The sequence below is a fragment of the Lonchura striata genome, chromosome 3 (genome assembly GCF_046129695.1).
Source record: "Lonchura striata isolate bLonStr1 chromosome 3, bLonStr1.mat, whole genome shotgun sequence".
Lineage (NCBI taxonomy): Eukaryota > Metazoa > Chordata > Aves > Passeriformes > Estrildidae > Lonchura > Lonchura striata.
Window position 1 is genome coordinate 25,767,849 of NC_134605.1, and position 71,888 is coordinate 25,839,736.

General features: G+C 44.6%; 1 long non-coding RNA gene across 1 annotated transcript in view; it reads left to right on the top strand.

Annotated features, from left to right (window-relative positions):
* Positions 1 to 71,747: 71,747 nt before the first annotated feature.
* Positions 71,748 to 71,888, top strand: part of LOC110469085 (uncharacterized) — a 43,721-nt gene continuing 43,580 nt past the window's right edge. Inside the window, exon 1 of the long non-coding RNA XR_004147992.2 lies at positions 71,748 to 71,823. This is a non-coding gene — a long non-coding RNA (uncharacterized LOC110469085). The remainder of the gene's footprint in view (positions 71,824 to 71,888) is intronic.

Below are 71,888 nucleotides of genomic sequence, written 5' to 3' on the forward strand. Positions count from 1 at the left end.
GCATTATGTGTCTCCCTGGATGCAAGCGCATTAACACAGTGACATGGAGCATAACTCTCAGCCTGGAGAGGGGGGGGTGGAGAGGAAGAATGATAATTATCCCCCCTCCCCAGCTTTTCTCTCCTTTTCCTTTGTGTTGGGCTAGCAAGCCGAACGCGACCCACTGGAAGGCCCAAGGCAGGCTATTAGTGACCTCTGAGCATTGACAAGGTGGCTACACTCTTAAAAGCCCAGCTCTCCATGTCAGGAGGGTCGCAGGAGCCCGGGAGAGGAGCTTTAAATGGTCCAGCAAACACTTCAACCTTAAAGACACCTGGAAGGTCATGACCAATTTAATGTAGATGAATCTGGCATGGAGAGGGCTCTTTTGAATCCATGGACAAAAGTTTTTAGTTGTTTTATTTTTTTTCTTTTTCTTGGGTGTTTTTTTTTCCCCCACATTATTTTTTCACCGATCTTAGCATAAGGGATCTTCACTGGAGAAAAATACTTGATTCTGGAGACCACTCCTACACCTGCTGAGCAGATGTGGTGCCAGGCAGCCTCCAAGTCTGCAGCTTTCCTTGAAGAAAAGCAAACACATTTGGAAAAAAAGAGAAGAGACTCAGATGCACCTTCCAAGCATGTCTGGAAGTCCTAGTGTGCTAACACATTTCAAAATCAGATACATTTCAAAATGTTTGTGTATATCTCTAGATTTATATATGGATGCAAAGAGGACTGTTTGTCTCTGGGTTTTTTTTAGCATTCCGACTACACCAGGCTATTTCCCGACGATGCCCAGTGGTTCCTTGCCTGCCAGCCATGGAGTTTATCTGTTGGGATGGTGTCTGAGTGAGCCCATTGCTCCTCATGGGTTCAAGGAAGAGCTGCTGGGAAATATTTAGCACCACAATTTGGTTTTCCCAATCTCCTCCCTTAGAGCTGTACAACCTCAGCATTCAGGAGCTTCCTTGTCTGTGCTGATTTTCCCCAGGAAATCCCTTCTTCTCCTCCTCATCCTTTGATGGAGACTAGGCTGTAATAGGGGAAGTCTGTGAATAATGGGGATGAGCCACCCACACCCAGTGCTCCACTGGGTTTACGATGTTGGTTTTGCTTCATTTTGAGAAAGAGCCCTTCCTTCAGTGCTCATGTCCCAACTACTTTTAAGTACTTGGGTTCTGTGCTGTAAACCAGCTCTGCTGGCCATCAGAGCAGTAAAGTGGGATAGCCCTTTCTTGTGACACCCCTACCTGACACCACAAAACTGACAAGTGCAGCTGGCAGAAGGAAAGGTGTCGGTTTGAACTGGGAGAACATGGCACACGGTGACATGGATCCGGGTGTGCAGCCACATGTGATTGGGATAAAAGGGTTTTGAAGCCCAACTCGTCCATATGACAAAACATTGAAAGCCAAAGTTGTTTCTTTTACAGCGCTCTTCTAGGTCACATCTAGGTCACATTGCAGAGAGGAGCCCCTTTTCCATGTCACAACACTTGGAGAGATCGCTGTCCATGTCACCTTGATAGGCAGGAGGAGCCCAGGTCTGCACATGCCTGTTTGCCCTGCTCACCCCAGGAACAGCTCATGGAGCCACTGGTTTAGGAGAGTTGCCAGATTGTCAACCTAACACTGTGAATCAGATTTGAAAAATGAGCAAGTGAGATGACTTTAAAAATTGTGGAATTAAACTGGTGGCAGATCCTTTGCTGTTTCTGTTGTTGTTATTGTTGTTGTTGTTCCCCATCCTTCTTATTTGGTAACTCTAGAAAGGAATTGGATGCTTTCTCCATACTTTCCTCTGCAAGGAAAATGAGTGGTATACATGTGTTTGAAGGGGCAGAAAATAACCCAAAGAGGAAGGAGGCTCTTTAGTAGAGATCACAGAAACCTGATGCGACTCAGTGAAATAGCAAACATGATAATACAGGAGTACAGACACACTCCCTACCAAGGGTCTGGGGGCTGGGCCATGCTTCAGGAACATGACCAATGCCTGTGGTGTAAAAAATTCCTAATTTTCATCCATCCAGGAGATACACAACCCCTCCTCCCCAGCATGGAGTGCTGGAGGGATGGAGACCCACTGGAGCAGTTGGTAGCAGCAGCCCACCAGTAAAGAGACACAAAGCTGCTTGTTCTCCTACATTTCCTTGTCTCTGTAGCCCTAAAATGTTAGAAAATTCTGCATACAGCAAATTTTGCCTTTAGTTTATAGGAAACTGTAAACAGAGACTCAGCAGCAGATTTGGATCCACTGAGCTATGGATATTCTGGAGTAAAAATAACAGAATTTGTACAATTTTAAAATAAATATCTCAAGAATAGGGATTAGAAAAGTTACCTTTGCAAAGTTGGAAGAGTGGGTTTTTTTTGTATTTTTAAATGAATCCAGGTAAACTTTCCTGGCTTATTTGTATCCAGCCATGCCAAGGACCAAGTGCTGATATTAGCAATAAAGACAACGTTATTAGTAGCATTACATCAATGTAAAGAAGCATTTGTTAAAAAAAAATCTGTTAATAGTGACTTTTTGCCATTAACTCACTCTTTTGCAGTATTTTATGCAGTGTTTATGAACCTGAGTATGTATTTCTAGTGTTGCCAAGAATAATCAAAGACAGATATAGCAGTTGCAGGGTTTCATTCCTGATGAAATCCTACTGCAGCCAGGATTCAAACCAAGAGCTGGCCTCCAGTAAGGGACTGTGTCCTCTTGGAGTCAAAGTGTGCTGCTTGAACTTTCCACACAATGCTTTCAAGGTTGCTTGTCTAAAGTGACTTAATTTGTACTGCAGGAGTAGCCTTGTACCCACAAACATGCCAAAAGCCGCAGTAAGCCAGGGCAGCAGGGTTATTACTAATTTTTTATTAAAATCCCTTAGGCACACACAGAAGGCCCAAAAGCAGCTTTAATAATAGACAACATACGGCACATTTTTCTTGTATTGCCATGTAATCAAATCTAAAGCTTCTGTTCGCTTTCTTTGTTTTACCTAGAGGACCAGCTTCCAATTTAGTTGTGCCCTGCACTAAACTGATTTTTCATTGTAATTAATGCCTACTTTGGCCTCAGCCACTTATACAACTTTCCATTAGAGGTTTGCAGCCATCCGCAGAGAATTTTACCAAGTTACCCTCCCAATCCTGCTACTCTTGTAATTTTTGTTAGAGTGCCTTATTTTTCTTTTTTTTACTTTATTATTATTTTGTAAAGAATGTTTAAATTACTGGGCCAAATAGGTTTCTTTTTCCCTTTTATTTTTCTCTTTTTTCTCTCTCTCCCCCCTTTTTTCTTCCCCCCTGCCTGCTGCACCTATTAAAGTGGTTGGGCAGGAGTCCAACTGGAAGGAAAGCCTTTAAGTGATTTCAGAAAGGGCTAGTGGAACTTATTTAGGCCTGGGGTCTGCTGTGGTTAATTTTCAGTCTGTGTTTTGTGCTGTCCATTTCCTCTGAAATACTACCTGGGGTTTAAGGTTCCTCAGCACAGGATGTTAATAGGCCTCTGCAAACATTCAAAAGGCAGCTTTCCCACCACTAACCTTAAAAAGATTGTGGCACTGGGCCCAGGGTCAGATTGAATAGATGAAAAAGTATATGCTGTGCTTTTGCTTGCTCCTTGGACCTTTCCCTGTTGGCTTGCCTGACATTTTCAGTGACTTTTCTTAGTACCTTATTTTCAGCGTGCTTCCTAGAAAATTCTGCTTATTACCTTCTTCTATCCCCCAACAGCATTGCTAACTCGGGCAGCACAACCCTTTGGACTTTTCCCTTGCTGCTGCTTGCCCTGGCCCCAATGGACCAACCGGGCCCCTCTGAGTGTCCTCCACATGCCATCACCCAGGGATACCAGGATGCTCCCTGTGGATCTCTGGTGTGCCTCTCCCAAGGAGAGCAGCTCTGCTGTAAGGCTAAAGCAGAGTTAATGATCAATTATGTGCATCTCTGCTACCCTGGCTTTCCTTCCTGAAGCAAGAAACGCAGTCATGGGAGCTCCAGGTAGGAGTGCCAGGTTTTGGGCACTGGAGCCACACATTTCCCAGTGTCTAGTACCAACGTTCTTGCCTTACTGTGGCACTGCTCAAAAGGAGCTGGAGGGTGCTGCGCCCTCCTACATGCTTTAATACATACACTCACCTCTCTTCTAATTGCACCTGAGAAATTAGACAGTCCTGGTGCCAAAAGGTGCCTGGTGTCTCCTGGTCTGAGCTGGCAGCTTGTTGGTTGTTCTGGCTGAATGCGCTGGCCTCATGGGCTCTGTGCTAAGGGGTCAGTCCTGCTGGACTTCTTTATGTGGGTGCAGCTCCTCTTAGGAAAGCCATCAGATGAATTTAACCGGATTTAATTTAAGGGCTCTCTCGGGTACCATAGATGGGTTTTTACAAATGTGTCCTGTCAGACCTCCTGGGACTGAGGAGCAGAGGGATGGGTATTTGGGATCACACAGGTCTGCTCTATGTTGCTACTGTACCAGATGTCCCCATCTGAGTGTGGGAAGAGTAAGAAGCAGGTTTTATTTTATGTTTTTTTTTCCCTAGAATAGCTCTTGCTTAATTGGCAGGGGTACTAAAGTAGCATTTAAGAAGAGTACATGGAGACTCCCAGACATTCCAGGTGATGGCCACAAGCTAGGCCTTGAATCCCAAATAATGAGCTTACATCCCTGTCCAAACCAGCTGCCCTTCTGGATTTTTTGACTGGTTCACACCTGGACTAATTTTCAATCTCAGTCCTTTCTGGCAGAGAAGTGTTTCAGGTGAAGCAGAATGAGAAGGAAAAACCAGACCAATGGAAAGAGAGTGCATTATGTGCTCTGGGTGTGAGCTGGGGTCGGGAAGCATGGAAACAATGAATAATCCTCTGTTGTGAGGATCTGCCCCTTTGAACCCAACAGCACAACCTCCAGGAATATTTCCTCCAGGAGTGACCTGCAGCACTGTCCCCCTCTGCAAGAACAGTGGCTGCAAATCCCTGTGGCTGCTGTCCATGGGCCTGCATGAGCACCCCCACAAAGAGGTAACTGATATTGGTCTAAACACATTTGTGTATCTCTGCCTGACATTTGCTCTGTTAAAAGGTCAGGCTTCTGCAGCACAGACAGGAGCGGTCTTCCTCATTATCACACATTACTGCCAATTGCAGTTCCAAAGTTTCCAGTGATTCCTGCTGCTGCTCTGGCTAGGGCAGGCCAGCACAAAGTGCCATGTGCCAGCCTGGAAGCTCTGAGTCCTGAGTCACTCCAACGATGCTCAGGGAGGGAATCAATGACCATTTGGGAAAATTTTGTGGAAACCCAGTAAATTTCTTGCTGCAGTGAATTTCTTGCTTGCAGTGGCAAGTTGGGAAAATACAAATTTAACTTAGAAATGCAATTCTGCAGGAAGAAAGGGCTGCTCTGCAAAGAGCCATTCATATTTTTCAGTCTTCCCCCAGAAGGGCTGCTCTCAGTTTTTCTATTCTCTGATAGTTCCTAATATCAGAGTGCAGTGCTGGCAGAGGCAGAACCTGGGGCTAAACTTCAGTCTATGTTCTTGCTCAGAGGAAGTGTATTCTGGGATCTCTTTGGGTTTTGAATGTCTAGAGGCCAGGCTCAGAAGCAAAGGAGAGGGGAGGAAAAAAAAGAGTTGCATTTTTCTTGTTAAACAAAGGTCTTGCTGATGGGAAGACACAGATGCCAAAATAAAAGTGTGTGTGACACTGGAGTTTGGCAGCCTCTTTGAGAGTTCACTGGGGAGGGTTGTTTGCTCTCTTTTTTCCACACCACCCTCCCTCCTACCAGCCTCAGGAGCAGTTATACAAATCTTTACATACAAAAGGGGCTCCAAATGCCATGGGGTGACATGCATCTCCAAATGCATTGTGGAGAGAGCAGATATTGTTCTTCCTTTTGGAATTAATCTGTTTATGTCCAAAGAAGATGCGCAGGAAAAGCATTTCTTTGATTGGTAGATGACCTGGCTGGGAGAGGGACGAGATCTTGCTGGTCCTGCTCCAAGTTGCATGGGTAATGTGGATGGCCACTTGCTGACATTCCCGATTTTTCTGGTGACTGTTAATGTGCTGTGTGGCCACTCAATAGTGGCCTTGGGAAAGGGGATGATAAACTGCTGATTTAGTAATGGAAGAGTTGGGGGACAGGAAGAGCCTTACTTACTTTGGCCTCAGACACGGGTGAGACCTGGGGAGCCTTTTACAACAACAAAGTTGAAAGAACAAATGCCTCACAGCACAGTTGGTTCTTTTTTTTTCCAGTAACAACCATAAAGAAAATATACTTTGCAAGCAAAATATTTTTTTCACATTCTTCCCCTTAGTTTTCATCCTTCATGTGGTGGTGGCAGACCACAGGGCTGCAGTCAGGGAAGGCAAAGTTCATGCTTCTATCTGCTCTGAAAATATTCAGATACTACAGATGATGATGCAGTAATTTCTCTGAGTGGTGCACCTACCTGCTCAGCTCTGCAGTTCAGGTGGGTACCCACTGGAGAAGGATTTCCTTTAGGATTGGCTGCCACAGAAGCAGGGTGAGTCTGCAGGATCCTTTAGCCATGTTCCTACCCTAATTACCCCTAGTTTTTCCCTCCCTGCCAGCGAGAGAAATGCTTGACCAGGAAAAAGTATCTCACATAATTTCCTTGCTCTTGCATTTTTGTCTTACAGAAAATATTATTTGGTCTAGTTTCTAGGTGCTTGGAGTGTCCCTTTCCCTTGTGCCAGTTTATTTATGCTAATTCAGTAAAGCAAAAGGGCTGCATTTGAATTCATTGCCATTGAAGTTGTGACTGAGGACAGTTGCAATGTAACAAGATGAGGGTGACCTCCTTTTATCTGCTTTTGCTGCTATGGAAAGTTAGTGCTGGCTTAAACCCTGGCTGCCATTAATGAAAAATTCCACTATTTTTATTAAATTTCAGAATCATCTCAGCTAGCATGAAAAACAATGATATTGGATTTCTTTTTAAAATTAACAATGTATGTAACACAGTGAAAAAAGCTGACATTTACTTAGTGCCTGGGAGCAAAGAGACTGCAAGGCAGACGGCGAGCTCTCCTTCATCATGTAGCCTGGGAATGTGGGCTGGAGACGTGGGGAGAGGTGGCTCGGGGTGGATCACACAGCCAGGATGAAAGGCAAGAAACACCACTGCTATTGCTACCTTTCTGCAGTAGGAGAACGTCAGGGCTTGCAGGGGAAGAAAAGAAAAGATTTATTTTAGCAGCTGGCCTGGATGTCTGCCAAACTGAGAGAGAACTCAGAAGTGGAGTCCGGGATCTTGGTTCAAGGATGCAGGAGGTGTGATCTGGGGCTGGACAGTCACCAGCTCTGATCTGTGCCATGGTCAGGCTGGGAAGGGACCTTGAACCCCCTTCAGATGTCAAGGGACATTCACTGTCCCACCGATGTCCACCATCCCACTTCTAACAGAGCGAGGAGCCAGACAGCAAGGGGAGCTGATGTTACTCTAACTTGACTTTAAATATTTAAGGCATGTTTATTTATGGTTTAAAATTATGGCGTTAGCATTTTACCTTGGGTTCACTTCAAAATTCACTCTCTTTAGGAAGTTTCTACTGCAATCATCAGAATCCCTTATAAAAGAAAATTGAGAGTTGCTTCATACCTGTTTGCAGGCATTGCAGAGTATGCAGTATCTAGTAGAGACCAGCCTCTCTCAGGCTGGAAGTGTTATTTGATTAACAGTCTGGGGCAGTCTGAAAACGAGTTTGCTCTTGAGGAGAGTCCGCAGATCACAAGAACATATTCTTATAGGGAAGTATCCTCACTGTCTTCCTAATTCATTCCTCCCCACTTTATCCAACATACATTGCTCCTGGGTTATTGACTATGTGATTTCTTTGCTTGATGCCACAATAGAAAAGGCATTACTGTACAAGACAGGGAAATAAAGCAGGGCTCTGTGTTTTAGACTTGTGGTAATGCTGAGTAAGGCTGATACAGGGAATACTCCTCCTCTCTTATGGCTTGGTCCCCACCTTCCTCTGTGGATGCTTAGAGGATGCTCTGGACGTGTAGAGCAAATGTGGGATGAGAGATGTGGCCAAGGTCTCTCTCCATCCTTGCTGTGAGGGTCTCCTGATGTATCTGGGGAGCTCACATAGCACAGAAGTTGCTCAGTTCCAGTGATGGCAGGCAGGACCAGCCTTCACAATCCAGGTTATAAACTGATTTACCTGGAGCTGCGAAAACTCATCCCACCTGCAAACACAGACAGGCACTGAGCATCCAAAGGAGACTGTGCAGGAAACTCGTGCTAAGTTCTGTCCCTCGCAAAAATACCAGTGCCACAAATCTGCTCTTGACACTAGAGTGACTCTAAATACCCAATCCACCCTGCTTCCCCAGGTTTTCAGGAGCAGGACCTCACTGTTAAGTTCTCTCTTTACAAGGAATGCTTGGGAGAGGTGCTGTGGATTTCTCCTGTTACCTACCTTGGCTTCCAGCCTTGGGTTTGGTGCACTAAGCACAGTGCAAAGATGCATCAGTACAGACAGACATCCACATAAAGGGTGCTCTGTCCATCTATACCATCACCTGATCAGTCTTGATCAGCAGTAGGGAATTATAAATAGCCTAAAAGCAGCTCACCATCATCCTACACTGCCATGGTAATAAATGTGCATGTTCTTTAAAGGCTTTTTACTCTTAGAAGAGAAGAAGATATAATAGTGCTTTTTTTTTTTAATATGTCACATAATTTATTCCAACAAACAGATGTATTTTGTTGTTGCCATTATCATTTGATGAAATACTTTAAAGCTGGTCCAAGGTGGTGCATTTTCAAATATAATGTATACAGTACATCTAGCAGTTAGTGGAATTTGGATGTGCTGCATAGAATGGTCATTATTTTTACTGAAAAAAATAAAGGCACTAATTACTTACAGACAAGATACTTAGCACAAACAGATAAGCTTCAAAATGAAAAATTCTCGGTTTATGATAATTATGTTCTCTGCTTTGTTTTCAGAGACTGATAATTTGAGGCTTTAAAATCACCAGGAAGCCATTAATTGGAATTCTTCAATAAAAAATAAATTACATAGAAGTTCATGATGAATTGTAAAAACACAGAGACTGTATTATGCAGTGCGCGACATTGCTCTACTATTTATAGACATGCAGAGCTATGTAACAGCAAAAACTGTAAAGAATTTGAGATGTGCAGATAGCAATTATTCACAGATCCCAACGATCTGCAGATATTTCAAATAACTGCTTTTAGCAGATCAGGTATCCAATAAAAGCAGGGCTTTATTTCCAAGTGGCACTCTTCTAGCATGGTGCTTCTTGATTTTGACATCTTGTATGACATTATTCTGCTAGAGCTGATCGTCATGAGGAAACATGGAAATCCATGTACGGGTGCAGAAACTCATCTCCATGTGTGTGTTTATTGAGAGGAGCTGAGGAAATTTCTCTTAGAAGGCTTGGTCACTGTCCTCCTTTCTCCTGTAGCAGGCTGAAATCCTGAAATCCATAGCAGCTGACCAAAAGACACTATATTGGTTTTATTTCTTGCCCCATTTTTCTGCTGTCCCCTTTTTCTTTGCTTTCACCTGGGACCACATCCTCAGGGATGATCTTGCAAGAGGTGGTAGAGGTGTTCAAGGACTAAGGATCTGCCCAGTGGCACTGAGCACAAAATTTCTCATGACTTAGGAAGGAGCCAGACCAACCCCTCAGTGGAGCTATGTGAGCAGTTTGGGGGTATTTAGAGCTACTGCAGAGATCTTCTGTCCACCCACACCCTTCTGTCCTCCTGAGCACATGGCGCAGAGCCACCAGGCTTCCAACAGCTTTGGAATCTCCCATGAGGAGACTGGTGTTCCCACTTTCCTGAGGGAGATCTGACACCTCTTTGCTATTGTTTGGATGCAGGCCTGAGACTCCAGCCACTAATGGGACTCAGTTAATTGTCTGCCCAGAGGATATAAAATACTGCAATATTCCAGCTGTGCTCTTTTCATGGCCACTGACACCCGGGGCTCCTGCAAGGAGCTCTGTAGATAAAGCAAGGAACAAAAGTGATCACAGGGATCCTTGACATGTGCCACCTAGTAAAGGAAACAGAGCAGGCTTCAGCTCATTCACCACTGAGCTCAAGGGGACGCACAAAAGAGTGAAGTGGCCTTGGTAGAGCCTGGTCTAAAGTTACACTTCAGGAAGACAGAGGAAGTGTTTCCTGAGGACCTGATCAAAGGCTCTCTCTTCAGTGCCAGTTTAGTGCCTTCTGGCCACCTTGGTTCATAGGTACCATTCAGGGGCTTGACTCCAAGGCAGGTTCATTCTCACTGTATCAGCAAGCACAGAGCTTTAAAACCATCTTTTTAATATTTTGTGGCTAGAATTCATCAAAAGCATCAGCTGGCTTATGCCCCCCTCCCTTGTTTGTTTAGATCTGTGTTAGTGCAATCACAGGGAAGGCTGGACAATGCAAAAGAGACAAGGATAATGGGAGACAATGGGAAAGAATCTGCAGGGGGACTGCTACACTGTCAGGACCAAATGGCATTGTGTCAGGAGATAAAGCCATACAATGAAAATACTGGGTCTCTGTTGCCACTCGAGGAGTATCATAATTCTTGGAGAACAAAACCTCCCATACATCATCCAAAATCAATTGATAAGAGATCTCAGAGAGATTAAAAACTCTTCCCTCCCATTCATTAGTAAAGGTGGCTTCTGTCCAAAGCTGATTGTTGGTGTGGGCCAACTATGATAAATGCTCTCTTACATACCAAAAAGAAACATGTCTTAATGAGCGATCAGCTTGTGTACATTTTAATTTCCAAATTGCTGTTGAGTCCATACACAGTTCCCCAGAAGTGACAGTGCTGCTCAGAGGCATGCTCCCCTAAGCAACACTGTGCTTTCTTTGTAGGCTCACAGAACTTTTTGATGCCAAGCCAATCTCATGACTTGATGTCTGTATATGACTAATATTGTGACAATGAGATACTAACTTCTGTTTCCATGTTTTGTAAAACAAGAAGTATTCATATGTAGTTAGTGCATGGCACCTCAGCATTTCTGGGATGCGATTGCAGTGACTGGGCACCCACAGCTCCTGTTCACTCACAGTTCCTGATGCTCAGCACCTTTGAGTACCAGGATGTTTCATTGTGGGAAAAGCTGTTTCCCAATGGGATGGTTCTGCCTGTTCTCCATCACCTGGTCATGTCCTTTCGCTTCATGTGTCCTTCTGCAAGTCCCATGCCCCTTTGGGAGGGCAGGGACAAGGATGTCCCACACAGCTGCCCCCAGGGCAGCACAGGGGAGATGACACAGAGCCTACCATTGCTTTCCTCCTGCAACCCTGAAGTTTGCAGCTCAGCACTGAGCCAGTTCTCAGTCCTGGAAAAGCTTTGAGTGTCCCATCCTCTTTCAAACCCCAGAGCTCTTAAGGAGCAACGGTGACATTTACCCTGTGTCTCTAAATTATTCTTGGTAGAGTGGTGGTGGGGCCAGTGACAGTGATGCTGCAAAAGGTCACTTGATGGACCTCGATGCCTTGTTTTATTTACTTAGTTTATTTGGCTTGCAGTGGAGACAGGACATGCTTAATATGTTGGCCACGTCAGAGGCATCCAACCTCCGGTGCCCAGCACCTTCTCGGATTAGAGCATTTGTAGGAGGTGTCAGAAGAAATGGAAGGAGTTTGGCATATTTTTTTGGTACGTCAGAATTTCAAAGGATTTCTGAAATTTAATGAACTCATTTAGTAGGCATAATTGTCTTGAGCACATGTGAGAAAACTTCTGAAATAGCAGAATTAGGCATGCTCCATTTTGTAGCCTTTCAATGACCTCCAGCAAACGTGTGACCCAGATATGAGAGCCTCCTGTCCACTTGCATAAACATGATGTTTTAAAAAGGCAGGGAGGGGGGATGAATAGAAGAATTGAGCTCTTAATGGCACATGGACAGAGACATACTGCAATTGCAAAACAAATTCAGCAGCAGAGAGAGAATTGCTTCCAGACTCTGCACACCAAAACTCCGCTGCCTCCCGCAAGACAGAGGAGCTTTGATGGCCAGGGACCTTCAGTCCCAACTGCCCTGGATTTCCCTTCACGAAGGCTCAAGTGGTGGCAAGGGGCACCGAGCTGCTTCCAGACCAGGAAAAGCTCTGCTTTAATGCTTTAGTGATGGCCAAGCTGCTATTACACAATTTATTCAGGGTGCCCTGGAACATACGGCACTTTTTTTGTTTCCTGGCCTCGACAGAAGACGTGTAGGGGTGGTAGTGGCCATGCCAGGCACTGAGGAGGTGGCAGGAGGAGCTGCTTGCTCCAGCCCTCCTGCCACTTGCATACCAGTTATGGCATGAGCAAAAGCCGTAATTTTAAAAATCACATTAATTAACATGCATTTTTAATACATCATTAACTTCCCATCACGTGTCTTGATCCAGAGGAGCTCTGTGGCTGGGTTCTGACCGTGGACTTCTTCGTCCCTACTCGCAGAGAGGTGTGAATGGCTCTTCATTAGTTTAGGCCCACCATTGCCACAGTAACCAACCCTGATTGACAGGACTCTGAATTAATATGCACACTTAGGAGAAGGGAGGGGGGATTCTGCCAGGTCACTGCTGGCCCTGCTCATCGAAGGCTGCAGCTCCAGTATCCCACCTACCTAATCCCCACTCAGTTTATCGCTGTGAGTAAGGTTTAATTAAAAGCAGGAACAAGCAAAGTGTGGCTGAGTTTTAAAATTATATGCTGTTAGTTATTAACTGCTACAAATTAGGTAGATGTTGTTTCAAGGAGAGCAATTTCCACAGCCGGCGCTGGTGGAGAGAGCTGGCATGGGGTATGGCACAACTTTCCAAAGCAGGGATTGCCAGCTTGCTCAGAAAAGTACTTTTTTGGCCAATTCTTGGGTTTTACGCATGACAGAGATTCAGCATTGTTCATGCTTGCTTGCAGCAATGATACTTTCCTGTCTATGAAAACTCATCTTTCATTTTAACAGTAATTCCTGGGCAGGAAAAAACATGTTCCAGTTTCTCCACTGAGCCAAGCACTGAAATAGAATATTGGGCCAAATTATGCTCTGATTTTGCAACTTTAAAATCTGCCTTTGCAAGTTAGTGCTGAATTTAGTTTGTTCCCCTCAGGCATTTTCCATGCAATAAAAGTAATTTTTTCTTTTTCTTTTTCTTTTTCTTTTTCTTTTTCTTTTTCTTTTTCTTTTTCTTTTTCTTTTTCTTTTTCTTTTTCTTTTTCTTTTTCTTTTTCTTTTTCTTTTTCTTTTTCTTTTTCTTTTTCTTTTTCTTTTTCTTTTTCTTTTCCTTTTCCTTTTCCCTTTTCTCTTTTTTTCTTTTTCTTTTTTTTTTAATATTTTTTTCCTTTTTCTCCTGCCATTGGGGAAAAGGAAAACTCAAACAAGAGAATGAAGTCAATTGTTAGATTAAAATTATCTGAACTCTTGGTATTAGAGGAAAACTATAAGGAAAGCTCACTCCAAGTATCTTGCCTGGAAATCTGAATTATCAGTGTGACTAAATTCTGCTGATACAGAATGAGGCATTTTGAGTTGTGTCAGCCAGTCATTAAAAAATCCCCTGAAAAACAAAACTCAGAGAAGAGCAAAACTTTGAGACTTTAACACTTCTGTTCAGCCATTTAAAGGGAGAATGCAGTGAGCTGGTTTGAAGATTTTTCCTTCCCCACTACTTCTGCCACTTCCACAGCCCTGCAGGGGAGAAGCAAACAGTCTTTGAGCTGTAATAGGTGTCAAACCAAGCAAATTCAACAAAGTTTTAGTGAGTGAGAATGGAGAGCAGCGTTCACAACATTTTATTTGGCAGTCGCTTTATAGGTACTCAGACGTGGAGACTGGGAGTGTGATACACAGAGACAGATTGCTCTGGGATGGAGAATGAGGAATTCGAGGTACCGCGCATAGCACAGCTTTTATTGGGCTAAGAAATGCAGAGTGCAAACCATGGTCTTTGTCACAAAGAAAAAAGAAAATGCTCTTCAGACCAAAGTTCTTATGTTAATCTGGTAAAAGCTATTACAGAAATTAACACTGGTAGCTTTTTAAAAGCCAGTAAGGCTGAAGGCCACAACGCACCCATATCTTCAGAGTAGATAAATACATTTTTTTCAGGAGTTAACCAATAGATGGCATGGAGGGCTGTGTGTATAGGTACATTTGAGTGTATGTAAGTTTTCCTGGGAGTGTGAGAAATAAAGTAGTTAGAAAAGGAATGTAAAAGCTCATTATTGTTTGTCATCAAGTGTGGCAAAGGGACAGAAATTAAAGAGGCTTGGGGGGAAGTGAGCAGCTTTAGCCGTACTGACACCAATAACTTTTCATGAGGGTGAAGCAAAGCATCAGGATGTGAGACCCTGGCTCCTACCCTTTTGAACTTGCTTTTATAGATCATGATGAAATAGAGAAGTGAGAGAAAGCCTCCTGTCTCCAGTGGGGAGAGAGGAAACCAGCAGATCATGCAAATATTTCAGATGAGAAGCTGAACACACGCCCTGCTCACATCCGCAGGGTTGGCCACACTGAACAACACCAACGTGTTTCAGAGGTGGAAACAGATCTGAAGTAACAAGCAGATGAGGAGAAGTGCACCTTCCTCATGTCCACTCACAGGAAGTGTAACAGATCACTTTAGCCATGGTGGGGCCCTGCAAATGCACCAAGTGTGGAGTTGGTGTGAGGTGCAGGAGGAGGAGCTCTGTGGGACATCATGGTGAGGCTGGGGCTCAGCTGTCCCCAGGAACAGGCAGCAGATCAGCAGGTTGTGTTCTTGTCCTGGGCAAGTGACTGGTGTCTCTGCCTGCAAGAACCAAGGACATCACATTCCTGCCACCATCGGCTGCCGAGCAGTTCACGAGTTGCCCTGTGGGACCTGTGCAGGGAGGTGTTTGTGCTTGGAGTGTTTTACCCCTGAGAGCTGGCCCTGAATGTCCCTTCCATGCTGGGGATGAGCAGGGATGTAACATGGCAGCAGACCTGCTGCTGAGGCTGCTGGCCGTACCTTTGAGGTGGCCACGGGGCTTTCCACCAGGCCTGTCTGGCAGGTGTCGGATGTGGAGTGGCCAACACAGCCCAGTGGCTCTTCAGAGGTTTCTGCTGTCTGTCTGCTACTCAAATGTCTGTGTCTGAGGCCCCGCTGGGTCTGGAGGCTCTGTGCCTTAGTGCTGTGTGGCATTGTGTGGCATTTTGTGGCCTACGGTTTGCTCCTAAAAGCAAACTGAGAAGTAAGAGGCAGCTGGCATGCTCACAGACCTTTCATGAAGCCATGGCCCCCAGCTTGGCCTCTTGGACAAAGAAACAGAGTCATTTGCAAGACCTGGTTTCCCCTCTGTGGTAGCACAGGCTGCCTTTTCACTCAGCTTAGGGAACAGAGGCAGCAAGGAATGCTGAGAGTTGAACAATACCCGAGCGTATTTTGCTCTTTTGGATTAAAACAAGCCCCCTCTGAAATCAGATTTCTGCGAGGCCAAGGAGTGCTGCTTCTCTCCTGCCAGCTCTTTCTGCTTGATTTCTTACCCCACTACCTCAAGGTCCTGGCTGAGACATGACTCCCACCATGTCAGAAACTGTGCACACCCCATTGAAAGAAAACATCTGCTGTCTTACAAAGCTTCAGATTTAAACAGAAAATGTTGTGAGGGGAAGAAAGCAAATAAAGCGATTCAGGGTTGCTGGGCCGGCTGGTGGCAGGTGGGGACTGGACTTTACTGCTGTTCTGGTGGCCTCAGGATGAAGCCAGGCTTCATCCTGGTGTGCCAAGTGTGGGACAGTACAGCTTGTCTGAACTTCATGATGGCATTAAACAACAGCAAAAAATTGGGGATTTATGTCTCTATGCACAGTGAACGTCATCATCAATATTACATTGAATTATCATTGATTAGGAAGTTTAACTGTATTGCATTGACATGGACTGAAAAGCTGGAGACACCCATATTTCCAGAAAACATCTGTATTTTCAGACAGCACCACTGGTGCTTGGTGGAGTGCTGGAGGAGAGGTTTTACATGAGCGAGATTTAACAAGGGTTATTTAAAAATGCAAAGATCTCTTGTTTTGCATGAAGAGGCACATTTTCAAACAGGGAAATGGGTACATAACATCCTCTGAAAGCCCCTGGAAGTATGAGTGTCATTGGTATCTCTGCAAAAGTTGCCCTGTCTGCACTCCTCTCACAGTGCTTTGGTGACAATTTGTGAGCGACATTTCAAGGCTGATTTTAGTAAGCCTGGCTCTGCCTGTGCTTTCCAGACCTTATTACCCACTCCTCAGTTGTCCAGAATTTGCTGTCATTTTAAAAAATTATATGTCCTGAGAAAAAGTTCTGTAGGTTAGGTCAGAGTTTGATCATCTGCATATGTTTCAAAGTGTCTCCAATAGTATTTAGGTAGTCTGGGGACTTGTAAGGATAGCTGCCTTTTCTGCACTTCAAATTTTCACATACTGACATTAGGGTTTATTCTTGACTGTGAGTAGTTCAAAGGGAGCTTTGGTCCAAGCCTCTCTGATGGTAAATTTTGCACAGCCATAGCTGCCTTCACCCTTAACAGTGTAGAACATTTTCTGCATTGTTTTGTTTTATATTCAGCACTCCTTTCTTTTCTACCAACATTTGAGCAATTTGAGTCCCAAGCCTCACCCTGAATGTATTTTAACATTACTAGGTCATATAACCTTTCTCAGGTAAAAAACAGTGAGCATGTTACTCCTACTTAATTTATTAAAGAAAACCTTCCGTAGTCTTAATGGCTGCCCAGATTTTTGGAGAAATTCCCTGCTCACACAACTCTTGAACTGCAGGTGTAAATGTTTTGGTGATACCTCATCACACAGGTCAGTGTTCACCCAAGCCTCTGCTGCTGCTGGGGACCAGGGACTATAAAGCAAAATACTAAATTCAAATACTGAGAGGTAGAGATGTCCTTTTAGGGAGAAATATTAAAATGAGGTGCACAAACACCAGGAAAAGTGGAATGGGGCAGGAGTCAGGGAGCAGCAGCCTGTCCCTTGCAAGAGAAAGCAGCAAATAATGACTTGGTTATAGGAGAGATAAAAGAAAAGCTGACCTCTGTGATAAGCATGGAGCTGGTAGAATGCCGAAGCAAGGAGGCAATTATCCCAACTCTCTGGGATGAAGTGGGTACAAGAGCTAACAGAGCTGAGCAGCGAATTTCAGCAGAAAAAAAATTTAAAAATGGATCATGCACAGCTGCAGGGGTTACTGCTGGAGACTGTATCAGAAAGAAGAAAAATGAATATTGCCTGCAGAGGGACTCCACACTTTATTGGGCTTCCAGGAGAAGTCGGCTCCAGCGTATGCAGGAATTTCTGAGGAGATGATTTCCCAGCTACTTTAGATTCACTGCAAACAGGTTTCAAGTGATAAAATTCTTTGGGGGATATGGGTTATAATGAATGATCTGTTTTAGAAGAGGAAACAAATAGTGGGATGTTGCAATGTTTTAGCAGGGAGAAAGCCATTGTTTCCAGATTTGTATTAATGATACGGACTAGAAAGAGAATGGTGAGATGACAGCATTTGTAAATGAGGCAAGTGATCAAAGATCAGCAGCTGTCCCAGGGGGAAGGGTGAGAGCAGTTAGAAAATACTAAATTTCAGCTCCAATTCTCATATATCTCCTAGGATATTTTATAAACTTATTTGTTCCTAAAGAGTTTTCTGGGCACCCCAACTCAAGGCATTGCATGAAGCCTGCACACCTCTGTGATTTGGTCAGAAGTTAAATCCAGCTTCAGCTCCTAACACGGATGAGCTTGGAGTTGGGAGACACCACAGGACTCCTGTCCTGTAAGCAATAGCCACCTGATATTGTTCCAAGGCTACTGTCACAAGCACAGCCTTTGTCATGTGAACAAACATGTATTACTCATAACTTGTTAGAACAAAGTAAAGAACAGTATTTGAACTGCGTTTTCTAAACAAACACATGAACTACGAAAGGAAAAACTTCCTGTCAGATTTTATATTCAACATTTCTTTTTCTTTATGGGACATGAGGGTAAAAAAAAAAAATACCTGCCTTGGAATTCTAAATCTGTAGGCAGAAAGATGCAAACTACGAAATCCCAAAACACACAAAAATTATCTTGCTCAACTAACATAATATTACTTGCATGATAATAGTTACAAACTGACACACCATTTGATGATTTACAGATTCATTTATCTTCTCTCCTTAGTTCAGCTAAAATTTGTAGAGTATTTTCCCTCATTTGTGGAGTAATTGACTTATTTTTGTGACATCCCTGGGCTTACAATCCAAAGCTGAATGTGATCTTACCCTCAAAGCCGGATATCTCTGCGAAACAAACACTGGGATCTCACTGCATCTTGCTGGGTTCAGTACAAAAATTGCTGTTAAGATGCAAACACCTAGGCTGTGCAGAAAAGGATGCCAGGGGAGTGAAGGGGTGGCTTGCACTCTTTACATTCACTGAAACAGTAAACCCAGAGGCTCTCCCCTTTACACAATGTCTGTAGTGCTGCCAAACCCAGAAGCTTTGGAAATACGAGCACCTCAAAGAACTGCATGTCAGGGAACAGCGTGAGAAGGCTTTCAATTTCCAGCACTGTGTAGGCTCTCTGGAGCAACCTGCTCTGCCATGGCTGTGGGTCAGGCTCCCCCTGCTCCCACTGTCAGCACCCCAGATTGCCTCATCTCCTCTGTTGAAGGATAATTTCTGCTGCTGACATACATGTTCTTTGGGCAAGTTTGTTGGTCATCCTGAAAACCTGTTTGATGCCTTGGCACAACATCAGCTTTGCCACAGTCTGGCTTTGTTGCTGGGCTCCTCCTCAAGCAAAGCCCTTGTGTATCCTTCATTAGCCCCTGGCACACTGATGCCTTCCTCTGGTTGGGCTGAGGTGACACCTGGGCTCCCCAACTCCCTCCTCTTATCAGCCTTTCCCTGTCCTTGCACGAGCACATCCCTGGAGGAGGGTTCTTCTGTACCTTGGAGTGAACAACTTGTCTCATGTCTGTAGCACAGAGAGCTACCACACATCTCAGGCTTTTCATGTGGCACAAAATGCTTCATTGTGCATACAGAGTCACCTGTGGATCACAATCAGAGCCCTCATCACACATTGTCTGAAGCACCATTCTTGGCAACACTGTCTCCTTCAGCTCAGCTTCCTCTCCCCAGTGATCATGTACTGGTTCCTCATCTTTATCAGAATGGGCAGCTTTGTGTTTAAAACCTGCTTTGGGTTTTGCTGCTTTGTGTTCATGTTGAGCATTTTTTGGTGGGGCTCTTGTATCTCCTGTGGACCATGCTCTTTCACACTGCCAGTTTGGTCTGTATCTCCTCACTGCCTAGTTTTCCTGAGGAGCTGGTCTGGTCCCAAGCAGAAATGGGAGGTCATTGATTGTGTGTTTCAAAAATTTGTAAGAAGTATTCATTGGGAAACAGATACTAAGATATTAAATGTGCACATAGAGTTAGAAGAGAAAGTATTAGTGGCATAACCCTTTTTATGATATTCCCTACAGATCTTAATATAAATATTTCCAGCATTGAACAAGCACTACCTTAAATCATTCAATCACTCTCTGAAGGCTGCAGCTCACTCAACAGCAAAGTTTTGTCCTGTTTCCAATCTCTCCTCAACAGGGAACACAGGATTGCTCCATCATATTCACTGTGTTCTCTGCTGCTGCCATTTTCTGTCCTTCTTGGCTGAGTACTTTTTCCCCAGCAGGGCAACTGGTAAGCAACCAGTATCTCACTGTGATTATTTGACTCCATTGATTTTGACTTTGCCTGTAATCAGGTGCAAATCCAACCTCTAGCAGAAGGTCAAGACCTTTTTTGTATGGGTGACACACCACATGTGACTGGGACCAGGCTCCCATGGACATCTTGTCCTGTTCTGTCAGCAGAGTTACACCAGGGAAAGGTTTGGCACAGGCTGTAAAAACTAAACCTTGACCCAGCCATGAGCAAATGAGAGCGAGGCAGCTGTTTAAAATGCCTGATGGTGAATACAGATTAAACCATTTCAATATTGTCTGAAATGCTTAATTTTATTGGCTCTGGCTACTGTGAACACACTTTCCTCTCAGTGACAAGCAGCGGAATTACCCAGCTCAGAGGTCAGCAGGTGGGCTCTCCATCCTTGGCTCCCCTCTGAGGACAGGGCTGGGAGAAGGGGTGATCCTTAACACGGGCCATCACACCCCTGCCCTTGAACACTGGGGGAGAATGAAGCAGATGCAATTGGCTGGTGAGGTGGTTTTCAGCCCAGCACTTCTGACCAGGGGATGTTGGATTGTGTGGCCAGAAGCCAGTGAGCTGCCAGCAAAGTGTTTGTGTGAAGAATATGTAACATCTTTTGGCTGACAAACTGCATTACACGTCTGTCCCTATACTCAGGAGTAGGCAGAGCAGTTCTCTGCTTCAATTCCCTGTTTTATATATATGTATATACATAGCCAAAAATGTGAACTTCTTGTGGTGGTGATTTCTCCAATGTACTGCCCAAGACAAAGCCAGTGCCCCCAGGATCTGTCTGGAGAAGGGGAAGGCACTCCGTCTCGACTACTGCTGCTCAATCAACTTGCTGACACCACGGTCCCTAAAAATTGGCTTAGCAGCGGGCACTCTCTGAGCCAGAACTGGCAGATCAGCAGCTGCTGGAAGCAGACACTCCTTCGCAAATTCTGGTCCTCTCTGGTGTCACCCAAGCTGCTTCCCTGACTTTCAGCGACGGCTTTTTGTTAATTAGGTCATGCGTGGCCCTGTGTGCGAAGTGCCACACGACGCAGCAGGAACAGTTTAGTGCCGGTGTGTCTTTTCATTTTGTAAGTCTGGCATTTTCTTTGCTCTCCAGGTTATGCCAAGACAGAAGGAGGGACTTGGAGAGGGAAGATTAACCTTTTGCTGGCCACGATTCCTTCCCACAGAGGCTTCAGCAATGTGCCCCCCTCCCACCCAGCCTATCTGTCTGAATTGCTGAAAGCATAATGCACCCATATGAGAGATAAGTAAGTGAGCTCTCTTTCTTTTCCATAGGGATGAACTATAGTGTATGCAGATTATTAGGAGAAGAAAATAATATCAGAGAAAGGTGGCTTTCTTAAAAGGCATCGGTAGCATTAGTGTCATGTGTGAAGCACCCATTTGTGACAACTGTACAGACCTTTCAATGGAAAATTGTGCTGTGCTACCTTTTAAAGTATGAAATGCTAATTTTGGATTTACAGTTTTTGAACTGGAGGGCTGCATTTTGCATGGAATTTTGTTTAATTTCCCAGAGAAAAAAGGCATTCGAAACACAACTGCCTACAGCCAACTGTCAACAAAAATCAACTGTAATAACACGCGGCCTGTCACTGATTTATGTGGTGATGTGGTAATCTTCTCAATTTAGCTGGATATTTCTTCTTCATACCAAATAGCTGAAAGTCTTGCTAGACATTTATGAATATAGGGAGGTGCTATTAGGATGATAATGGGGCAAGATTAAAGAGGTGCTCACTAGTTCAAAGTGCCAGTTAAAGAGACAGGGAATCGAGAGGTGTAGATATATATGGCCCATTGGTATAAGTGAACTTTGTATTTTCAGAGATGCTTAAGGTTTGGGAGACGGCATATTGAAATCCATCTGCCAGGAGAGTATCGTTCTAAAAAGAGCCTGGGAGAAGCAACTGTATGCTTTTTCTTTTTCTCCTCATAAAAACATGCTTTTGTTTAGCAGGAGGTGAGGATTGAAAATCTTAGGTATCGAAGCTGGAGTGAGTGTGGACGATGTTTTAGCAAGGAGAATGCTAGGGATTTTCCCCCTTTTGTCCAAAGGTCTGAGCCTTAGCCATGGTCATTTTGCAGCAGGCTGTGTCTCAGCCAGGATTGGCGAGTAACATATCACACTCTACATGTTACAGTTAAGAAAAGTAATTTGCCTCTCATAAAGACTTAGAACTAATGCAGACAAAATGATATTGCAAGACTTGAGCTGCAAATAAAGAGACAAGTTTGTGTTTTACAAAAATGTATAATTTACCAGGCATTTCATTATGCTGTATAAAAAGGCAAAAATGGTAATTGAAAATAAATGTGGCTGCCTAGCTACAGTATATGCTGCCAGCGTTACTGGAAATAGAAGTGCTTTCTTGCTGAAGAGAGTTAAAATTTTCATACAACTTCTGTCTTCAGACTTGTGTAATGTATCTTGTTAAATTTGTTTCAGTTTGGGTATTTGTTACAGAGAAGCAGGCAAAATGTGAAGCTCCGTCTGTGTATTTTTATATCTAGGGGCTTGTACAATTATATTAATTATTAAGAACCTCTTCAGCAGATGCACACATCTGTGGAGTCTGAGGCAGGATTCATGTTGCTGAGTTTATTCCAGAGTGGGAAAAGTATATCAGTTGCCTTCAAGGTTGCCAGAGATATTCCACAGCAAGCTCCTGTCTTCCAATGAACATGGTTACAAATACAGATAAACCGAAGTAATGGTTTTTTGGGTTCTTTTGCCCTGAAGCAAAGGGAATTCTGAATGGATGTTTTTCTTCAATACATGGGGCTACTTGGGGATGCTGAGAATTACTGGAGGTGGAGAACACAGGTCTAGGAATTGTCATTGCTTCTGCTCTCAAAGCTTCTTTCTGGCCCTCCCATTCCTGGCAAGAGGAAGTTGCCACAAACGTGATGTCCCTCTGTGTCCAAATGTGTGAATCTCCCTGCAGCAACCCCAGTGCTCTGCACACCCAGTGTGGGAAAACCTTCCCCAGGAGAACTTTGGGGGGAAAAATCCTTCCTCTGGATTGAGATTTTCCCTCCAAGCTCTTCAATTTCTCAACAGAGAGAACCATAAAAGGCTCTAGGCTCAGTTCTTCCCAGGGTCTGCTTATGCCCCACAGCAACAAAATGCTGTGCAGGTTATTCAAGTTACAAGTGAAACTACTGAGTTTCCATTAGCTCTGGAATTAAGCTAAAAAAGAAAAGGTCAGAGGTCTTCCCTTGGCTTTAAAGTGCAGGGAGGCAGGGGCAGAGAAATGGGGTAAATTCCTTATTGGCACTCCCATTCCACAGATCCTTCACCAGGGTCGATGGGATGGCAACAGAGTGGACAGGGTATAGGGAAAAGAACTCATTAGCAGGAAGGTTATACTTTCATGTGTGTGTTTAAATCCACTGTTTTAAATTATCTTTTTCATTCTTTCTTTCCATTTGGGCTCTTCTTTTATCTATAGACTCAGCTGGGCTGCATTGTTCAGAGTTGTAGTTGTGTTTGGATGGGTCAGGCCCTATGAATTCACTTGGCCTTGAAGCAAAAAAAAACTCATCATGAATAGTGAAAGAAAGGAAAATAATGCCTGAGACAGGACGACTTTAAAAATTATTAATATATATTCTTTCCCTCATAATTTGCCTTCAGACTTTTCCCTTTTCAAAACAGCTTGCCATTAGCAGTTAAACTTTCAATAATCAGTACCTTGATGTAACTGGTGCTCTGAAGCCAAAGGCAACATTATTATTATTATTTCTACTACTACTACTAATATTATTATTATTATTTGGAATCAAGGTTCATTTTGATAAGTTCAAAGCCCTGGATGAATGTAGAAAGGCCCAAGTTCTGCTCTCCAGTACATCTTGCTGGCTCAAACTGGCCACTTAAAACACAGCAATGTTTGCCAGGCAGATACTGAAATTGTTGTGATCTGTGATGGTGGATGTGTAAACACCAGCATCAGTTCCCATCCAATAACTGCTGACAGGAAAGCTGGTCCTGTGCAGAGCAGCACCGAGGGGATTTACAATTATGAAGGAATGGGATATATCAGGGATGCAAGTGACTGCCACTAAGTAGCTCAGCAACTCTCAGGGGCCTCCACTCGGGCTCCCAACACCTCATCTCAGGCAGGAGATTTTCTTGCTTCAAAGGCTTTTATTAAAAACCAGTTCAGGTAAATGCTGACAATAAGCAAGCAAACCTGTTGAGCCTCGAGTCCACAACTTGCCAGGCTACAGGATGCTTCTCTGTGACATTTAAGAGTGCTAACACCTGAAGAAAATATTGCATGCTTTACCCTTTCTGCTTAAAATAACACAAAAAAGTGCTGCTCTTGCAATTGCATTTAGAGGCATTTTCAGCAGGCTGTCCCCACCTCTGTCCCCAAGATCTAAGGGCTCCCAGCCACCTCTGATTAAATGAAATCTTCTCCATTAGTGCCCTGGCCAGGACTTTGAAATCTACCCCAAAAGCAGCTCCACACCAGAATTAGGGTGTGCTGAGGCAGGGCTCCTGGCAGGGTGTGGAGGCAGAGCAATTGCAGCCAATGAGCTTCAGGGAGTTAATTAGTGTGTTAACCCAAACACCTGTGGAGTGTGGTTTTAGCTTCACCTTGCTGTAGCTACAGTCCATTTTAGTGTGTGCTGCTCCGTGTTCCCTCAGAGCAGCTCCCTCCAGCTCCTTGGGCTGCACTGAGCTTCAGGTAGGTTTTTCTGTTATTCCTAAAGTTTTACAGATTTCTAGCACAATAATGCTCCAGGTTTCTTTGAGGTGATGAGCAGAGAAAGTTTGATGGTTGGAGGACCTGAAGTCGCTCCTTTCTATGGCAGTTGTAAGGTGGAGTAGCTGCTTGAGATGTGAAAGGTGATGATTTCCTGTGGTGTAATTCTTAATTGTTTTCTCTTTTAAGCCCTCTCCCCATCTGTATTTATGCCCAGTTCCATGGTTCTGCTTTGTTGACATGTTTAGACACCTGTATACATGTATGGCTTCTCTTGTGAGCATTCCCTTAGCTAGTCATCTGTGGTGAGGATGAAGATTTTATGGAAATTGGTACTTCTTTGATTTTCTGTCAAAGTAGCAGATGGTTATTTTGTTGGTAATGGTCAGATTTGCTAGCCCTGTGAGCATTGTGATCCTGGCAGTATGTGGAGTCAGAATTGTTATGGCCTTTAGTCAGACAATGTTCCTACTGAGTGTGGGGATTTTACCCCTGGTTAAAATAGGGATTGCCCAAGCTTCCACTTCATCCCTTTCCTGGTCTTAGAGGAGGGTTGGGAGAACAAAAGGTGCATCTTTTTTCTCACCTGCTGGAGTTTCAGAGAGTCTGGGCAGTGTTAATGAGGCACAGCTGGGCCTCATTTAAACACTTAAGGCTAAAGGGTGAAGTCATGAGGAGCTTCCAGAACCTTCTGGGCTTTTCCAATCTGTCTGTGGATTAATTAATTATCTCTGCCTTCTGCTAGAGGTGGAAGGAAGCCTTTTAATGTCTGCCAGGGGATAAAGCTTCTTTTGCTGCCTACTCAAAGTATGACGGCCCCAGCTTAAATGGGTGAACCTATGTCATGTACCCCATTTTGGGGACTTTAATGGCTCGGGGGAGGAGATCCTACATGGAAAACCTCCCTGATTCCACCAGGGTTCACCTGCAGCATGTGGTAGGCTGGGTTTTAAGTCATCAAAATGCACTTGTGTGTTACCTGCAGAGATAATTGAATGTACTGCACATCCCCAGCAGAACACTCGTGCTGCCTCCCTGGCATCCATAAGTATTCCCTGCATGCCTCTGTGTTCTCTGCAAGCTACACTACACATTAATAAGACAATCCATATATTGCATTAGGACCCTGTGCAGACAATGCTCCAGGTACTGATTTTTTTTTTTTTTTTGAGTAAATCATGAAATATGGCTGATGTGGTCCACTGCAAAATGAACCTATATTGAAAATGGCAAAATTGTAATGTAAAATATACTGGGGTCAGTGGGGTGTGATGTTTTTTGCATACATTTTTTTCTCCCTTGACCCATGCCTTTCTCCTGCATATCAGGGGAAAAAAGCTTCATCTCACACGGAAATGTGATGTCCTTTACTGCCAGAGGCTGTTGCTGTTTTAAATGAGGAAAAAGCACAATGCATGAAGAAGGAAAATTAAAGCATATTCATTTTGGAAATTAGATACGGTGTCAGGAGACTCTCTGGAAATAGCATGGTTTGAATGGAGCACCAGACTACAAGACAGTTCACTGAACTTTTGACCACTATTTATACTATGGGAGCTTTTGAAATGGGAAGACAGCGAAGTATTTTATAGCTACTTAATAGTGGATTGTGGTTTTTACTAGACATTTATCTTCCCTCTGAGTGTGTATAAGATAAGTAAACATTATGTAGTGTAATTGCCTTGTGTTGGAAGCACTTTAATTTAGGGCTGCTTTATGTTCCCCGTTTCTGGCACATCTCATCCCCAGGCACTGTGGGGGGATGCAGGTGCCACCTGACTCCAGCCCAGGATCCAACACCTAGCTGAGCCTGCTCCTGGCATCTCAGTGATGCTTTTGCTGTTTGTGTTGGGCAAAAAACTTAAGTTTAAAGCAGATGTGGCTGTGGCCCTGGACTCGGGGATTATCTAGCTCCAGGCCTGACTTAATTCCCTTCTCATTTCTATATAGTGAAACTCATGTTAGCCTCCTCTATGGCTTCAGTCCCTCTTTAGCATTCCAAGTGCAGGAAGCAATACACCCTTCCAGGGCTGACAGCTATCTCATTACAATTGTGACGATGCATCACCAGGCAGGCATGCATGAATGAAATACTGTTTGCAAAACCAAAAATGTGTTTGGGGTATTTTTAGGTCCTATTAACTTGGGCTGTTGTTCAGGGAAATAATATGGAAAGATCAGAATTTTGGTGTAATCTGAGAAACCATGGTCTCAGCGTAGTCAAGACTCTTATTTCCCTTCTCCCTTTACTTTCCATCTACATAAATTTTTAGCTTCAGCTGGCATGGGGAGAGTTGCACCATGGCTGTGGGTCTCAAGGAGCAGTCATTTGAGAGGGAAGTGCTCTGGAGAAGGAGCTGCCACTGCCAAACCAGCCGCCTCCCGGAGCTGAGGACTCAAATGGAGTCATGCCGTACTGGGACTGGTGCATGTAGTGCTGTTTTTCTTCCTTTTGGAAACAATTACAAAACAGATCTCTTACTGATTAAGACTGAGAGACAAGCTACAAAGCCCATTTTTCCTTTTTGTTTGTTTGTTTTTGGTTTTTTGTTTGGTTTTTTAGTGTGCTAATAGGGCAAGCTTAGGCTGATGGACATCCATTGCATAGTCCCTTTGTCTTTCATATAGTTTAGCCTATGTGAGAAGGAAAAAAAGATTTTTTTTTTTTTTTTTCCTTCTGCCATGGAAGATGCTTTTCTTCCTTGGACCAGAAGCTCCTCTCCTCTCACTAGCCAGTAACAACCCTTCTGTTCTTCCTTATGTCAAAGCCACACTATGGAGCTAATAGAGATCGCTGACAATTAGAGATGAGCTGAAATGATTTGGCAAGCTCTGGGTGTCTGCGAACCCGAGGGTGTTCTGGGATCCCTGGGAGCTGCTGGCGGGGGCGCTGCCAGCCGTGCTTCCCACGTCCCCTGTCCTCCTGGGGACAGCACTTGAGATGCTGAGTCCAGCTGGGCCCAGAGGCTGGAGAAGAGTGTGAGGGAGAGTCTATCAGATTCATCTCTTCCCTCCTGGGAGGTGCAGCTCTTCCCCACTTTCCTTCCTGGCTGCTCTTTGTTGCTTCTTTTTGCCAAGATGTCCAGGCACTGTCAGGTCTCTTCTCCTGTGGGAGATGGATGTGACAATATTCCAGGATGACTCTATCTTTTCCTTAGGAGTAGCTCGATGGGTCACAGCTGGAGAGACAGTGTCCCTGGAACACACAACAGACACGATACATAGGATAATGTTTTAAAAGGAATACAAATTCCCCGTCAGTACATGCCTCCTCAGGTGCTGTGTTTGTTACCTTCTTTTGTAATGACTATTCATTTTACTTTATTTTCCTCTAGACTTAGAGTATTTCTATCTTGTGCTTTCTTGCAGCCCAAGACAATATCCTTAAATACTTTGAGATCCTATTTATGCCAGAACTTCATAGGACAAATGATAGTTTTAGTTGTTTTCCGTACTCTTTATTCAGTGTGGAGCTACTTGAACATAACTTGAAATAATACCCCAAGTAACCATTGGTGAAAAAGTAAGTACCCCAAACAAATGTCTCAAAATTAGGATTTTGCCATGGGATGGTCTGTCACTGGAAAAGGCTGGTGGCAGAGCCATGACCAGCAGCATGTCATCTTTAGCATGGTTTCCACCCTGAAATACTGAATTTACCTTTTCTGCTTGTCCTGACTACTATTTGTGGGAGCGTGGAGAAAAGCTGTTTTCCCAGCCTCATTAGGGAGCTGTGCTGCAGGAAAATTGCTTAGGGAATTTTTGTACATCATTTGAATCCCATGAAACTGAAATGAAGAGGTGTGTTTTCATTATTTTATTTCACTTTTCTTAAGGCTCCAGGGTCTCTTTCACCATAGTGTGGAAATTTGTACCTCAGTGTTCCTGTCTGCCAAGTGTGTCTGATATTTGTGGAGGACTTTGGAAGTGTCTTAGCCTTCAGTCCAGTAAAACTTTTAATTTGCACCATGTGTCTATTAAAGAGGGGTGGTAAAGTGCAACAGGTGGCCAAAACCTAGAAATTAGCAAATTTCAATTTGCATTTTGGAGGCGTATGAAATACATCTGTGTAGTCTCTAGAAACACAGAGAGGGACTGTGCTGACAGATCTTTATCCTTCATGTCTGCACATGGTTTTCTGAGGAAAAAAACCCACAGAACCAGACCAGAGCCAAGGCACAGGGGTAGTGAAACAGAAAAATGAGTGGCTCGGCCCCATCATTTGCACTGTGGTCCGTGTGACTGCACTAGACATGAATTCTTTGTGTGTGTGAGGAGATAACAGATCCACATTAATTTCAGAGCTGATTGCTGTTCTTTATTAATAGAAATGTAATGTAGTGCCAATGCCAAGCCCTGCCAGCCTTTCCTTTTTATGTCCTCTTTCAAACATAGACAGCGTGGAAAGCCTCATTGGAGGATCCCCCCAATCCCTGTGTATTTCACAGTTTGTTAAGCTGAGGGACTGCAATGGCACCTTACTATGGCTGAGGTGAAGGTGAATTGTCAGCTAATACTGTAAATATCACCTGGAAATTTTTTTGGAGTCTGGAAATAATTTCTGTGGAATAATGCTAATTTAATACAGCTTCATAAATTGAATAGAATTGAATGAGTGACAGTAGAGTTGTGAATAATTTGCAAATTGTAGCTGTGATAAAATTTGTCAAATCGTGTGTTTTCTATTAATAGTTTGTCCTGCTCCATGTAGCTGCTGAGCAGTCTTGCTTCTCTTGTGTTTTTTTGAGGAAGAGCTGGAATAAAAATTGTCTTTATTATTTTTATTTTTAAGCACTGTCTTTTTTCTTTGCTGTTCCAATAGCCATTGTTTACTTCTGAAATAGATGAAAGATGAATTCAGGTTATGTTCTGACATTACAATGAAATTGTCAATAGAAATCAATGCCTTGTCAGATGATGAGTTAGGGGCTATAAGGCAGCCTAACGGTGTCCCTATATCTTCAGGCTCCCTCATTGTGCTGCCCTCCTCAGGAGCCAAGCAACTGTACTGTTATGGAAAGGTGTTGTCATTGTTAAGGGGACAGTAATGGAGTTTAATAAACCTGGCAGCCAAGGCATGGAGGCCTAATCCCGGAGCGAGTGTTATAAAGCAGCACATTGTCTGTCGAGCCTGCTGCTCCTATCTGCATTTATTGACCCTGGAGAGGCAATACAAACACAAGAGATGGAGGTCAAAGAGCTCACCTTCAGCTGCTACACATGGCCACCAGTGCCTTGAAATAGCACTGTGCCAACTCTGTCCTCCCAAAGACCTCGGTGTGCTGAGCTGCAGCTGCTTCCTGATGTTCACCCAGGAATGGCTACAGGGCTGGCCAGGGCTGGGGAATGCCAGCGTTGGAAACGTGCTGTCCCCACCCAGGAAGGCTCTAGTGTCACCCAGAGCCTTGCTGGTGGGGTTTGAGCTCTGCAAGCTGGGTGCTCCCAGGGCATTCCTGCCTGATGGAGCAGCTGCTGCCCTGGGCTGTTCCTGTCATTTGCAGCCTGTTCATTCGGGGCAGCTTGGAGCTGGCTGTCTTCTCCAGGTGTGCCTTTGAGCTTCTGCTGGAATGGCCTGAGTCATTCCCCTCTCCCCTCAAATCTGTCCAGACTGTAAATTCCAGATCCTTTATGGAACATAAGCTCCTTTGACTTAAACTAGTTCAGCTCTGGAAAGCAATGCCCCTAAACAGAAATTATTATTATTACTACTATTCTATAAACCCCCCCAAAGCACACCCAAAGAACCTGATTTAGAACAGGATACAGGAACAGTTTATTCTCTCTCTCTCCATGGATTAGAGGGGTGGTACTTGGAGCAGCTTGTTAAACAGAAGTGCTTGGCCCCTGGCCTTGCACTGCTGTTTAATGATCCACTCTTCATGTGCCACCTCTCTAATCCATGGAGAGATAGGTACAAATTGTATCTATAATGTTATATTATTTAACAGTATAATGTATTATAAATCATAGAATTGCATCCCTGCCTTGTAATTGGTGAGATATGTTGCATGAGAAATCCCCTAATTCAATATAAAGTGGCTGCTCTTATGCATAACTACCTCTCTGGATCAAACCAATTCAGCCCAGAAGTGGTGAGGGCAAAATTAAAACTTTCTTAATTAAAAAAAAAAAAGGCAAAAACATAACTTAGCATGGCTTTTTAGACCCCTCATTGGGTTTATAAGCTTGTGCCCTCAAAGAGCCGTTCAACAGAGGAGCTTGTCCCTGCAGCAGGAGCTGGTCTGCAGAATGTCCTGCCACTTCCCAGAGCACTCCTGCCTGCACACTGGTCTGTTTGCACCAGGACTGATGCTCACTTCTGCTGCTGGATCTGCCAGAGGGAAGGAGAAATGTCAGTGAGGAGCCCTTGAGCAGCCTGTCCCTGCTGTGCCCCCAGCCCCTTTTGCAGTGCCTGTCTCAGTGATGTGGGAGCACTCCTGCAGTAAAGTCCAAACTAAGCCCCATTATTTCCCCCTCCCCTTAAACCCAATGTCTTGTCCTTCAATGGTGACCAGAAACAGCCACAGCTTCAAGGGAGACTTGAAAGTATCAAAAATATCCTCATTATGTAACACATCCGGAAAAGAAGTATATTTTTCCTGACCCTGCTAGTGATCCACTCATATCCTACAGCAGTTTGAGTGATGGGCTGTCTGGTTCATTCCGTGAAGTTGCAACTAACAGATGTGTCTTCCCCCTCCCCAATAAATAACGAACCTTTCTTTAATAAATAATAAATAAACCCTGGAGCTGTTCTAGACAAACTATGCTTAATTAAAGCCTCTGACACTAAAACAAGTTGCATTTTCTAATTGAAAAGAGAGGTATTTGTGGCATAAAAAATAGAAAATTTAGCAGTAAGAGTTTGTCTAAATGCATGATAGGAATGGCCCATAATGAAGGCAAGAAAAAAAAGCTTTATTTGAGTTTTAGCTAAGCTTGGCTTTGAGTTTAAGGGTGCTGTGATGGGTCCTACCAAGTGTAGTGTTGCCCTCATTAGACAAGATCCTGTTGGTCTTGTATGGTTTCCAAAAGTAATAGAGACCAGCAGTCAGACAGGTACCCGAGCTCTTCAGGCCTCTTGGAGGCAAGAAGTCTGGAAACCTTATGTGAGTAGTCATTTTTATTTTTTTTTTTCCTCTCTGCTGAGTTTGGGCAAATCTGTAAATATTTAGGAAACCTTATCTTGCTTTTCCGGTGGTATTTCACCTGTGAGAAGTCTGGCAAGCTTAAAACAAAGAAAAGGAAATAAACTTTTTAGACCTTTTAATGACTTAAGCCAGTGCAAATATGCATTTGGGCTGGGGGGAAGGAGTCAGTCTCATTTGAGGAGGAAGTGATGTAGTGTTTATTTCTAAATCAAAGCACAGATCAGCCATCCCCATCTCCTCCAGCACTCACAGGACAGCCTAAATTACTGACTCAGAAGACTTCCTTCATGTCCTGTGCTGCCTTATTTAAAAAGGCAAATATTCCTCTAAAACCAGGGGATGTGTAGCGTTGTCCCGCCGGTTTTAGACACACCATGTACAAGGTGATATCCTTTATTAAGTTTTCTGGAAAAGGGAAAGAGCTGAACTGTTTGTGTTCCAAGTTGTATTTGCCAAGCAAAACAGAAGTAGTGAGAGTCTGGGAGATGGTACTTCTATTTGTAAACAAGGCAAAGTGCTTCATTCTGAATCTGAAACTAGCGTAAAGTGGGGCATGTACAGAATCAATGATCATCTCTGCATGAGGCCCGAAGTCTTGATATGCTGATTCCTTCTGTTCTCGCTTTTTGCCTTTGAATTTATTTTTCTGGGATGCAAAGATGCTGCCAAAACTCAGAGTGAAGTTTTCCAACTTTTTTTTTTTTTTTTTTTTTTTTTTTTTTTTTTTAAACTGGTGAAGCCATCAGCATAATGGCAACTTTTCAGGGCAATTAGACAAGATTGTTTTTCACCTAGGTTGCTATATTTGTTTGTTGTACCCGGGTTTCCTTCCTGCTCGAGTTGTTTTGCTTTTGCTGAGTGTGAATTGTGTACAAAAGGAATGCTTTTATCCATTTAGCTCCTCTTTCTAGTCAGTTTTACGTGCTCTTACAAGTGAAAGCCTGGGGGTGGGAAACAAGGGAAAAAATAATTATTACTGTTTTCTCTCTGAAAGCCCCGAATAATTATGTGAAGTGGGGCAAGTATTTTTCTCTCCTGTGACTGGCAGCAGTGCCCTCTCCTGTCCTGAACCCCTGTGAGCCCTGGGGCACAGGATTTTGTTCCCCAAGGTGGGCAGGGGTTCCTGTCCTCCCCACCCGGCCCCCAAACAGATCAGGGTCTGCCTCGCAGAGAGGAGATGGGGGGGAGGAACAGAAGAAAGAGGGGAGGGACAAAATGCTTCTTTCTTGATGAGATTTAATCGGTGCTCACCTCATACATTTGTAAAAATGACTGCCTAAGAGGTGAAAAAAATCTATTCTCTAGCAGCACGCACTTACTCTTAAATCAATCCAATGCAGTAGGGCACTTATTTTCTTTCCTCCTGACTTTTCTATTTGTTTGCTTTGTATGACAACAAAGTTGCCTTTTCCTGGACCGAAGAGAGCAGCAGAGTGCTTTGCCTCTCTCCTTTCCCTACACTGTGGGATTATTGGGACTAGGGTGTGAACTCCCATTCATTTTGTGGAGTGTTTTTATGTGCCTGTCTGCATAAAAATAGGATGTAATGCTGTTGAGGATTAAAGGTATGGTCAGAAACTTTTTTAATATGGTATGAAATAGTTGCACTGAGAGCAACTCTTTCTGACCCTCCAGGACCTCCATACTGAACATACAATAGCAATAAATCCTGCAGCAGATGAAGCAATTTCCCCACAGTAACGTGTCTATTGGAGTTTCAAATAACCCAGAGTAGCTTGAAACATTTGGATATTCCAGTCTGTATCCCATCTGTATGTAGAAAGTTGATGGCAGGGCAGCATCCTGAACTTTGACTCCTTGTAAAAGTTTAAATTGCTGCCCTGCTGGGCTGAGTGAATGCTAATTACTTTGTCTCTTACAATACGTCCAGACTACTTATTTAAAAAAAAAAAAAAATCCCTGAAGACACAGCTTTTGCATGCCAAATATATCGCACTCAACAAAACACAGGGAACAGTGGGCCTGTTTGCATACAGCCACTGCCATTGTGAATTTGCTGGGTTTAGTAGCCTTTAAGAATAATTTCAGTTTTTCACTGCTCATGTGAAAATCAAGGCTGAGCAGTGCCTGCCTGGGCACTACCCTGGTGGCAGCTGGGATGCACAAAATCCATGCAGGCTTCTCTGAGGACCTTGGAGCGTACCCCCAAAACAAAGGTGGGCTTGAGACGGAATTTATTAATGTCTGAATCAAGCAGGGTTTCTTGCAGGCAATGAGGAGCCTTTTCCAGGCTCATCCCAGGGCAGGCATTAGGGGTACAGCTGAAATAAGGTCAAAGCTGTAACCCATGGAAGCAGAGTCCAGCAGGCTCTGTCTTCCTGGAGATGCTCAAAGTCTGTGATGCTGTATTGCCAGAGTCTAATAATTATTAACAACTCTCTAATTACAATATTAACTACTGGGGAAGCTGAAGTTCACTGATTTTTTTTTTTTTTTGTTCCTTTTAGCAATTGTTAAGCACAATTAGAAGATCAGACCTGATGAGCTCCTGGCAGTGATGTTTGTCGGGGCCAATCCTTGTGCAGTGCTGCATAGCAAGGAGCTGTGGCCAAGAGTGGTTGTTCGTGGGGTTCAGGCTATAGATGTGGCATCAGGGTACCCTGAAGGGAAAGAAAAAATGTCCCAAAAAGAGAAAAAGGTAATGGAACTTACGAGTAGGAATAGTCAAATCACACTGGAAAGTGAGAATCTAAACAAAGGTTGGACCCTCTGCTGTGCACATTCCAGAGGTGCCAGTGTGCAAGCTCACACAAAAAGCTGCTTGTTAGTTACCTGGGCTTTGCACTGGACCAAAACCCAATGCCCTGAAACTTTCCTGAGATGTGATGAGAACACAGGGCTTGCTGTCCCATTTATTCTTGCCTGGATTAGAAAGCGGTATCATGTTGTCATGTTTTTATTTTTTTTCCCCTCATGTGTGAAGAGAAAACTAATTTATTTTCAGCCAAGGATAAGCTTGTCCTGCACAATGATGACCAATGTGTTTTATCTGTCACCTAAGAGCTCTGGGACACCAAGATTTGGGGAGGAACTGTGGATTTCAGGTTGCCATAAATAATTTTAATAGAAGATGGTCTCCCAGATTCTGGGCTGTGAGAGCTGCATGGCTCCCACTAATCTGAAATGTTACATCCAATTCCTACTCCCTTGCAGGGACAGCCCTGGAAATATGTGCTGATGTGTACCAGCTGCAGGGAGTTAAGGCAAATGTAGGGACCCAGCACTGGGATGTCCTGGGCTGGAGGATGTTTGTACACTGGGTGTTGCTGTGGTCCCCTCAAAGACCCTTGGAAACCCCCTTGCCCTGATTATGGAATGGCTGAGTCTTTGTGGTGCCCTGTGTCCCTCCCATGATTGTGTGAGGGGATGGGTAAATGTGCTGTTAGCACTGCACACACAGGGCTAAGGGAATATTTTGGAAATAGGTTAAATGAAAGGCATGCCTGACATGCTACCCACCAAATATCCCAATGAAAAGGAATGTCTTTTATGGAGGGAAACAGCCTGCAATTAATTAATTGAAGAAAATGGGGTGGGGGTGGGGTGGAGGGAAGGGGTAGAATTAAAGAATTTCATAATATTTCAGACTTGGAAAACGTGTCACCAAATCAACAAACAGAGTATTCATTAGGAGAATTTTGCTTAATTTCAGACCAGGGATATGGAAGTGCTGTGAGAGTTGTTCTGAGGGAATTTTTAGCCCAATCAGAAATGAGAGAAGACCACAATTATTATGGGAGTCTGTTCTTCTGAGAATGCCAACCCAGTTTTACAGACCCAAGAGGTCTGAACAATCTCAAATCAGGTCTGGCTGCAGAACTCTTCCTGTCTCCACCGTCTGTGACATAAGGCTGCTCGTTACTGTTTTCAAGACCAGTGTTGTGTGTTTAACCTCTGAGCCTCTCCTGAGCTCAAACTGAAGGAGTTTCTTTATCAGGGCTACCTGTCCAATCTTCCCTGCAAGCAGGGCCTGACTCCAGAAAGTTGGCTGGGTTTGCTGAACTGGGTCTCATGGGGCAGGGCAGTGTGGTTTGGGAGTGCTGCGTGCTGAGAGGACTCGGTGCTGTCTGGGCCATGGTTTAGCTGATTACAGATGTGCAAAGTGCATATCTGGGTGTTATGTTAAAAGCCTTGAGGAAAATCATCAGACCACAGGGCCTGATGGTCCACTCTTCCCTGAAAGCACCAGTGAAAGGTCACACCATAGCTTTTCCCATGGGTGACCAGTCCCAAATTTTCCAGCTTTCCTAGCTGGAAAAGGCTTTTTGGATGCCTCCTACTCCCGAAGCTGCTGCAGGAGGATGTGCAGGCCCTGGCTGCTTGTCACCAGGGCTAACTCAGTGAGGTACACACGGCGCAGGCAGTGGCGTGGTGGTACTGGAATTAACAACTCGGTGTTTTAGATTACTCCCTGGATTTATTACCTTCTGGGAAAAGAAGTTATTTCTAGACCCTCTGTCAACCCTCAATTTCTAGTAAATGAGAATATACTAGTTCTGGGACTTAGGATGTTTTATGAAAGTGGGGGGGGAATGAAGAAGGGAAAATGATTTTGATCTGAGACAGAAATTCAGACAAAGGATTACCTGTGTTGTTTGAACAGACAGTGCATAAACCTTACATTATATTAGAAGGAACAGAGACTCACAACGTCCAGGAAACTACTTTATTCACAAAATAAAACTAGACCCATTTCTGCTTATTCAAATACCACCCACAACTTTCTGGGGAAAGATCATATGCAGAGCATATTTGGAAACATTATTAGGAATGCATAAAGTACAGTATTAGTCAATTTTATATGCTCAGTTGCATGAAATCTGTGTGTTTAAAAAATATAATAATTTGCATTTCATGGCTTTTGATAACCTCAGGAGTGCACTTGAAATTCAGTACATGCCCACAGCACCTCCCAGCTCACCCCATTTTTAACTGAAGACCAATGGTTTCTATTAAGGGATCAGGCAGGGACTCTGACAAGCCAGTCAATAACTATGTGAGGTTACTTCATTAATGCTATAATGGCTGATAGAGTGAGAGGCAAAAAACAGGTTCCTGACAGCAGCAAATGAAAATGATAGAGATTCCTGAAGCAACGCGCCTTTCCTTTGTCATTGTCTTTTGCTTGGCTTATTCAAAATGTGGCATTTATGTATTCAGCCTTGATGAATGTTGCAGGCTTTAAGTACTTTTTCCATCTCTAATGCAGTGCCGATTGCACATTGTTCTTTCTTTCTCTCCCTCTTCCCCCCCCCTCTTTATTTCCCCCCTCCTATAACCTCTGCTGTCAAGGCATCGAGGGCTGAAGGGTTGCAGGCTCTGGCTAAATGGCTTTTCTGCTGTAAACGGTGAGGGTGATGGGACGATGGATCATGAGCGCCGCCGAGGTCACACAGCAACTGGGTGGCAGGGCTGGAGGTGCTGCAGGAGTCCCAGCCCTGCAGGGAGCAGGACTTCAACCATGAGAAGGCAGCAGCCCACCTCCCCAGGTGTTACTGCGGTGCTTTAGGGCTGGTGTTCTCAGAGGCTTATTGCACAGGGGCCTCACAATTTGCCTTTTGAGGGATGGTTCTTCTCCAGGACAAACAAAAACTCCATCCCTGGCATTCCAAATCTGAGTGACCCCTCTGCTGGCTGTCCCAGGGTGGTCCCTGACGGGGTGTCACATTTCTGCCATTCCCCCAGAGCAGAGTCATGTGTGGAATTTGAACATCAGGATAATGGGCCTGGATAATTTAGCTTCTTTAAATGTTTGTAAGTATTGCATATAAATGCTCAAATTGTGTCTCGAAACATGATAGAGATTCTTAGTTTGCTTTCACTCTTATTTCCTTTCATTTAAGTACTTACAATATTGCACAATTGATTTTTGGTGGCAAGTCCTTTTTGGGAATTGTTTTTCTTTAGGCTACACAGACCAGAGGGTGAAGGCAAGGCTGGCCCCTGGCAGAGCCCAACGCCTTCATGTCTGTGCTGTGGAAAAAAGCTTCTAATTTATCATTGACCAGTTTTAAAAGACAGTGCTAAAGGTGAAATAAGTCTCTTCAAAGTTGTCATATGATAAGTTACAGAAATAATTATCCTAATAATTGCAGATATCTCAGCCATGTGTTGAGTATTTTTGTCCAAAACAATGTATTCCTTTCAAAGGGTGTTTTTGCGCACCTGCTAAATACCTTCCCATCCTCTAGTTTTCTATTCCAGGGTAATTCTTTACGTGCTTAAACCCCAGTTTGTTTCAAGCCAGCTTCTGAAGATGCTGAGACTTAATTCAGAGCAGTGTTTAGCCATGTGCTTATCTTTAAATAGTCCCCCAGCAGTCACATTGCAGAGGCAATATTAGACACATGCCTAACTCTCTGCTGACTGGAGCCTAAAAGGCCTAAATATCCAAATAATTAGATTAATTTGTGGCTTGATAGTGGAAGACTTTTGGCCTAGGAAATGTGAATGCAAAAAGTATGTAAAGCAGTTGCAGATGTGCATTTTCCAGTGAACTTGGAAGAGACTGCAAGGCAAAATGTTGATACTGGGTGTGCAAGAATGTTAGAACATTAAAGTGCTTTAAACTTCTTTGAGGAATAGCTTGGGTACAAACCAAAGATCAGGTTTAAATTGTTTCTGCAGCAGAAGCAGAGAGGCTCAGAGCTTGCATTATTTTTTTTTTTTTAAGGCATTGGTAACTTCAGGGATTTTCCTATGTTTATGGTTTAACAAGAAGGGGAGCCTAGTGTGCTGTGGTTAATGACATAACATTAAAGTAGAAGGATGAGGGCGATCTGGACTTGCAAACCTCTTTGGGGATTTTGGGTCAGCCAAATGGCCCCCTCAGCAAAGAGGGTGGGCTGCTGCTTTTTCTATCTTCTCCATGAGCTTCTGGCAAGTGTTGCTGTTCAGCACAGGAAGGGTCTCCAAGAGACCAATGCCCAATCTGGGAATTGCTGTGATAACAACTTAAAATCACCCAGAGGCACAGGCAGGACCCAAGCATCTCGTTTCCAACTGCACAGGAAGATCTGTCAGAGACTTGGGGTGTGGAGAAGGGCACCGGTGATTTTGGCAGGAGTGATCTTGCCAAGTATCTGCCTGTGTCTCTTGGTACGCTGGAATGGGAAGCCTGGTTTGGAAAAATAACTTTTTTTCAAGGTGTGTGGTTTAGCAAGTCTTGAAACCTCTCTTGAGGTAGAAAAGCCTGTATTTATTAGTATATTTTGAAGTGATCTTAACTAGCCATCCTTAGAAGTATTTTCCACTTACAAAACCAAAACTCTGGAAGCCAACAGCTTCTTCCAAGGAGGAGCAACTCTCTCTTGGGACTCCTGGGGTTACCTGCAAAGTGTTTGAAGTGGCCCCAATTTCCAGCCAAATACTCATTCAGCTGTTGAGTGCACTCTGTGTGTAAACTGATGTCATTCTGTGCCCTGTGGGACTTTCGGCCATTTCTCAACAGGGTGATCGCACACCATGTTTTGGCTCCATCTATGGTTGGTTTAGTATCTCTCTGTTGGTCTTCACACAACTTATTTCTCAGTCTGCCTTCAGCACTGAATTATTCCAGCACCTCGTCTTTCAGCACCTCTCTTCCCCAGCCTGTTTCCCAGATAGGAAAGGCTGTGGTCCCGCTTGGTGCAGCCAGAACAGGCTTGGTGTGTCCCCATAAATACTGGAGCTGTGGCAATTCCTTCAGACCCAAGGGTCCCTGCTGTGGAGCTGAGGTTGAGGAGTGTCCCTGGATGAAAGCTTCCTTTCAGGAGAAGATTTGCTCACGGGGAGGTTGTGCAGCAAAGCTTGCCCTCTCTTTGGATAAACTTTCCTGGAGGGGCAGCTCTGGGAGGTGCAATTTGCACCTCTCTGTGCAGGCAGAGGTGTCAATTGAGTGAGGAAGCTGCCAGGCTTTGCTTCCTGCTTGGAAAAATTACCAGGACTCTTTTCCACCCAGCAACAAGGAGAAAGGAACAGACATTTTTCAAGCACCAATTCACTGTCCTTGCCCAAATTGTTTTTCTGGGCCCTGGGAAGTGGGTTTGTGGATGATCTAGCACCTCCTGCTCTGCTCCTGTAGGATGGGACTGCATATCTGGGCTGGACTGAAGGTGGAAGAAATTTTGGGCCTGGGTGATAAACCTCGCTTCTCTGCCTTCACTCCTTAAAATTACTGATATTCCTTCATTTTTTTGGCTGATATTTGTGTGCAAAATCCTGCTTTTAAAAGACAGCAGAGATTCACAAGTTAACACTTAACCCAGTATGGTTTTACGTGCAGAGCTGGGTGATGGCCGAGTCAAGTTTTCTTTCTTTTTAAGTTGTGAAATTGCTCAGGAGTAAGGGGAAAATGCTTTATCTGACAGGCAACATTGCACCTGTTTTACCTGTTCACATTCACAGAATGCTCCGAGCACAAAGGAGGGCATTTAATAAACTTAATGAATCCATCAATTAAAAAAAGTGCTTTTCATGATCAGATTCTTATTTCAAGGCCAAACTCTATTCTACCCAGCCCAGAATCCCCTATCAGATACCTTTTACCTAATACCTCTTAAAAATATATCAATTGTTGCATGCAGATATTTTAAAATTGTATCTATGGCTGTATTACACAAAAGTAGAGATGTAACAGATGTTTTAACAGAAATAAGATTTTTTTAAAGAATCTTCTGCAAATTTGTCTGCATTTATCATTTGCTCTTTTAAACAAAAGTTAGAGAAATTATTTCTAGCAAACAAAAATCTATTTTAGACAAACACTACATCCTCAAAGATCCAGTTTGTTGTGCTAGTAGTCTCATTGGCTGTGATTTGTATATTAAAAAGATTTTAATTGCCCAGGTAAGTGCCTGCACCTGCTAAGACATTGAATATTAGAGCACTTTATTCTAATCTCTTATAATATAGGGCACACTTCACCCATAAAATTATTCTCTACACAATTACAGCTCAGTTTTGCTGAGGTAGAAAGTGCAAGTTAACTGTTTGGTTTTGCTCATTATTATTAAAATCATGCAAATGAGGACCATTAGGTACCAGTTGTGTAGTTAACCACTCAACAGCCTGGTGACTGCTTTTCCTCCCCACTGCCTACAATTACAGGGGTGGGGATATGGGTGGGCATTGAGCTCTAGGAGTGTGAGGAGCTTGTGTGTAATATTGCCCCCAGTTTTGTGCAAACTGCTGGGTTTTCTCATGCATCCTATTTCCATTTAACTGGGAGATGTGTGGTTTCAAAATGCAGAGATCTGTTCTGAATCAGAGCAACTGGCACAAAGTTTGAAATTGCCTGTAAAAAAACACATTTCTGGGACATGCTCTTTTGAATTAGTCAAAATGTTCTGGTTCAATAAATCAGAAGGTTTCATTCCAATTCAGTATTTCTTTTATAATTAGGGATATAATGCAAAGTAACAGTTCAGAACAGCTTTTTCTTTGGCAATGAATAATTTACTTGCTCTGTTCCAATGAAATTTAATTTTAGGGTTTATTCTCACCAAAACGCCATGGTTCAATCTTTGTTCTAAAGGAAATTCTATCAGAACATGCTGGCTCCTGCATCACGTTCCTATCCAACAAAACTGTGTTTCCTGATGGAAAGTGTTTTATCCCAGCTGCTTTGACCAGCTCTTGCCTAGGTCCCCAAATTTCTAAAAAACCAAGGTTAGTCATTACTCTCCCTATTATACCTTTACTGAAAGAATCCCATGCAGCTGAAAAGGGACAAGCCTATGCTCTGAAGTCCAGGACACTCTGTAGCTCTTAATTGCAGCCAGGAACACAACACATCTGGTCTGTGCTACAGACACTCCTTCAACTTAATTTCTGGAGTAACTTCAGGGCCTTCAGCAGAATTGCTCCAGGAATAAAATTGACTCCCAAGTTTTCATCCAGGTGGGTTTATTTGGATATCACAGCGTAACAGTGTGGCCATAAATCCATAAAAGGATTTATGGTACTTGCAGGCAGCTCCTGCAGGTCCCGAAGTGAGATGCTGGAATTATTGGGGTGATTTGTTTCATTTTGTCATATGTGAAGGAGGAAATAAATAGTCATCATTTTATTTAGGTGTGTAACCCATAAATGTTGATGCTGGGTGCACACACAAAGATGCTGAGGTGAGGAACCAGAACCTCCAGGGCTCAGGGTGAGTTTCCACCCAAAACTGGGCTTAGACTAAAGCTTCTCTGCAATGTGAGAGGCTCACACAGCCATAAATGTAGGATCTGACACTGGAAGTCAATATCTTCAGACAGCTCTTTGCCAAAGTGGTGAAATCCATCCTCAGCAGATGTGGCTGCTTTAGGAGCAAAAAAATTCAAGATGTCTCCTGTAAGGAGTTGGGTAGACAGGAAAGTTGCTGGTGTATGATAAGGAGAATTATCTGGGATGTTTTAAATGGAAAGAATAATGGGATGAAACTGAGCTAAGGAAAACTTCAAGCCATGGAAAAAATAATACAAGTTAGTGGTCTGTGGACGAGTCTCCTGAGAGATCTAGGAAAGTCATGCTGTGCTGGCCAGTGAAAACCATAGTGGGAATAGACTAAAGAAAAATACTGTAGTTGTCAGCAGGATGGACAAGGTGCCCTGTGGGATGTTCAGAATGATTCAAGGAGTATTTGTTTTGATGTTTTGTTTCCTAATTGGCCAAAACATATACAGCAGACTCTCACAGGACTGTGCTGAGCCAGAACTCTTGCTGAAGTCAGATGAAGAACTTTTGAGCCTGTATTGTTGGAAAACGTCCATGGGTGAAATTGTGGGAGGTACAACATGTGAGAAATTCCCACCAAAATACTCATTTTGCTGTACATCCTCCCTACAGGGGACATGTGTGTAATTAGCAATTGCTTCCAGTAAATGGCTCTCTGATCATGATGAAAATCCAATTTGGAGGAAATTGTTGTAAAAAACACAATTTCTGGCTGGGCCCTCACGATAACAAGTGTCTGGCTGGTGGAGCACCTCTGCTTCCAACCGAGTGTTATTGTATAAAGGGTTGGGTTTGGGGTTTGTCTTCCCAGGCCTCTGGCAGTGTGGCGGCGGGGGGAAGGAAGTGCCCTCTTGAACGTGGCTGATCTTCCATGCTGTGGCATCTCGTGGCTTTTGTGCACCATGGCCACGTGATGGTTGGAGGATACCCCTGAAGAAGCCTCTCAAAAGCAGCTCTCGTTCTGTTTTTCTTTTTCCTCTAAGCGATTTTGTCTCATGATGTGCTGCTGATGTAACGTCCTTATTGTCAGATGTCCATGGGGAACATCCCTCTTCTCTTTCACCAGCTGGATTGTCTGGGTTTGGCATAATTGAAGATGGAAATCTTTCTCCCAGCTTTGTGTGACTTCACTGCTTGTTCAGACCAACACTGTCTCTCCAGTGTCCCTGTGTTGCAGAGGATGAACCTTGACTGCTATGCTGCTCATCAGTCTCTTGTCCCATGTGTCACCAAGGGTGCCTGTCCTTGTCCTGCTTTGTCCAGGGCCCTTGGTGGCTGCACTCATACACAGGAGCAGCTCAACACTCTTGTCATGCTGGCAAGGAGGGGATCTGGCCACCTGGCTGTTCAGTTTTAGCCTCTCAGGGCTAAAATTGCCATGTTACTGAGTCTGCCGAAGTGAGTGGAATACACTGAAAGTTCATACTGTTTTACTACTACTTTTATTATTATTATTTTCAACAAGATCATTATTCTGTGACCACATCCCTACCTGGTGAATCAAGTCTGCAGGCACAATAGCTCCTTGCAGGCTGTTTCTCCCTTGGTTCCATTTCTAAATCACAAATATTGCAGATTGTGGAGAAATTCTATAAATAAAGAGGTTCATATCTGAACTCATCAGGACAATGCTATGTTTATATAAACTGCTACTTGTGGTGAGAGGGTATATGACAATTTTTTATTGCTAGCAAAGGACACATTATTCAAATATATGTAGGGAAAATAAAATGAGCTTGATAAAATTAGGATGCCCCCTAGCAATCAGAGTTTCACTTTAAAATAACAATAAAATTGAAGTGCCATTCTGATCACCTGTACCAAAATCAGTGCTGTACTCCTTTTGCAAATGCCAAAAGTTTCTTACTTTGTTCAGGTGGTGTGTCTGTGGTGGGTGAGGAGTTATCCCAACTTGGGGTGAGCTACTTGGGAATGGGCTGGAACATCCCACCCTGCTGATGGATGGGGCAGCCCTGTGCTGGGATCTGGCTCCATGGGGCTGCTGCTTCCCAGCTCTGCCTGCTGACCTCGGAGCTTTTATCCAGAGTAACCACATGTGCATTTATCACACAACTTTATGAACAGTGAAGGTTTATTACGTTGCACTTAAACCTCGTTTAACCTTTTCTCAGGAAGCAATGCTCTAAAGTGGGATTGCAGGAGTTTGCAAAATTCTGCAAGCACTTCCCAGGCAGGGTGTGTACAAGCTCCCCCAAGAGAAAATACAGGTACAATCCCCACATCTGTTGTCTTCATCGTTCTTCTGTGAGGAAAAATATTGCAGTCTAGGAAAGATTTATGGGAAGGCACAACTTTAGTTTTTTTTTTTTTTTTTCCAAATTAATCATTGGCTAAAAAATATGTGTTTCTCCCTCTGGTATGGTGGCATTTTCAGCCCTGGTATCTCTGTGCAGGTGGCCTTGGGGCAGTCCTCAGGCCAAAAGACCTCCTGTGAGCTGTCACACTGCTCAAAAAGCTCCAGTCCTGGAGGGAAAAGGGAGAAATAGAAAGCTGGAGCTGAGCAGTACAGAGAGCTTCCTGGCAGGAGCAGTGCCCCAGGGGAGCAAATGCAAATCCTGTCAGTCACTTGGGATGTTAGAAACTGGAGTGAATGAAGTTCTGGCCTAAAGATAGCAGGGGAGCATCCTTCAAAGGTGAGGAAGGGGCTTGGGAGACTCCCAGGCTGGGTAGTCTTTTTCCAAGTGTACTTCAGTGATTTACATTTCTACTCTGGATCAGCCCTTAGCTTGTAAAATGTTTGTGTAATTTGGAAGTGGAAAAAACACAATGAAAAGAATGTGAGGGGTGATCAACTGCACTTAGTGAAATTGCAAAAATCTTAATTCTGGCAGAGAAAAAAACACTTCTCTTTTGGTTTCTACAGAGCCAAAAAACTTTATAAAATTAGCTTTGATCACCTCACACCTGATGGCCCCTCCACCTCCTTAGGTAGCTTCTCTCACAGGAGCTGTAAACACAGAAGTTCCTGACCATCATCAATGAAGACATTTCTTAGAAAGTTATAGCCCCTGCAAGAAATAGCCAAAAAGAAAAACATTTTCCAAGTGGGTGGCAAATGTTGCCAGAGGTTGATAGGAATTTTCTGTAGGTCTGGTAATGAGTAAAGAAGTTGTAGGAATGGGTCTATTGAAGGTGCTTGAGCCAGAGAGTGCAGCTTGCAAGGCAACCTGATGATGAAATCAATAATTTACCTCGTGGTACGACTGAGATGGGTTGAGTCTTCCCAAGTCAACGTAGAGGTAAGCAAGAATGTGCCATAACAGTGTGTTTTGAACCACAGGATAGAGGCTTAATTGATTTGCTCTTTATTCTTTGCAAAAGACAGCTGAATGTCAAAGGTCTTTCTTTTGTGAAGTACTGGGAAACCCGTTGTCAAACAACCTCTACTCATTTAATAATTTATCCCATTTTGTAAAAGAAAGGCAGCTGACACGCACTAAATCTAGTCCATGTTTAAATTACTGCATTGAACAATAATAAGAGGAATGAATAATCTAGTACATCTATTTAAAATTAAACATATATGAAACTGTTTTTCCAAATGATCACCAAGGGCTATAGTTTAAAGGCAGGACAGAAGCCACGAACAGAATGAAAATGCCAAGCAGTAGTTTGCAAGTGGCAGCAGAATTTATTCTATTTTTTTTCTATACATAAGGAATAGAGCTAAATGAACAATGTTTAAGCATGTCAGAATTTCATCAATTTTGCATGAGCATTCACAAATATCCTGGTGGGGGTAATTGCTTGCAAATACATTTAAACTAATGATATGTTATGTCCTTACTTGATATAAAACTATTAAAAGATACGTTATTGCATTTGACAATGCCATGAAGCTGGGTCAAAGCTTAATGACAGATTTCTGCATTTGTAAATTAAGATATACTCTGCTGGAAGCAAATATTTTGTAAAAATAAAAGCCATCTACTATGAAAGTTTGATCATTGATCTAAGGTTGCTTTTTGGTTTCTCCAGCCGCTGGGCTTGCAAAAGTAGAGGAAAGGGACATTCTATTTGCAGAGGCAACTCTGTAAGTCCCAGTGTGGCTCTTGCACATGCAACAGGAGAAGGAGGCTTGTCTGAGACACCTAGTGGTTTTAACAGTCCCACTGGACACTTGGAATGAAGCTTGTGCACTAGCTGGTGGGAGTGCTTGGTTTTCCTGTGGGAAGAGCAAGACAGTTTATTGTACCTGAAGTTGAATGTGCTGGGGAAGATTTTTAGCTCAAGAAGAAATTCAGAAAACAGGTACTGATGGCATCAAAAGACTCTGAGGAAGCCTGGTAGGCTGATGTTGGTGTGACGAGTTTAAGGTCTGGCCATTGCTCTGATACCTGTCTGAGGTACCCCTGGCTGGTTCACTGTGGCAGGAATGTGCCATGGAGCAGCTCTGTGGGTGCCAGCTCTTAATTTGTGACACTGTGCTGGTGAGCAATTTCAGTTGTTTACTGAAGGTTATATTAAACATGAAGTATTTAGAAAATTAAGTGTCCCCAGGATGCAGCCAAGCAGCTTTCACCAGGCAATAGAAAGGTTTTGGGGCAGTGCAGATGCCTGGGAAATATTGTTGTTCCAGGAGAAGCTGTGGGACACTATGATTGTAAGAGAGAGGGACACGATCAACTTGAAGTAATGGTTTCTGAGTGCTGTGAATTTTATGATGATTGAGGCTTTGTATACATAACAGCAAAGGAAGTGTTCCTCTGGAGGGCAATGCGTCCCACAGAGATGCAGCCGTCCTCTGCCTGGCAGCAAGTGGAGAGGCACCAGGAGTGATGGTAAACTCTCATTTGCCCTATCCAAAAGGCCACCTCACACTGTTGTGATGGCCACGGGATTGAGCCTGGATGGGTCCTGGCTTGTGCTGGTGCACCTGGAAGGGGTTTGAGGAGCTGCTCAGGGATGTTTTACGGCTTTTGCCACAGCTGGCGGTCTCCGCTGCATGGCAATCCTGAAATATCCCTTCCCGTCACCTCTCGCGCTCCCTTCCGCTCTTTGAATTGCTCTGATTCCCAACATCATTGAGGATTATTATAACCTCCCCTCATAGCATACTATAAATTTTATTATAAAGCACGAATTCTTCGGCTCCCAAGCCCCATCTTGCAGGGAGACAGCACGCTGTAGTTCTTCCATTTGCAGTAATGTGAGCAGAGAGCTAATGAAGATCTTTATGTAAATTTTCCAGTTATCAGGTGAGATCTTCACATCGAAATCTGTCATATGTTATAAAAATTCTTTATGTTATCAAATGCTAATGATAACTCAGAACACAGAACCCACGGAGGAGCTTTGAAATGCTTCATAAAAACTGCATTCAGCCCCAGCAACCAGAGCCTTGGATTTCTACTCTGACTACTCCAGTTTGTAATTAGCATAGTGCAGGCTTCTCTGCCCTCTGAAACCATAATGTTAATTACAAAAATTACACTGTGTTTAAAAGTGCAATTAAGAGACTGTACTGCACAAAGGGAGCCGTGGAACCTCTTTGCACACTTTGAAGCCAGGTCACAATGCAGCCCATGAAAGAGAGTCCAAGGCTCTCTCCCTGCTAAAGGCTTGGGGAGCATAGGGAGAGCTCAGCTACAACGAGCTCCGGTGGGCTCTGCTCAGCCCTTAATGAATAATGCTCTTCCTTGGGAGGGAAAGTGGTGAAAGGCAGAGGGTGGGGGGAGAATATTGAACTAATTAAAGACCTGATCCTGCCGTGGTTCTTGCATCTGCTTGGGATGACTGCTGCAGTGGGGAATAAGTGCAGGATCAGGCCTTGGAAGGTCACGATACAGTCACAGCTGCAAGCAGCCTATGATGGCCTTGGTATTTACATAGCACCTGAAAGTGGAAAAGCCCTGTGTTTCCTTGTGTCTTTGCTGTATTGAGTATCTTGGAAAAAATTTAGTTTTTCTGCCCTGATCTGAGGCTAGAGGGTTTGTTCTGCTGTGGGGAGCTGGGCTGTCCCCTGTGATTTGGGTGGCGCTGGGTCTGAGCGTGGTGAGTCTGAGTGTGGAGCCAGTCAAGGGAGCCCTTGGTCTTGCCCTTCTCAGCTCACAAAGGGAGGAGAAGGCAGCCCCAAAGTATTTGTGGAGGGGTGCAAAAAAGCTGGAATGCTTAATTGCACAGTGCCAAATGCTTCATGAAAGATTTGGAAAAAAACAGATGAAAATTTTTTGTGGCCTCCTAAGTCACTTGATAATATGAACTTTGGTAGTCCCCTCCACCAAAGGCCTTCCAAGTGCCTTGTGCAAGGTGTTAATTAATTAATTAAGACCCAGAGCACCCCTCTGTGGTCAGTATCTGCACACCAGCTTGTACATAGAGAAATTGAGGCACGGCCAGTGGCTGGAGGGGATGTGGGCTGCTACAGCCAGGGCAGGATAGCCCCTGGAGCTTCATCTGTTTTTTCTGCACCACCAGAAGGTTATTCTTGTGTGTGTGCCTGGCTGAAAAAAACCAGGCATCCCTGTGGCATTGGCTGCTGTGTGTGTTTGGGAGGAGGGTGGTGTGGGGAGTGAACACCAGACCTCACCATGTCGGCCCTCTGCTCCAGCAGAATTCCAAGGCCACCTGCCAGCTCCACTGGCACAAATGGGAGCTCACAGTGACCCTCCTGGGGCAGAATTAGGCCATGCTTCCATGGGAAAGCTGTGGGTCTGGTTCTGACATGAAGCATGAGCTGGTTTCTTCAATTTTTCAGTAACCCTTCCATACAGCCTCATGTAAAAAAGCTTCAATAACAGTTCAATAAATCATCCAGCTGACCTTTTCCAGTAAAAAATGAGCACTGCCATGGGTGATGCCGAGAGGGTGTGTGTGGTGGGGGCATGGGGGAAAGCAAGGGGGAGCCCAACTTTGCCAAGAAACTTCAGTGCAGCCAGCAGCCTTGGGTTTATTTTGCTTTGGTGTTAAAAAAAAAAAAAAAAATCCTCTTTCCTTCTCTTTGCCTTCTACCTGCCCAACTGGTTATAGACCCAGACAGTTTACATATGTGATCCTTCCTATTTAGAAAATTAATGGTGTTTTCTGGCTCCAAATCACAGCTTGTGGTGCTCTGCAGGCAATGAAAAACTTGGCCAGCTTCAGCAGCAAAGCAGCCATTAGAAAATTAACCCTTGGTGGCAAAGGAGCAAAGGTACCCCAGTGAGGTCCGCGAGAAGTGGCAGGCTGCAGCTTTCAGGTGTACCTACATATGTTAGCAATGTAAAACCAGTGCAGGCAGTCCCCCTGGAGAGTGCCCATCAAGCGTGTTTGTAGCTGGATACTGTGGAGAGGGCATGGCCATATCACTTGGCAGCGAGAGCAACCAATATGCCACGGTTTTCATTAGAGCACAGGAGAAGTGCTGAGTGGAGATTATGAATCAGAGATGCCTCTCTCAGCTCTACCTGGCTGCACAGCACTCGGGTGGCTGCTCGCTGGTGTTCCAGCAATGCCCTCCTGCTCCGGCCTCAGCTCTCCTCCCATCCTTCTGTTTGTCGTTGCCAGCAGTGCACAGGAGCATGGATGTTGCAGAAAACTTGAAATAATTAAAAAAAAAATGTGCATGATGGGGTTTGTGCTTTGCTGCATGCTCTGGTTTGGCTTTGAGAGGTGAACTCCTCTGGGCTGCAAAGCATGGTTGTGGCCAATGCTGTTATTGCCCCCGTTCTGAAGAGGGGTCTGGGGATGTGTGAGCAGCATGCAGGTTTTGCAAAGATCTTGAATTTCCATGATGTTCTGAAAGATGTCACTGTGTCAGGGGGATCAGTGGTGCTTCCCCAACTGTCCCAAAGCAGAGATAAAATAATGTGGAGCATCCAGAGGAGGAGTAATGGTGCAAGCTCCTGGGCAAGCGGAGCTGGGGGCAATCCATACTCAGCAACTTTCCCTGTGCCATGGGACAATCCATACCCAGTGCCCTTCTCTGTGCTGTGGGGATGCCCAGGGTGCCCAAGAGCCCTGCCAGATGGCCATAGCACAGTCAGGGCTGTGTTGCCTCCAATTTGGAAGGAAATGGGGGCAACACTACTTTGAGGTGGCTTTGCAACAGGGCAAGCGGGGAGATGCTGCAATGACAACAGTGGCACCTTTCTTCCTGGTGAGCTGAGGGATCTCTGCAGTGGAGCCTTTCAGTGGCCACTTAGGCTTTGTGTGGCTGTGGGATTATGCTGGCACCATCCCTTTGGGAGAGGCTTCACAGTGCTTGTACCACGTCAGGAGATGCAAAAGCTGTTCTTTGGGTTTTCCTGTTGCTGGCTGGAGAGTGAAATATCTTTGCTCCCCAAGTGCCTTTCCCATGTGCCTGCTTGTCCCTTGTCCTACAAGAATATTTTTGTCACGGCCTGTTTTTGGAATGGAAAAGCATCGGAACAGGCAAGGCTTGTTGCTGGTACCTGTAGCAGAGGTGCCATGGCCAGGATCAACAGAAAAGGGGCAAGCATTGCCTCTGCCACCCTTGGCCCCGTGCACACCCATCCTGCAGTGCTAAACCTAAAGCTGTTTTTATCTCTGGGCTCACAGTGCTGGAAACCACAGCCGTTAATTTCACTGCCTCTGACTCGGGGCTGTGTGGAGCTGAGTGAAATCAGCCCGTCCTCCTTCCTGCCTCCCCAAAACTGGGGGCGAACAACAGCAGTGTGAATTACACCTCTACGGTTTGACAAAAATGCTCTAAACCGAAGACTGACGTGATTATAGATGATGCATTTTCAATTAGCCTTTGTTAACGCTATTAATAAGATTAATAATGTACAGTAAAAATGTCAATAAGCTTATTTCCATAATTTTTAGATCAGCCTTTTGGCTGGCTAGCAGCGAGCCCTTCCCTGCGCAGCCTCTGCGGGCTCGGGAGCCAAGTTGCTGCAGTAGGATTTGATTGCCAGGGAGCAGATAGGGCACGTTTGTGTTCTCCCTTTGGCAGCTGCTGCCGTAATGCTGCCTGGAGACCCAGGGCTTGTGCTCAGAGCGCCAGCAAACTCGGTGCAGCTCGGGACTTTGCAAAGTTGCTGCACAGCAAAATCTCTAAAAAAAACCTCATTTTGTATTACCTGGGCTGGCGTTGGTGACCCCGTTCTGAACTGGATGATAAATCGTGCGAGGAGCTTGCGTTCCTCCTCCGGTTTAAAACGTGCGACACAGCAGCGACTGGTGTTAATGCACAGAATTAATTGCCCCGGTGAGACGCTTCTTCCCAAAAAGTAATAATAGTTAGGACTTAGCCTGGCGAATGTGAAAACCCTCTGGTATACTAATAAAATGAAAAGGTTTCACAAATAATATCCCAAATAATTGGGTTCCCTCTACCAAAGGACCCCATGTTGTTTCTCTTAAGCAATATATTAAAAAAATGTGATTATTCCTTTGGACTTAATAAAATGTAATTGGAAAAAATCTTGAAAGAAAGTGTAAGGTAATCACTTTCACTTTTCCCAATCAAGTTGATGTTGCTTTCTCTCTTCCATCCTCCTTGTAAGCTGAAGAAGTCTTTAATGCATTTGGATCATTCAAGAGGCAAAAAAGAAAAAGGGGGGGAAAAAGGAAGCAAACCAGCTTTTTTCTCTTTTTATTTACAAATACTTGCAATATTTATTTGTGGTGGTAACACACTCGCTGTAGCTCTCCGTGGTTTGAAGGGCTGGCTGCATTGGTGTTGGGGATTTTTAAAAATTGTTGGGGGGGGTTCATGACTGTTGGAGGGAGATTTGGGTCTTGATAAATTTTTTTTAAGGCTCATTTGACTGTTCAAACTTTTGAACAGCCCCGGCTTGTAAATCCAGTGCCCATCGCCCCCTCCTCCCGCTCCGAAGAAACTGCATGCTCCTACTGTGCTGCATTCATAATCAAATTAGTGCGCTGTGAATAGGTTAAAAAAACTGTTATCCAGCCCTGCCATGAAAGATATTTTAGCCCACTCCCCCCAAAGCTCTCCCCTCCCCGCTCCCCCTGCCTTTTTTCCTCCCTCCGTGAGACATAAGGACATCCACGTGGATGGGGAGATCTTTACCTTACTTCTCCTCTGCAATCTTAGCCCTCTTTTATTTATTCCCCTCCACCCACCCAACATAAGAAAACAAAAGTAAATTCTCCAGAAATGAGCTGCTGGTGAGAGAAAAAGGGGTGCTGGGGGGGGAGGCGGGAAGGCAGAGGGGCTGCTGTGCGGGAGATGCTATAGGGAGACAGTGCTGGAGATAGTTGTCCCAGCTACGAGATAAAAGCTACATTACATGAAATTAATGGAGGCTGTCTGAGACATACATGAATCACTGTTTCAACACTAAGAAACCAGCACAAAAGAATAAAGAAATCTGAGTACTAACTATATCTTCAAAGGTCTCCTATTTACCCAGCTATACCGGGTACTGACACAAGTGAGGGGAAAATATAAGAAAAAAGCACTGCTGTGATCGAATGAATGAGACCATATGAGCTATATTGGTGCCGTATGCATTCTATTTAGCTGATATCAAACACAGTTTAATGAAAGTTAAATAGTTTCTGAGGAGTGCATGAGCTGGAACAGATTAGATTCCACTGAGGGGTCTGTCAGCATATTGTTGCTCACATGTATTCCCTGCTCAGAGCTGCCACAATTCCAGCACTCCATTAGCAATACACAAAAGACTTATGCAGATAGCGGGCATAAGCACGTACCGCCATGTTGGGAAATTTAAAAAAAAGAAAAAAAGAGGGGAAAAAAGAGAGGAGGGGGAAAAAAATACTCAGATGAAGGTTTTGTTCAGTGCGTTCATCTGAAAATAGATCTCTGTAATTCGAAAGTGATAAGAATAGATGGAGAAAAGGAGAAGTGGTGGAGGCTTTCAGGAAAATAAAATTAAAATTAAAAAAAGAGGAAAAATATGTAAACTCCTTTAAAAGAACAGATATTCCACCAAGTACATAATGAGGTTTTGATCTTTCAGGGGACAATGACATGGGTGAATGCTGTGGCCTTTTGATTTGCAGGTTACATCTGGCCTTAAAGGCACAGCGGTTCCCGTGGCCTCTCTGCCCAGAAGTTGTGGTGGAAGATGAATTTTTGGAGAAGGGGTGGAGTGGGGGAGGAATTCTTCCTACAAAACAACATCTCTCAGGCTTCTCTGTCTTGTTTTAATATGCAGAATTCATCCCAGAAATACCACTGGACAGCCTGTGTGCCTGGTACGATTGCTGTCACTGAAACTAACACGAATTGAGATTAATTTTTATCACTTCAGAGGATTTTTATTCCTCTCCCTGGGAAAAAAAAAATCCTCCTTCTCTGAGGTGTCTGTTTTAAAATTAATAGTAGGATAAGGCTGGTGGGGGTATTTAGATATCAGATGGCAATTGCTCAGTGATTATTGCATTTTGATTTAATCTGACAGAACTGATCTTGCACCATGAAATCTGTACTTTCACAGGAAAATAGGAGTTGCCATACTGGAACAGACCATTTGTCCACCCGGTCCACCGCTTGGACCCATCCATGGGGGTAGCAAATCCCTCCTGTACTTGCACCCTCCACAACTACTTACTATTTCTCACTGGGGGGGAACAGTGTTCCTTCTTGCTCCTGACTGTCAGTCCCTCCATACCCTATGGCAACAGAATTTCTTTGCCCTGAAACTTTTTTTAACCCAGCTAAATGCAGCCACAAATATTGTTTCTGCCTATGGAAATGCTGCAAACTCCTTCTTGAGCATGCCTGGAGGTGACAGGAATGTTGTCATCAGCTCAGGTGTGGGAGGGCAGGTGCTCCTTCCCATCCTCTCCCCTTCCCCTTTTCTCCCCACCCTCCTCTCCTATAATTGGGTCAAAGCGAAGGGGGCACAAGTGAAAATATGATGATTTGTTTGGGTTTCTTTCTCTACAGCTGGGAGCCTGCCTTATTAATATTATCTGGGCTGGGAGCGTGCAGTGTTTCCTCAGGCATCTCTTCTGAGTCATTTTATCATTATTCATAGGGATAAAAATGGCCCAAACCAAGGATCCATTTAGGGTTGCCTGTCAGATCCACTAAGGTAATTGGCTCAATTTCTTCATTCCCATTCTAAATTAAAATAATTTTATTAAGCGGTACAGTAGGTGTTTCACCTGTGTCACCAGCTGCCTATTAGAGCCAGAAGGGACTTTTCCACATTATTTCTGTCTGTTCTTATAACATTATGTCATCGTATTCCATGTTACTTTGTGTCAGAGGTTGCGCAGTCTCCTGTACTTAAGTCCAATGGTTAAAAAATGTAGGTCCAAGATGCCCTTTTCAGGGTGAGGGAGAAGTCAAATACACTTGACTGTTCCAGCTCCACTCACTGCTTCCCAGATAGAATTCACACAGCAGGAAAAACCACTGTAAGATTAAAAAGAGGGTCTGTGATGTGACTGAAAGCATACCACCAACAAAAACTATGAACTTGTGGTGACGGTGATGTTCCCAGCAGCAGCATTTGGAGGAGAAGAGCTGGTGTGAGAGCTGTGCTCCCTGGGCCTGGGAGGAAAGCACATGGATGGGGGTCTCTATGGAGGGAAAAATGTGTGGCACGACTGGTCTTGGCAGGCAGCAGCCACAGGTAGTCCTGCTGGTGGCACTGAGGTGGATCTAAATAACAGAGCCTGGCCAGGTGTGTTTAGGATTAGTTTCTTCTTCACAACAAGGTGGTTCTTCGTCATGGAAATCTGTCTAGGGTCACTAATCCCACTTTAAAGAACTGAGATGAGGCTCGCAAGCACCATGGTGAAGGCATGCTGTGCTAGAAATAAGGAGTTGGCAGCTCCTAGGTTTGAGTTTGGAGCATCCAGCCATGTCAGTCAGGGATGGGGGCTGTGCATCCAACAGCAGTGTTTGCATTTAGTGCTCAAATATAGCATGAAGCATCTCCAGACAGTTTTTGGCAGGTGGATAAATACACATTTCAGTGCCCATGTGAATTAGACTTCTTGGGGATGGGTCACTGGCAACTGAGATCCCTACATCCCATCAGAGCAGGGGAGCCAGGAGCAGTTACAGAAGCAACATGAGAGAAAGTTGCTGATTTAATTTTAGGCTACCCACAAACCTCTAGCAACCAGCCAGGTGGAAGTTTCCACCAGCAGATAAGACAAGCTCTGTTATCTGAGAGTGAGAAAAGGTCACTTTTCCAACGGACAAAGTAATTTCCGTTTAGAAAAAAGGTGCAGTTGCACTGGAACATTCCTTGTGGTTAGATAGGGAAGGAGGGGGGGGACATAAAGGCATGTTTGTTCAGTTTTCAGGGATCTTGCAACTGTTTTTCTTCAACCTGCAGGTGGCATTAGCACTAAAAATGGATTTTTCTTTCTTTCTTGAAAAGTGTTTAGCAATGAAAGGAAGAAAGCTTCAAGGGGATCTGTAGTAGGACTGCATGCTTGGAGTTAGTCATGCTAACTGCAGATGGCATTTTTGCATGTTTTATAAGGCAGGGATATACAAACGTTTTAGCACCCTGAAATATAATATCTCCAGTTTCCGGAAGCAGGCGGGCTGGGAGGACCAGAGGAGCTGAGCTTAGGCTAAATCTGTGCAACTGCGAAGGAGCGGAGCTGTGCTCGGAGCTGGCAGTGCCAGGCTGGCACCTGTCCATTGCCGGGCAGCAGGTGACACTGCCTGTGTCACCTGCAGCCAGGCAGCACCTCGAGCTGCCATCTCACCCTCAGCCCTCAGTTCTGGCTGTCCCACATTGCTGAGGGTCAGCTCCCTGCAGGCCAAAGCTGGAACTCCCCAAGGGCCGAGTGGAGCAGAGTCAAACCCTCCTGCCCAGTGAGGAGTGCTGGGACAGAGCTGCAGACTGTGGCTGTTTGGTGGCTTGGATGGTTTGGCTGTGTAATGGGGAAAAGGAATAATCCCTGTTTGCCTTCTCTACCTGGTGTGGGGAGATGGAAATACTAATTAGTGCTGAAACAAGGCTTAGAATAGAAAAAAAAAAAGCTTTTCCATTTTTTTGAGGTTTGTTTTGTATGATGGATTTTGTTCGTTTGTGTGTGTATGAGGAATGGGAATAACCTCCCATTTTAAACTATAAGACCCATCCCAAATGCCATCACTAATGCCTCCACCTTCCCAACACACCCCCCACCTCTGCCCTTCAGGGCAGAGTCCCAATGCTGTTTGTTCCAGCAAGGCTGGAGCCTTGTTCCACCTTGTCCTGGTGGACTGAAAATGAGACTTTTATGGCTGTAATAATTCAGATTTTAATTCCTGTCCAGGGAAAGTCCACTCTGGGTGCACAACAAGAGCAAACCTGGAAGAATGAAGCCTTACAAAGGCATTCCCCAAATTAAAAATGTGGAATAAGTATCATAAGAAAACACAGTGGCTGCTGGCTTCGCTGATATTGAAATCCCCAGAAGAAAGCCAGGAGAGATAAGTGTAGAAGCAAAAGGTTGCCAGAGAAGGAAGCCATCAGCTGAGGCCTCAGAGGTCTCACCAGAGGCTGTGTGGAATTTTTTTTTCCTTTTTTTTTCTTTTTAGGCAAACCATTTTGTTTTTGGAAAGTGCTAATTTGTGAAAGCAAAACAACTCCAGGCAAAGGGTGTGCTTTGACAAATACAGAGGGGCGGGGAGAAGCATAGAAAAGAGGAGAAAATAAATGTAGAATGATTGCAATGTCATGGGGGGTAAGTGGTACGTTTGAGACAGGGGCTAAATCACTGTTAAATCACTGCAGGCAGAATTGATGTGAGGCTGGAGCACACTGAGAACTGGGCAGGGGCATAAACCTAATTGATTTGAGGCTGGAGCAGGGAGTTAATTGGGGGCCAGGGTGGAACAGTAACTAACAGAGTGCTGTGATAGCCAAAAGCATATCTCACTTTCTGCTATCCTGCCAGTGCTGGGTGTGAGTGCTGGCAGCTGGGAATCACCCCAGGGCCTAAACCACAACTTCACCTGGTGGTTGAAACGTGGGTCCATACCTTTGAAGAGGCCTTGAGCATCTTTTGAGAGCTCAGCATTGCTCCTCCCTGTGGTGATGGACCTCAGGAGAGGGCAGCACTTGTCACTCACAGCCTTGTTTTGGCTGGGGAAGGGAAGCCACAATTGCTGCCAGAACAATTATTGCAGAGAAGTGTCCACTCTCTCAGAGAACTTCATTCCTCCTGGAGAAGCACCACACATCCCCAAGGAAACCACCTAGACCAGGTCCACAGTTACTCTATCCAAATGTTTCCTTTAAAATTTTTTTTTCCTCCTAAAGGCTGTTGAATTGAGCACTCAAAATTTGAAAATGCAAAGATGAAGGTTGCCTGGGCAACTGCTTTGCACTGAATGAGGAAATGATCTTGTGAAACAAACATTAAGTGATCGTGTAATTAAAGACTGAATCAAAGTTCCATTGTACCAGGAAGGAGTCTAAATTAAAGTTGACCAGGCAACTTTCAGTTTGGCATTTCCTAAGTTTTAAGAGCTTGATTTGAATTGACTTTAATTGTTTCTCCTCTTGCATGCAATTTTAGGTTTTTTTCTCCTAGAAAATTTCTGGCATATTGGTATGTTGTAGCTATGCTCACCTCTAGCCACCATCCAAGTTTCGGCACAGGAGCTGTAGACTCCCAGATTTCCAAACGCCCACTACTGGGATGGAGAGTGCAACTTTCATCTGCTGCCCTTTGGGGAGCAACAGCTGAAGGAACAATGTGACTTTTAGGTTTGTTACTGTGTACAGTTTGCCACGCTGTGTCAGATGGGCACTGAATTTAGTCTACACCAGATGCACCAAAGAAGGATGCAAGAATAAGTGTGAAGATGTAGAACAGTCCGTCCACAGGAAGAATTTGCCCAAACCATTTGTAGTTAGAGGTTGTTTTAAACCCCCAGGAATAACTTTTATTTCCCTTCCAAACCCTACTTTTATTTATTTATTTATTTATTTAGATTCCAGCCTTTCGCCATTTCCATGACCCACTGTGCTAGAGGAATGTGGTGACTCAGTGCTCCTGAGGTCTGCCTCAAGCTCTGGGGCACAAGTGTGGTCCAGAGCAATTGTGAGCAGTCACCAGCAGAAGAAGGAGAACCTCAGACCTGCAGCATTATTAGTACACTTGGTTAAGGGAAAGTTTAGTGTGATGTCCAGTTCTCTACAATGCACGGATCCTTCCAAATAACACCTTCCATTTTGTTACTTTTGCAAAACCACTGTGGCACCTCCTAACACATTACAGCAGCATATTTGCTATTTCAAACCTGTATTTAAGACATTGCATCAGCAAACTCCTCTCTTCAATTCATCTGGAAACACACACATGCATTAGCTCATGCATTTTTTAGCTTATTTAAGTGATAGTTACACAGAGCTCCACTGTTCCCTTGCTATTTTCAAGGGCAACAAATGTCCATGCACGCAGCATGTGCTGGGGCCTGGCTTTTATTATTATAATTGTTATTGTACTTAGCTATCTGTCAATGAAGAGCTTCAATTTGGCACAAATTATCTCCACAGCGCTGCGTTCCTACTGCGAGACACCCTCACTCCTCCCAGCTCCAAGCACAGAGGCAAAAGAGTAGTTTTAACCTTTTTCCATCTGCACCCAGTCTAATTTTACCTCGTGCTCTCACCCAATTTTATTTTTTTTTTTTTGTGAATCCCTGGATGTGCAAATAGTTCCTAAGAATTATGTCAGGAAATATAGCAATAGGGAAGATATAACTTGTAATTTCAGAACTCACTAGGGGTTTGGGGCACCTCAGTTTTCATCTTTACAGGGTCACAGGGAAACTCAAAGGGAGCACTTGCCCATGAATGCTTCCCTCAGTAGCTCTTTCCTCTCACCACTCGGATAGTTTTTTTCAACATGCTTTTTTTTAATCTTAGTGATAATTTTATGATTTTTTTTCCCCTTCATACCCAGTGTTTATGCTGGAAGCAGTGGCAGAAATTGATGCTGTTTAGGGATAAGGGAAAGACCTCTCCTTCCCCTTGCTGAGGAGCACAAGTAGTGCCTGTTTCTAAGAAAAGGAGACTCTGTGTCTGTTGAACTCAGCTTTGTGCTACTTTCATTTTTCCAGGATAAGCTGGGAAGTTCATTCAAAGTTCTTCCTTCACTGTGGGACATCCCTGACATTTTCCCATTGACACAGACCAACTGGTGTGATTATGTGACCTTCTGCACCGACCCTTCAGTTGGATTCTGTTCCTGCTTCCTCACCCAGCCTGCCCCACCATCATGTCCTTGTCCAGCTCCACTGTTTTGCTGCCATCAGCTGACTCCCAGTCTCATTGCTTGCCCAGGCATAGGGTCTATTTTTAAAAAAAATTATTATTTTTATTCCTACAAGTGTTTTTATCTCATGACTTAGCCCAAAGAACCTTACTCTTCCCCTCATCATTTAGCACTGGCTCCTCTCTGCAGAGTCTGTGTCCACACAAGCAAGGCCAGCTGTAACCCATCTTTCCCATCCCATATTTCAGTTTTGCTTGACCTGTTATGCTGTGGATTTCTTTCCATCCTCACAGTCTTCCTCATGTGTCCTCCTATCCCCCCATTAAATGTTTCCTTTTCTGTGTCTCCAAGACCTGGAGATACCCAAGGAAAAATGATTCCTGTTGTTCTCTCCAAGGCCCCTCTTCCAGCAGCTGGAAGCTGCAATTACATAAAAAGTCTGGTTTGAGTTTGGCGAAGTTATAAGCAAATGAAACAGTTTCTTATAATGGGAAGTGTCATACAATCTTAGTAATAGACAGTGCCATCAGCCCCACCTATAATATGTGTGTGTGTGTAAAAATGAAACCTGAAAACTGAATGAACATGAAAAGGCCTCGACCTACTTTCAAACTGATAGGAATGCTCCCCATCCCTAATGGAAGCAGACAGGACCGGCCTTGTACATCTCTGGCTTCATTTTGCAGGAGTGTTTTACAAGTGCAGAATTAGTGTGGAAAGGAGCCTTGCAGACAATAAAAGCAGGGAAGGGTTTTTTGCAGGACTAATTTGCACAGGGGTAAAAAACACAGGCCCCTTTGAATCCTGACCCAGCAAGTCAGGCAGATGCTGAAACATGCGGTGACCAAAAGTTATGTCCAAGCCTAGGCCCTCCAAGTAGACAGATCTGTCTTCTGACAGGCCCAGGGTCTGCTCTCCAGCTGCAACCCAGAGGAAATTCAGCGGGAGACTGGGATTCAGAGAGTCCTCTTTAAGCCCACCATTAGACTATTAGGAAACTGAGCGCGCTTATTCCTGGAAGCAACGTTTTGTGAACTGTCATACTCATTTCCTTCACACACTGGCACAGATTGCCTGCTTGACCTGAGGGCTGAAGCCATTTACATTTTTGATCTGCTCATCTCAGAAACCTCCACAAATTAGAAATACCCCAAACCATGTTTGTTGTTGCGAGGGCAGAGAAGTCTGAAGCAAGGTCTGGGTGCCGTGTTTGACCTCGGCTGAAATACTGGTTCAAAATAGACCTTCTTTGAAGAAACTCAGTCTCTAAACTTCAAAGCACTGGCTAATGTCTAATTGACTGTAGGTGAGTATTGCTTTACAGGAGAGCTCTTCTGCACCAGAACTCTCAGACCAAGCTTCTCTTGTGCCTTATAGGTGAATAAGAGAATTCAAAAGCTACTACAATTTCCAAAAATATTTTGAGTTGAATCTTTATAATTGCAGCACTTTTCCCTTCTGTGTTAAGATTCCTAATGAGCTTTTTACAGAAGGCTCTTGGTCTCCCAGCTAAGAAATGCTGTGAGACAACAAACACTTTATTTCCTTAATCTTTATTCTTGCTCACAAGTGTCTGTTTGCCATAGGTGTGCTCTGCCTTTTGCAACAAGGACATGTCCATTCTTTCTGCTTCCTTTTGGTTCCAGCACCCTCAGATGGGCATCAGAGTGGGAGAGGTGGCTCTCTGGACAGGACCCTCAGAGCTGGCCCTCACCTTCTGGCCTTGGGAGAGGGTAGAGAGTGAAACCTTAGGAGCAAGCTGGTAATGCTGCAAGATTGAGTGTTCAAAACCTCAGTATTTTTCTCTAATAAGGCAGTTCATAATTTACCACCATTCCCTCCTGCTGAAAAATTACTCAAAATCTTCCCATATGAATGGAGGGCATGAAAAGAGCAGCAAAAGTTTTCTCTGTTGTTCTCCCATTCATTTTCTTATGTTAAAGCCCTGTGGATGAAACCCATTCCAGGTTCTAGAGAGCTTTTCCTGTAATTTATCCATGGTATTCTTACCAAAAGCATTACCTCCAAAAATATTTCCTTTTAACATTAATTATCCTTTGAGCCGGCTTACTTGCAGCACACACAAGGGTACAGAGGCTTGGCAGGATTGAGCTTTTCCCCTTTTTTTTTTAAGTATCACAAGTGCCTCTCTTTGCATATACGGAGGGGCTTCCCACCACCTTGAAGTGATTTCATCCCATCATGTTCTGTAGGAGCCCTAGGTAACAGGTATTATTTAATGGGTCATTACTGTTTAGTGATATGCTGTGATACTTCCCATATGACCGAGTGAGGAGGCTTGTGGTGCTGGAAGTGTAAGAATTAAACTGAAAGTCTAAACAAATAGTAATAATTAAAGAAAAGGGACATGAGCCATTGCTGGGATAGCATCTTTGGAGGATGAGTCTTCCCTGGAAGGTTTGGTGTGCCCGGGTGGTTCTTGCCAGCAAGGGGAGATGAGGATCTGATCTGCCCAATGAGTGTGGATGTGGCTACCTGAAGGCTGCCCCACAGGAGCTGGGGGAGAGAGAGGGGTTAATCTCCTGTCCTTACTGCCTAGCAGGGAAGGTCTCCTCTCCTTATGTGAGTTAAGTCAGCCTCTGCTTTGTTTGATGCTGCCCATTTGAGGAAAGCTTCTCCCTGACCTTCTGCCAGAGAGACTGATGACAAGGATGGTTTGAACTAACCTTGACACTCACCAGGGTAAATGGCTTTTTCCACAAGTAGTCAGCAAGCCAGGAGAGCCAGTCAAGAGCTAATGAATCTGTACCTGAGGAAAACAGAACAACAGTTGTCTTTTTAAAGAAGGAAAGTTTTCCCTGGCTCCATCTGTGCTTAAATGCTGGAGGATTAACTCTTCCAGCTCATACCTGGGCTTTGCCACATCACTTTCTGGCTGGTGACAGGGAGGCCAGTGGTGGAGAGATGAGGTTAGGGAAAGCCTCTGTGGGAAAGGATACATGCTCAGCCTCCTCATTTTTGTGTGGACATGGATGAAATCACTCCTTCCATGGTAGGTAATAACCCCACCAGAGGCCTGCAGTGCCTTCCTTGGTACAGAGCATCAGCCAGAGGGATGCCAGCAAGGACAGAAGGGTGGTTGGGTCACTACTGCTTGCAGGTGCTGTGCCCTTTAGAGGGGCTTTGAGGCTAAGTTTCAGTCCTGGCCTCTAACTCTGGGCAGTAGAGTGCCTGCTGTTGCCATCACCAGAACTGGCTTGGGTCTTGGTGGATGGGGATATCACACATGGGCTGGTTTAGAACACCAAGGAGAAGGGAAAAGAGCCCAGCTGCTGCTCCTCAGCCTGGGGTTTTCACTGGAGTGTCCTCAGATTGCACAAGCAGAGGCATCCGGAGCCTGCTGTGCCCTTTCCCTGCTCAAGGAAGGAGGTTTCCTTGGCTGCTCAGCTGATATTGGAAACAATAGAAAGAGCAATTGTAATCCTTGGCAATTGCAACATATTTCACTTTTCTCAGTACTGTCCAGATGATATATTCCTAGTCCTAATTAGGTTGTTCAAAGCCCAGTTTTTGTGAATAAGCCATCATTGTGAGAAGATTGGCCTGACAGTCCTCTGGCCTGTTCATTCACAAATCTTGCCTGTTGCTACGTTTTGCATTAACTCATAGGGGATCCCTCCTGTGGCTGGAGGGAGGGACTGGAGGTGCTGCACTGGAAAGGGCTTCCTGGAGGGGTGGATGGAAATTAGGGTAGGACTGGTTTTAGCCCACTTTGATGAACTGACTATGACATGGGATCTCAGGCTCTTGAAAGAAGTTTGCAAGGGGACTGGCTGGTGGAGCGAGAGTCTCTTTTCCTGGGATGCTCGGGAAGTGACTGCAGCCAGCTTTTGTCTGGCAGCACTTGGACTCAAGGCACAGGGACTTCTGAGTCTGCTGCTAATTTGTGTGTGCATAACTCCTACTGGCTGGACTAAATCAGGCTCTGTAAAATGTATTTATTAATACTTACTTCCTAGGGCTGTTTATTTAAATGTTTGCAAAAGGCTTTGGAAGGCTAAGCAAGGGGAAGGCACGAGCTCCAGCACTGAATCTTAAGCACTGGCAACAGAGACGGTTGGCAAAAACACAGCAATATATTTTCCTCAGGATAACAAAAGTAGCGCCGATGCCATCTCTGTTGCATGATCATCTTCCAAGGGATGATTTAAAAGAAACCACTCCAGTGTTCTAAGGAGGGAATGAAGCAACACTGGGAAAACAAAGTGCAGCTGGGATGTGAGGTGGCTGTGTTTGCTTCTATGATATCCCCCATGGGGCTTTGGCCAGGTTTTGCTGCTGTGTGTGAGTGGCAGGAGCAGATGGGACCGGGGACAAACCAGAAGGGACAACCTGGGGCTGGAGTGAGGTTCTGCCAGGTGTTGTGTCTGCTGATCAAACAGGTAAGAGTGAGGAGCCCAGGCACAAACTGGACCGTGGTGCTGGTACAAGGGGTGCCCTGCAGTCCCTCAACCCCAGGAGAGGCTGGAGATAAAGCCCTGGAGCTGCTGAGGCTCCCGGGGAAGAAGTTGTATACACAGGAGGAGATAATATTTCATCCCCCGCGGGTCAGTTGGTTCTCAGCAGTGTTCTCTGTTTGAGATTTGAGGATTTGCAGACAGACAAACTCCACAACCCAGCAAAGGTCAGTCTAAATATCAGACAGATAAACAGCACCTTCTCTGTAAGCACAACTCCGATTTATGGTGCTCCGTTTTCTCTTTTCTTATGCATGATAAAGTGGAACGTGTGCTTCTTCAGAGGGTGGCAGCTGAAAAATTTAAAGTAACATAACTTCCTGAGGTGTTTTTAAAGAAATATGCTTTCCTGTAGCCACAGCCTGCTTCCTCTTAAGACATTTTTCCCCCTCTCTTTTTTCTCTCTATACTGCTTCGGAGAATTTCTCCTTCCTGGCTCCCCAGTCCCATAGAAAAATGCAACACCTGCATTGTAGTTGCTTTTCCAAAACAAGACCTGTGTTAAAGTGTGTCTATAGGAGCATTGCTCTGGCCAAGGGCCACCCAGGAGATGTTGGACCCTCTTCCTTGACCAAAGCTGTGCTTTGGTTTTTCAACCTGCCCCTGAGAAAGCCAGCAAGGTACAGAGCAGCATTCCAGATCTGATCTCAGCTGATAACACAGATCCTTTATCCCAGGCTAAATCTTCATAGTTAGAATTGGCTTGTGTCATCCTCCACAGAGCCCACATCTCCCCTTGCCCCATGGAGTATCTTCAAAGTGAATATAAATTATGTTACAATGGAAAAGCACCTCTAACAGTATGGGAGTGTGGATAGGGAGTCACAGTAAATCAGGATCAGACTCCCTTTAGTTTTCTTCTTCCCCACCTTGTGGACAAGTCCTTTGTAATTAAACCCTCTCTGTAGGTAGTAAAAGTTCTGAGTGTAGAGGCTGTACCAGATCCTTTTTTTGAAGCTAAACTATTTTTCATTAGTCACATAATTGAGGAAATATTACACTGCACCATAGAAACATTTAAAAAACCTGTATTTCTGCTCTCTAAAAATATTAATATTGGGGTTTAAGGGTTTTTTTAGGGGTATGTATTGTTTTTGTTTGAAGAAATGTGTGCTCTCATCAAGATTGAACTCTAACCAAGTTTAGGAATTATTGGTGTCTGTACTGTGGATTCCTGGATTCTGGGTCTAATTTGCTTCTAGGCTGACTTTTAGAGCAGTTATTTAGTAAATTTGTGGAAGGTGATTTTTTTCCATCATTGTAAACACACTGTAGTTTCTTTTGTTTTGTTTTGGTGTTTTTTGGTTTTTTTTTTTTGGGTTTTCATTTTTTGGGGTTTTTTTTTTTTTTCATTGGTTGTTTTGTTTTGTTTAACCTGCAAGGATCTCTGCAAAGTGATGTTTTTTCAGGAATGTCCTTGGTTGTAGACTGCTTGTCACAGCAATGATCCCAATTTATCCACTGGTGTGAATGCAGCATCATGGCTCAACCCAGCAGCTCAGTACTTGTAGCTGCAGCCTTGAAATCACACAAATTATCTGCCTAGTCTCTAATATCAAGGCCAAAAAAACCCTTTAAAATAATTTGTATGGTTTTTTATAACACAATACAATCATTGCAACATTATAAAAAATGCTAATATTAGCTTCCAATGCTTTGAAGGTTTTTCCAGGTATTTGGATTTTGCAAGGATGCACCTACAGGTTTTACAGTCAGTATAAGACATTTGGGTGGAGAAGGGGAAGAAAACGGAACTTCCTTCTCTCTTCCAAGCCTACTGTAGGCTTTGGGAGACTCAGGGAAGGGAGCGTGAGATGTTATTTTTCAGGCAAAGGCAACCTTTGAACCATTAAAATAGAAAGCAAAATTTTAATGCCTTAAATTCAACATTTTATCCTCTGTTGTGGAGAAATGCTGCTTTCCTTGAAAGTACAGCAGGTTAGGGAAGAGGAGGCAGCTGTGCTGAAGCAGTAAACTCAGGCAGCAAGGAAAGGATTGGGACAGTGGAGGTGGACACCAAGGGGTACGAGTGTGGATGCTGATGATTAAATCCCTCATGGGGCAGGCCCTGGTACGAGCAAGTCCCCCCAGTGCACCTCTTACAGCCCATCCACTGCTACTTTATGAGACAGAACAGTGACACACTATTAAAATTGGTTATTCTAGATGGTTCACCTGGGGATTTACTGTAATTGCTGGAATATTCCCCTGCTCCCTGTGGTCAGGGCAGTGGAGATGCAATGCCATATTGTGCTGCTGACACAGCCCAGCATACAGACGGCTTCCTAGGACTGCAGCAGAACTAGCATTCAGAAATTATTTTATTTCTGGTGATTTTTGACTTGCTCTTCCATGACCCAAGTGGACACAGGCTGATAGCTGAGGCTGGGTGCAGATCCCATAAACCAATAAATAAATCTACCAGTGCACAGGTATGTCCATATCCCAATGCGAATTATGTGTCATTCTGGCATGGTAGAAACTGTGCAAAACATTGTGGGTGAGAGCAGCAGTAACAGCAATTATAATTCCTTCTCCTTTGGAGAAAATCAGTTTTTAAGGTTTTTACTTAGACCTGAGGGCTGTGTTCATCTTGCAAGGCCTGTCCTCGTTGTGAGCTGGAGCCAGTCAGTGCAGCTGGGACTAAGTTTCATGGCTTCATCCCATCTTCATGACAAATATGGCTTTGTCATGAAAAGCCATATTCTTTTTCTTTTCTCTTCTTGGGGTTTCTCTGGGAAATGTCAGTTTTGCTGGAAGACCATGTTGCCCAGGAGGATGGATGAAGAGATGTGTGGTGTTTCTGCATCTCTGCTGCCATGCTTTTTTGGGGTTTTGTTGGTTTTCCTACAGTTGTGTTCTCACCTCTGTGGGGTCAGCATGGGACAGTCCTCTTGCCACTTCTCCAGTGCTTGAGCATCACTTGAGCACTGCAGGGTGTTTCCATGGTGAGCACATCAGGGCCAGTCTCCATGGATACAGTGGTACCCTGGCGGTGGGATAGGGAGCTGATGCTGGTGCCTGGGATACCTGTCCATCCCAAGACAAAGTTGCCTGGGGGGCAGCAGGACTGACAGGCTGGAGACAGCAGCTGGTTGGGGACATCAGGTCACAATCAGCAGCTGGAGGACAGTTTGTCACTGCTGCCAGCCTCAGGGCACAGAACTCTCCTCCTGGCACTGAGGCCTGCACTTTCCCTGTGGGAACAGGGACCAAACCCCAGCCCCATTAATCACCTGGCTCCAAAGATCTGCTGTGTCACTGTGTGCGCTGGCGGGAGCAGCGTCCCACCTCCGTGCAGGTGTCCCTGTCCCTGGGAGGGCAGGGAAGCTCAGGAGCAAGGCCCCTCACAAGAGTCAGAGCTAGGTGCTTTACTTTGGCTGGGCTCACAGGATGTGCCTGCGCAGCAGACCCACGAGCCCCGCTGCACACCCCTGCAAGAAGAGCGGCTGCTCACCACCACCCACACGCAGATGCTCTAGGGCTGAGCAGAACATACTTAAGTGAGCAAATCCTGGTGGGCAGGGATGGCTTTCTCTGTCAAGGAAGGCTCAAGTGGGTAAGGTCAGACATGAAAATAATCTATGCACCTGCTGAAGGGATGTTTTAAAAATCTGTACATTAGATGCTGAAGATGAACTTTGTATTTCTTGATCACTGGGCAGTGAAAGGAGCTATGTTGGCTGCTTTTGTCCTTCCATTAGTTTGGTTGAGTGCTGCCTGCATCCCCAGACCTGATGGTAGCTGTTAAATAATCTACCAGTTCTCAGAGAAACTGTGGGCTGTGAGTGAAGGCACAGACTGGTGTTGTTTCTAAAGTATTGGTGAAGGAATGGCAATTTTTTATTTCAAATTATCTAATCCTGGTAAGGGCAAAGAGTGACATAAGCACAATAGCAAACAGGGTTAGTGTCACCAAGGAGTCTGGGAAGTGTTGCATCCTCTCCATGTGACGTGGCTGGAAGCTTCTTCTTTTTAACTCTTCTTGAAACATTATCAATGATCCAATTATTTATCTCTGTCTCCTGGGAGACACAAAGCAGGGCATGCCTGCTCTGCCATGGAGCAGGAGGAAGGCAAAAGGGAGGATTAACCTGGGAGTGATTAATTTGTGCTAAAAATGATTGCACCAAGTGAAAGACAAAGAAGATGAGGGAAGTGGATTGGAGAGGCTGAGTTAAACCCAAACGTTCCTGTTGAGAAGAAAATCTGTCCATCTTAAAGCACTTCCAGTTAAACATGTGCAAAAATGTAGCACCTCCTTTTCTGCCCAAATTAGCCAAGTCATTGTCAAAAACAACTTTCAAAAGTGCTTTCCAAACTTCTTCTGTACCTGCTGGTGTGTCCTGGTCCCACCCACATCAAGATAAAGCTTTGGCCTGGCTGAATGCAGCAGGACTAAGTCCTGCCACAGCCTCTGGACACAAGTACTTTGCGAGTCCCCACGTACCTGCTGCCCTGTGGGTGGCACCAGGTGTCACTGGCACTGCAGAAAAGGGAGAGAAAAGGAAAATATTTTTCCTCATTTGCCCAACTCCCTTGCTCTGTGCAGTTTTCACCTGGCAGTTTCTGCAGGCTTTTTCCAGAGCCAGAGGGAGAGAATTGCATAGTGGAAAAAAAGTAGAAATTTGCCAAAATTAGCATTGAAACTTCACTGTAGACCATCTCCGAAGTTTCTTTTTTCTGTTGCTGCAGTTGAGATGAACCCCTGCATTGGTCCCAGAGGCCCTGTGACCTAGGGGCTGCACAGGGTGCAGAAATGAGCCCTGGAGCTGCTGCCCCTCATGGACACTGTGGCCACAGGGGGTCTGCAGCTGAAAGTGTGAAAAACTGGAAGTGTCCACTGTACCTCGGATCAAAGCCACCCAGATTTCAGCACTTGCTGAAGTTTATCTGCGCTTTAAAACATATAAAAGAGTTTAAGTGTGTGCTCCATTGCCTTTGCCCAATGCTTGAGGATTAGAGAGGTGCTTAGCAACTTTCTGGATCTGGGTGGAGTTAAAAATAGAAGTCAGGGGTGATCCGATATCCCAAACCCGTCCCGGGAGAGTGAGGAGGCAGTGATAGCTTTGCCATGCAGCTGCACCCCTTCCCCTTCTCTCAAACCTGCTTGCAGAAAATAATTCAGAAACCACTGCGCTTATCTCCCGTCATTCCTGTGGAGCAACAGTGCCGGCCATGCGGTGGCCTTGCCGGAGGCGTGGGTGCCCCGTGGCACCTGGCTGAGAGAAGATCGGTGCCAGGACAGGCCTTGGCTTTCCCTCCTCCTCAGGGTCTGGCTGCCAGAGCACCCGGAGCCCTGGAGATTGTTAAGCACTGAATTTTATTTATTCCCTCTTTTATCTGAGTTTGTTTCACTGGAGGAGGAGACGCAGGGCTCGGTTGGTCACCACATGAGCATCCCCTGTGCATCCATTTTAGGGTTGTGCCTCTCAGGAGCTGTTGCTTTAGGGGAAGGAGCCGCAGTGTTCGGGATTGAGCGGGAATGCACACGGGGCTCTGGGGCGCGGGTCCGCAGGAGTGGGGGAAATATTGCCTCGCCTTCACCAGGGATTTTATTTTCCCACATGAAAAGAGAGTGGCCTCTGAATGTCAGCCCAGCCTGCCTGTCAGTTCTCAGCTGCACCATGGGATAAAGCTGCTGATCCCTTTTATCCCCTTCTGGGAGTAGTATTAATAGTATATTCATTTTTGTTCCATTTATAATTCATTACTGCCCAGTTATTTGGATTTACTTGTGTTAAAAGGCATAACGAGACAAAAACTTAGCTGGTTATGAGCCCTGGGAGAAGAGGAAGGCTCTTCCCCTCCCTCCTTTCCTGCCTTGCCTCCAGGGCAGGGGGGAGCAGCTGGCCAGGGCCGAGTTTGCAAGGAGAAGGGAGGTCACTTTGTCCCTGGGATGCTGAGCTTTGGAAGTCACCACTGATTTTGTGGCTGCAAACCCATAGGAAGAGTGTTAGTTCTGTCCTAACTGGCACACTCCCAGACTGATGCACCTAAATCTCACTGAATTTAACTGCAAATCAAGCTCCCATGGGTGTTTAAAATCCCTCCATACAACTAAAATATTTATACTAAACAGATAGGAGCATGCATTTTAAAATAAAAATTTCTCCTTATTGTTTTAACCTCCCACTTCCCCCTGCTCCATTGCTTTTATCTGTCATAAGCACAGGCTCTCCTCTGGGCATTGCAGGCTCTGGGCCAGAGGCTCTGCTCTGCCCACGGCACACCCTCCAGGAGAGGCCCAGATGTTCGGAAAGGGGGCAGGGGGGCAACCTCCACAAACCAACAACAACAAAAGAACTGTGTTTTTTTAAACCACCTTTACGCTTTCTTGCTCCTGGGGTCAGCCCCCTGTGTAAGATAAAACCGCCTAGATCTGCTTTATCTCACCCCCAGCTGCCCCCCTTCCTGGGGACGCTCTGGCAGAGGGGCTCAGCCGGACACGGCTGCTCCCACCCAGCTGCGGTGCCCAGGGAGGGCCCGCGGTGACACCAGCCCTACGGGGACCCTGTGGCCAGGGCTCGCCCCATAGCCGGTTGTGCGGGGTTTTCCTGTCTGTTTGCTTTGCGGGAAGCAGCTGGGGCTGCTGCTGGATTGTTTTTTTCTCCTGAGCTGTCAGGCTGCCTTCCCAGCAAACTGTGGCTTTTGTGATAGCTCTGGGAGCCCTGCTTACACCAGAACAGAATTTAGTAGGGACGGAATTTAGTCTCTTCTTACAGCTTGGCCCAAGTAGAACAAACTTGCTCTTGAGGCTGCTCTTGCAGATGGTGCTGGTGCCCCTCATCCTGCTGTGACCACCCATTGTTTTTTAGCTGGCTTAAATTAGCTGCTGATATAGGTCTGGACAGGTCAGCTTGGACATTCACATCCCAAATATGCTTTTGGGAAATGATCTAAAATATGGGCAGGAAGTTTTATTTTGTAGATTGACCCATGCAGAGCTCTGAAGACAGAGAGACATAGATGGATACATCAGTCAGATGGGGCGTCTTTGATCCTGAAAGCTCCCAGTCTTTGAAGGATGTTTTTGTGTATTACTAAGATTCACAGTCTCAGCCTTGACCCAGTTGCTCCCATCCCAAAGGACATTTGCAGATGTAGAGCTAGAATTACTGGTGGGCTCCCAAGAGGAGAAATCCCAAATTACTGATGAATATACTGTGGGTTTCCCAACTGTAGCTTCCTAGGTTATGATTCAATACCTAGAATAGCCTTTCTGAGGCTTATGGAGCATCTTGGGAAGAGGTTTTCATATGGCACTTGCTGTTTCATATGGCAGATCCATAATTTCCTTTTAGTTCCTTTTTGCAAGACTGTGGACTAGAAGGTAAGGCTCGTCCTGTAGACATAATGGTTGCTTCTGATCAGTATTGGCAAAGGTACTAGAAGTAGAAAATATATTTAATTTTAATTCAAATCGGTACTGGTAATAAGCACTAGAAGTAGAAAGTATATTTAATTTTAAGTCAAATTTTCCAACGGAAGTTGGACATTTTCCAAATTTTCCAATTGGGAATAATTCCAATGAAACTTTATATCTTCTCAGGGTAAAAGTGACAATATTTAGGCCCAAGTACTTTCCAAACTCCTTCTGCGCTTTGGGCTGCATACTGGCCCTCACCAGTAAAATTTGGACACTCTCTCCTGGTTTTGGAAAAGTTACTCAGGATTTGGTTAAGCAGAAGTGAGACGAGTTTAAAACCTTTAACGTGTTATGCTTTTATCTTATGTTCTCTGTGAAGCCATCGTCTTCACTATAAGCTAGATGGGAGCAAAATGTCACAGTGTGGGTAAGTGGTTTCTTTTTTGCTTTGTTTTTCTCCAAAACCCACAACTTAAACCAGGTCTGAACCCCACGCCTCATTAGTGGTGCCTTGTGGTGCTTCTAAAAGAGCCAGGTCTGGAGGCCAAATCTGGCCCATCCCAGAGTGGTCTTGCACTCAAATTTCTGGTTTTGTCCTTGCCACCAGTTTTAGTGGCACATGGGGCAGGTGGCACATGGAGAAATTATGTAGCCATTGGACTCCCCCTCTGAAACACAGCACCTAGTGACTTTGTCCACCCCTTTGGTGTGTCTTTGGGTCTGATGTGTTTCTGAAAGGGGAGCAGAGGAGGAGGAGAGGGGGCAGTGAAGCTGCTGGCAGCCCCTCTAACAGGAGCACGGTTTGCAATCCCATTCACAGACATTGTCTGGCATTGTTGTACCAGACACGCTTCATTCACGGCCCCTCTCTTGTCTCTTTTCAGCAAGTGCCCACTGGTCCTGCTCTGTTTGTCGGCAAGAATGAGCCGCTGGGAGGAGGAATGTTTCCCAGACGGGGGGTGAGGAGGTCAGTCTGGACCTCTGGACATTGGCGGCGTGGGCTTGCAGCCGTGGCATGTGAAAGCAGGGGAC